Below are 62,670 nucleotides of genomic sequence, written 5' to 3' on the forward strand. Positions count from 1 at the left end.
ATAAATTTCATGATTACCTCTATGGAAATACATTTGAAGTTGTAACAGATAATAACCCTCTGACTTATGTGCTGGGTAAAGCTAAACTGGATGCCACTAGCCATAGGTGGGTAGCCGCTTTGGCTAACTACAACTTTACTTTGACATACCGAGCTGGGAGAAACAATACTGATGCAGACGGCCTCTCTCGTATATCATTCTGTAACTCTGATGTTGTTAAGGCTGTATGCCAGTCCTCAACTGTTCTAGCTCCACTGATTGACAGTGTTGCTGACCATACTAAGCTGTCCTCTCACCTGGCCAGTGAGGGTATTACATGTAAAGATGGTCTTAGCACAATTGATTGGGGGAAACAGCAGGAGGAGGATAAGGATATTGCCAGGGTTATAGACCTTAAGAGAGCCGGTTTTCATCCCAGGGGGAATAACCGGAAGGATGAGTCCCCATATGTTCAGAAAATTATGAGAACTTGGAAAAGGTTTCATCTACACGAGGGCGTGCTATACAGAACCACCTCTCTAGACGGTCAGGAGGTAAAACAGCTAGTGCTGCCAAGACAATACCACTCCCTAGCGCTGAAAGGGGTCCATGATGATGTTGGTCATCAGGGAAGGGAGAAAACTCTTTGGTTAGCTAGACAGAGGTTTTACTGGCCAGGTCTAGAAAAAGATGTAGATGACAGAGTTGAGAACTGTGGACGGTGCATAAGACGCAAAACTCCAGTAGGCCCGCGGGCTGAGCTGGTACCAATCCATACCACGAGACCGATGGAGTTAGTCTGCATGGACTTTCTCACATTGGAGCCCTCGAAGGGTGGTATTGAAAATATTCTGGTGATAACTGATCATTTTACCAGGTACGCTCAGGCTGTGCCCTGTCGGAACCAGACAGCACACACAACTGCGAAGGCACTTTATGAACATTTCATAGCCTTTTACAGTTTTCCTGAACGTCTCCATAGTGATCAGGGTCGCAACTTTGAGAGCAAAGTTATAAGAGAACTCTGTAAGATCGCAGGAGTTCAGAAAACCAGAACTACCCCCTACCATCCCATGGGAAATGGGTCAGCCGAACGGTTTAACCGTACACTTCTTGGTATGCTGGCTACCCTTGAGGAGCACCAGAAAGTGGACTGGAAGTCTTATGTAGCGCCATTAGTCCAAGCCTATAATGCTTCACGGAGCGATGCCACCGGTTTCTCACCACATTTTTTAATGTTCGGTTGGCATCCTCGCCTGTCTGTGGATGTTTTCCTTGGAACAGACCCTTGTGAACAAGGGGCGACAGACCATGCCTCGTACGTCAGTAAGCTTAGAGATAGGATGAAATATGCCTACAAGGTTGCTGGTACTGAGGCCGCCAAGGTGTCTGCACGCAATAAAAGTCGTTATGACAGGTCGATTCGGGAGTCAAAACTCGAAATAGGAGATCGTGTCCTTGTAAGGAAGGTCGGTCTAAAGGGAAAGAACAAATTGGCAGATAGATGGGAACAGGAACCCTACAAGGTTATCAATAGGCCTAGTAGTGATATTCCTGTATACGAGGTACAACTTGAGACCGGGAAGGGACGTAAACGGACCCTACACCGGAATATGTTGATGTACTTCAATGCTATGCCCATAGATGTCCCCATCGAGGAGAGCCGCTGCAAAGCAAGGTCATCCAAGCCAACTCCCCCTAACCCAATCGACATGTCCTCTGGATCGGAGAGTTCTGAAGTATCAGAATCCGATGAGGAACCTGTACAGCGACAAATTTCCAGGAAACGTCCAGAGAGAAAACCCCATACCCTGACCGGTACTGCCCCGAAACCTATATCCATTGAGGTCACAGATCACGATGAGGGTGTCAGTGTAGTGGAACTTGGAGACACCAGTGTAGAACTGGGTGATATTACCAGTGATCCAACAGTCTCAGATATCGGTGATCTTGAGGGAAGTTCCCTCATAGCACCAACACAGAGCCCACCAGTGGTTCGACAGTCCACTAGAACACGTAAACCACCGGATAGGTACGGTCATTGGGTACTCTCTCAACAGGCTGAGCTGATGAGATCTGGTGATCATGAAATATTCGTGTAGAATTCTAAATTGTGATAATTTTATCTTGGTTTTATCCTTAACTTGTTTTATAAAATATGTCTCCTATTCGCCTGTGAGTAGGTAGGGGGCTCCCCAACCACTCAATATCAGGTGTTGTAGGTAAATCTAGTTTGTATTTTATCACTAAGTTGTTTTATAGATGTTACATATATTGTTCTTACCAGAACAACTTTCTACAGGTACATATAGACTCAATGAGATTGGCCTTGTGAATTTGTGGTAACCTTTCCGGGTGAACTTAAACCATCTCACCCAAATATGTAGTAAATCTCCTTGTCTTTTGTAAAAGAGTACAAGTTATCATATGGTTGATATAAGTGCCTTATTGCCTTGGGTACTGAGTCTGTGCGCCTAAACTTCATTGTTACTAGTACAATGTTGTGACACACTGTCTATAGGTATATCTCATTAACTTGGAATATGTATTCCTATAGTCAGTGTGGCTTTAACCCTTGATGTAGATAACCAGTATAGTATGACAACACTGGGTACATCCTGGGAATGTCGGGTGTCATTCAAGGAAAGGGGGGGAATATGTAACAGGGTGTACTCATTGCACTAAGTCACACTTGTTTGTGCTGTTTTGGATGTACCCGTGTCACCACGGGTATATCGTGTCGTGAGCGAGTTGCACGTGATTCCACCTGCACACATCACCACCCTGTCTACCCTGTATGTCCCATTCACTCAGCACTTAGCTGCGAAGCAGGACGGAGCTCCTGCATAGATATATTCTATATTGTCACAGTATTGCCTTCCTCTCCGGTCGCTGGTTCATATATATATATAGAAAATAAACACATTGAAACCATAAACTCGTGTCGAGTTGTATCGCCGAGCTAGAAGGGTTACACATACATACACAATTCAGTGTCGCCCTTGGTAAAGTCTGTATGAAAAAAAACTGCAGTGTGGTTTTGGACACTAAACGAACGATAATTCGAGTGAGTGTAAAATTACACTGGCCTTGTACTGCCTCTTATTACTTGAAGTGCTTATTGGTGTATTTTGTTTAACGTCCAATTAACAGCCAGTGTCATTTAAGGACGTGCCTGGTTTTGGAGGTGGAGGAAAGCTGGAGTGCCCGGAGAAAAAAAACCAACCGAACTACGATCAATATCAGGCAACTGCCCCACGTAGGTTTCTAACCCGCAACCTAAAGCTGGATGGTTAGTGGTTAAGTGTCGGGACACCTTAACCACTCTGCCACCACAATAAGTGTATCTATGCAGACATATATTTTATGTGTATTTTCCTCGTTGTATCGATTTTAAGCTAGAATTACGGTTTAATTTCAATGTCGGCATTCTCGGTTGCTATTCTATCACGTTCGATCTCACAAACCTTAACGATGTATTGTAGTTCGATGTCTTAGATCGTATTGCCCTGTATACATATAACTCAAAGGTTACTGTTTTGTCTAGTTACTTTATTCGATTTTGTCGTGGCCTGGTCTGAAAGACTTCTTTTCCAGCTTCTGTAATCCGAGTGTGACAGGGCGATAAATTTGATATGAGACAGCGACAGAGTAGGGGAGAGAGAAACAGACTGGCATGTATGTATGTCCAATTGATGAGTCTGGACATTGTCCTAGGTACCTCACTGAGTGTCAAGAGAGGTCACATTTTAAATGAATTGTCAGATCGTTAAGTATAATAAAGGGGAACTTATCATTAGACTGTTTAGATTAGGCTATGTTTAAAATGAATTAATGCATGAAATTGTTCTATCGGATGAGGAATGGAAGTTTATAGCTTTACAGATAAGGGGAGCCAGTGGCGTGATAATGGGTGTGCCTGGACAGAGTAATTAGGATAATGGTATGTAGCATGAATGGTCAGTCGAGTGTGAGCAGCGAGGAGTGAGGATGGGACAGAGGAGCGCGGATGGGACAGCGTGTGGAAGTTTGACTCATGTACTGTAAATATATGTGACATGTAAATAGAACTTGTAAATATGTGAATAAACTGTAAATAGAAAACTGTCGTATTATCGTTGTGTGATAAGCAAACAAGTGGCTTCGTCACATTTGGTGTTCAGCGGTGAGATCATCATGGGATCATCATGGGATAACTATGGGATAACTATGGGATCATTATGAGATCATTATTGGATTATTATCAGAACAATGGACTTGGACTAACCAGTGAATTACTAAACAAGATGTCACGGAAAAGTTCCAGTAAACAGCAGGATCACCATGAAGAGGAAATCATCTCCTGTGTGTATAAAGCCTGTAAATAGGGATATCGGTGTCGCCCGGTATGGCCCTATGCTGGATGAGGGTCTTTGTGTCGCCATGGACGCGCTCATGCCAGAAACGCTTGGATCGGATGAGGGTCTCTGTTCCGACAGGGAGGAGCTCATGCTGGAAAACACGGGAATTACTCTTGGACCGGATGAAGATCTCTGTGTCACCAGGGATGAGAGCAAACCGCAGAGAATTGGATCGTGTAAAGCCGCAACACGTAAATTCTGTGTCGCCAGGATATCTGGGATTGTGGGCAATGAGTATTCATTTTGATGGATACAGGGTCAAGCGTATAGATGATTTATGACAGGCTCGTTGAGGATGGATTAATGATGCTGGCTGATGTAAGAATTACGTCAGCTACAGGAAATGGAACTAAAATGAAAGGTATAGCCCAAGTGACCTCGGACATTTAAGGTATGAAAATTGACTGTATAGTTTAGGTGGCCTCAAACCTTCCATACGAATGCATTTTATGGCTAAAAAGTCTTCTTGAGTGTTTAGCATGCATAACTGTACAAATAAGAGTGAAACACTGCAAAGGATGGCCGAATGACAATTCTCAACCACCCACAGATTTATGATGTGAGTTTCGAAGTTTGACACAAAGTGTGGTTATTTTCACCGGAGACTAAAGCCTGTTCCATCAAGGAAACTAACCCAACAGTGGCATTGACCATTCAAAATGATTGGAATTACTTCATCGGTCAACTATAGCAAAACTACTGGCAATGGAAGGGACAATACTAAATAGACTTAAACCTTTTATTGAATCAGAGAACGTTGCTACTGGTAAAAATATAACGAATATTAAACCTCAGATTATTAATGAAAATATTGTCAGTATATTAGATGTCACATGAAAACATTTAAGACGACTGGAAAAACATTATTTTTGTGCAATTTAAGGACGATTCTAACTAACTGGATTAAGTCTTCGGATGTGAAGGATGCAAAACTATGTCGAATTTGTCTAGTCGGAGACTAAAAGCTTAAGATTGAGCCTGTAAACCTAATAGGCGATGACAACTGAACAATGAACTGGGTTCATCTTTGTTACTTAGAATAGATATGCCACATTTATATTCTTACGTTGCTTTAATGATTGGATGAGTTGGTGTGTGTGTGTGTGTGTGTGTGTGTGTATGTGTATGAGTGTGCCGGGGACGTCACACTTAAGGGGGGAGGTATGTGACAGGGCGATACATTTGATATGAGACAGCGACATAGTAGGGGGGGGGGGGGGGGGAACAGACGGGCATGTATGTATGTCCAATTGATGAGTCTGAACATTGTCCTAGGTACCTCACTGAGTGTCAAGAGAGGTCACATTTTAATTGAAGTGTCAGGTCGTTAAATATAATAAAGGGGAACTTATCATTAGACTGTTTAGATTAGGCTATGTTTATACATGAATTAATGCATGAAATTGTTCTATCGGATGAGGAATGGAAGTTTATGGCTTTACAGATAAGGGGAGCCAGTGGCGTGAGAATGGGTGTGCCTGGACAGAGTGATTAGGATAATGGTATGTAGCATGAATGGTCAGTCGAGTGTGAGCAGCGAGGAGTGAGGATGGGACAGAGGAGCGCGGATGGGACAGCGTGTGGAAGTTTGACTGATGTACTGTAAATATATATGACATGTAAATAGAACTTGTAAATATGTGAATAAACTGTAAATAGAAAACTATCGTATTATCGTTGTGTGATAAGCAAACAAGTGGCTCCGTCACACGAGGTTTGGTATGGTTTAGTGTTGTTCAACGTCATTTAAGGACGGCCTCCCCTGTTTACTAGATGTTGTTGTGTAGTTAGTGCGTGTGCTTTGGCAGTCTGCGGTATGATAATTTTTTGTCTAAAAGCCTCAATGAGGCATACTGCCAAAGACACCCAGCAGGATATCCCACCCGGTCACATAATATTGACAACGGTTGAACCAGTCGATCCCACCTCGTGGAGTAGAGTGTTAAGAATTATACCTACTGTCTCTTGCAGGATTGTTACGTTGATGCTTAATTTGAAATCCATTTTTTCCTTGTAAATAACTTTCTTATTTCTACTGTTTTATCATTCTTTGAGGAATGCTGTGGGTTCTATCCCCTGTTCAATACATACTAAAGTCTATTAAATGGATATAAACTGCTTTCTTCTTAGCTTTCCCCTTTAAAATTGGCGATGACTACTGGTTTATTGGCGGTAAGTATAAGGTGTCCGCATAAGGTGTCAAGCTATCATGTCTACTTTAAGTATGTAATGTTAGGCACCATTAACGTCGGTTGTCCATCGGTCGTGGACACCTTCCTAAAATGACAAGACAGTTCCATTGTAGTTTTGATTGATGAAATGCGGTGAATTAGTGGTTTATAGACTGATTCATCTCGACCGCGTGTTATCCATTACGGCATTCCGGCATGCTTAAATATTGAAAAACGTATCAAATTTAAGATTTTACACAATGGTAACTTTATACCAATTAGTTATATTGCTTTGTCATTTTAGTGCCCGCCTAATTCAATTAAGGAATACGTATGGCTTCCGGATGACAAACAATATATCAAATATTCGTGCTTCAAACACCTTAAGGTCACTCTCTTTTCCACTTCCCTTTGTTGCAAAGAACTTACAGGGTAATGTTTAGTGCATGTTTCTTCAAAAGTCAACCGTTCATTCATAATGGTGTTTCAGGTTTGACTCACTGTGTTAATATTCTAGCGGTTTTAACTAGGTGTTGTAATTGCATCAATTTCTTATTGACCTGTTCGGAATTTTTTTCTATTTCGGGCCCTTTGTCATCTTAAAGCTATTATTCATTTAATTTTATTTATTTATTTTCTTAAAAGATGTAATGTGAGCAGCGAAAAGGCCCAAACGTCTATGTGACCCAACCGCGGGTTTCAACAAAATATGAATGTCGTGTCTTCGATAAAGCAGAAGACACTCCCGGAACACGTGGTCGCCAATGGTTCCCATGGAGATCTGTATTTTGTATATATTTTGCCCTCGTTTGACTAATCGGTTTCGTTTTTGTGTCAGGATTCTCTGTTGTTATGTACATATTATTTACATAAGTAGCATTCTGTGAGACATTGTTGTTTATATTTTAAATACTCTTTTTCGAGATATATTTTATCAAGAGTTCAAATCATGTCATGTTTATCTCTTAATCCACAATTTTGTATACGGGTTTTTTCTTCTTTTCAAAACCAAAAATAGTTCAGTAGTGTAAAATATATGCATATTGAGACAACATTTAAGAGATAGGACAGGTAGGTTTATATCGATAAGCATACTCAATCATTCCACTATGGTCCTAAACATGCTACCCGGAGAAAACGGGAGACATACATGATAACCCTTTTTATTGCATTTTTGCCAGTGAAATATAGAAATTTATCAAATTAATAAAACTTATATTTTCACTGCAGTAATGAGCAGTGACAATATAATATTTTGCCGTAAAAATATAAGATTTTGCAGTAAAAATATAAGTTTTGCAGTGAAAATTAAATATTTCCGTTTTTGACCAATGAGAGCGGAACTTTATATTCACTTCGTTGAAACTTGCCGATTTTTCCAATTGAAGCAGAGATAGATAAATTGGTTATTTTGCTGTATTTTAGAAATTTTCAGACAATTTTTTGACAAAATACTCACTAGACGTTAGCTATTCGGGAACATATTCTCCGATAACAACAGAAAACGCTTAAATTGCGATGATCAGTCCTTTCAAAATAGCGCCGTCAAGTTGACTTGGAGTAACGTCACAAAGCGATGACGTCATTACTGATTCCCGCACGTTTTGACACTATTCATTTTTCGATGTTTTTAATTTTGTTTTTAAGTTGATGAATGCAATAAAAAGAAAATTAAATGGTTTCCGGTCAAATATAACACATATTTCACTAGTATGACAGAATGTTTCGATGCTCTGTCACACTCGTAAAATATATGTTATATTAACGGGAAACCATTCAATATTCTCTATCTATATACCTTTTTATCTAAGCGATCAGGCCGTCTCTAAGAGGCTCACAATTATTCATGGTTAGTTATCTGTAGTTAGCAATCATTGTCTTTTTTAACTCCATGTGAAACATACAGCTGGAGCTGTCGTTCTGCGTTAATGACTTGAACGCAACATTTCCAGCACTGTATTGTCATGTACTAATTTTCAGCTGGAACACAACATAGTTAAATATCTTGTTTTATTACTTAATGCGTTTGATTTTTTTTATCCATACGCATTAGTTTCATTTTGAACTATTGCACGGCTAAAATGATTATTGCAAACTATTGAAAACCTGTGACGTTTAAGAATTTAGTCCTACCCTTTAACGCGTCTAAGTTACTCGGATATCAACACTGCCAGACGACAGTCATGATACATTCTAGGCCTACATGAACGTCGAGATTTCAGTGATTTTAAGTATGTTTTAGTGATTATGTAATAAAACAAGTATATCATGGGTGTCTGTGTAAAAGTCCGTAATAGTTCTACCCTCGGTACTGGTTATCGACCGATGTTCTATTGCACGAGGCCGAAGATCTGTGGCCAATTACCAGTACCTCGTGTCAAATACCAGGTATTCTGGACTATTGCACAGACACTCATGCTATATTTGTATACTATGATACAGCCAGTGTACTAGGACTGGCGGTCTTTCTAACACTAGTCAAGCGCGTCCTACAGCTAGACCTCTATAAATTCAGAGGATGATTAATTTATGATTTAATTCCTTGAAACTTCTTAAATGATATAGTTTACAAGAGTCGTGATACAATCAAGGAAAGATAATCCTAATGGTCAATTAACACTGTAAAGGTCGTCAGGGTCAGCAAAATGGCAAGTAAAATTGGACAAAATATGCTAACAGTTAGATTGACATCTTCTAAAAGGGAAGAAGAACGTATACCCAACATTGGAACGCAGTTTGGTTTATTTTGGAAAATACTTATATTTTGGATTAATGCAAGTAAATACGTAGGATGTGATGGATCTAATTTTAATACATTACATATTGCTACGAAAATTTGATTGAGACTCGCGGATAGTGTTTGGTTGAAATTCCATAAAGTAAGTCAATGACCCTGCTTAGGTAGGGTATCTAATATATAGAGGATCTGTCATCAGTTTCCCTTCATATTAGATTTATGATACGAGTTTTGAATTTTTTATTTTTGCGAGCCTCTGGCGAGCAAAAATAAAAAAATTCTAAACGAGTATCATAAATCTAATATGAAGGGAAACGAATGACAGATTCTTTTTATCATATGACGTTTTCTTTCATCGTTCCCCATCAAAAACTGATTTTCTCTTTTGCCTTGAATCGTCACATCTCAACCAAATCACCCGAACCTTCGAAGTAGGTCAATTATACCGACGAGAGAAGAAATAGTTCTAACACAACTGACTCTTGAAAAGGATTAATTTTATTAAATACACGTCTCAAAACAAAATTTCAGCATTTTTTCATTTAATCTATAATAGATAAATTGTCCTTGGTGTTTGAAACAATGAGGAAAATATTTTAGTTTGAAAGTTCATGAGCGACTGATTTTGATGTGACGAAGCCGTGACGTCACTTGGCGCGATAATGGAGGCTTCGTTGTACAAATGTCTATTCGCTGTCACTGTCGTACAGAACCATTGTACGGCGCCTTTTCACTGCTTTGTGTTTATCCTCGTCCTCGCGGGAGTTTATGGAGATGTGAAATGTTCCACCGTGAATATTCCCACTGAACATTGTGTTCAGACTGCCGTGAAAAGCGACTTTGGATGCCGATTTGTTGGCAGTGTTGTTTGTTTTGACATTACACGAGTTTGTCGACGACAGTGTCAGCATGTTATTCTGAGTAACCGTTGAAGGCAAGTTGTAACAAACTACATTGCCGTTTTTCATGAGGATTTTATTAAATAATGTTATTATTTGTTTATTTGAAAAGAATCTAGACTAGATATGTCTCATCGGACAACGCAACCGCAATTTTCTATCGGAGTTGAAATATGTTACTAGGGGTCATAAAATAGATGTTTGCCAGGCCTAATTTAACATCTTATAGTACAGTATAAATATAATTAAAAAACTTAGGATGTTTACATCTTGGATTTTATCTTTGATTGTACAATATGTTGTGTTAATAGACCAATTTGTCGTTCAGTTGATTTTTTTTCAAAGTTTACAAGCACTAGTCGCCATTTTTACGAGTCGTAGTAAAAAGAAGTAGGTCGTTCCCACGCGTATGAATACAGTTCTCACGGAACCAGCCAATCAGCGTAGCGAAAGGTGTTATTACACTAGTGTCATAAAGAAAATTTATGTGATGGGTTTATGACACCGTATATAACGGCAGTCATATGATAAATTCAGATATGATTTTCTGGTGGCGATTCCATAAAAAGTGCAGCCGACATACTATTTTGATTTGATAAAGGCTCTGTAGAATCTTAGCAATACCTTCCTATCAGAACCAGAGTCAGTATACCAAGTGCTTTGGTGGCATTAAGTTTTGAAGTTTATACTTTTGGGAAGGATCGACAATTTTCTGTCAAATATTATGCCCCTCCCAAAAATAGGTTGGCAACTACAGGAAAGAATGTACCGTCGAGACAGAGATTTATATTATCGAATATCTTGCGTAACTCACGAAAATGTAACAAGGAAGATGATATCGATACAAATGATAATAAAGTGAAGATTAAGGTAGAGGAAATGAAAAAGCAATGAAGACGGTTCGGAAAAAAGTGGTCATTTAAAGATGATGCTTATATATTTCTGTTATCTTACGATCTGAGTTAAAGTTTCTTCCAACATAACACCTCGAGCTTTTTAACACTATTAAAATTGAATCACGCCGCCTCCCGCCAAACACTTTTGACGTCACACCACGTGCTTTATTAACTTCATAACACTGATATAAACGGTATTGCGCCGCCTCCATTCATACACTGTTGACGTCACACCGCATGCTAATCCGAAATACATAATAACATCACCACGTTCCGTGCAGACATACAATATGAAATCCAGTCGAGGGTTGAAGACAACATCTTGATATGATGTTATCAGATCGTTTAATAAACGTTTGTCTTGTCCCATAAAAAACAAGACCATATCTGTTACCGGCCTTCTTGTGCTACCATCCTTACAAAACAAATACAAATTCTAGGTTAAATGATATATTGGGAATGTCCTCTTAAATACATATCTAATATACAGATTTTACTTGAGAATATAAAGCTTTATCATCTGAAAGATGAAAACAATGACTTCTACACGAAAAAAATATTTAATGAATAATGGCGTTCACAATACCACACAGATTGACGGAAATACAATAATTTCTCTCATGAAAATCAGAATTAAATTTAAAAGGTTAAAAATAGCAGGACTCGTAACTTGTCCTTATTACTCATTAATCTTGGTTTCGTTTCTTTCCGAACTGGCCATTCCAATCACGATGCAATTGATAATAGCCGCTGAATGGGTTAAAATCTTGAAACCCTCCTGGTTCAGCGCTCGTGCGCCTCTTTGTGTTTGGAAGTCTTCGAGACATGTAGTTCCAATTGAAAAAACGGTTTCTCTCGGGACCGAAGGCCCAACCCTTTCCTGGAAAAGTGGCCATATCTCGTTTTTGTAATTTGTCATACATAAGGTTCCATCTTAGAAAATTGTTTTCAAATGGGTTAGCACCGAAGTCATCATTAGAGAGAATGTCTCCATATACAGTTGTCATGGCGATGAACAAGGAATAAGTGGCAAACGCAAGCATCACTGGAAGTTTATCCATTTTTTTCAGATCTGCAAAAACAATGAAGCAATAGTTTTATTACTTTGGATCGCTTGATTTTGCAACGATATTCAATAACAAGTTTTTTTCTTAATTTAATGTAAATTATGTTAAAAGGAATATTATTGGACAAAAATGAAACGACGATCAATGGTATCACTGATATTGATGAATTTAGTAAGATCTGTGATGGAATTAGCATCGACGTTCCAAGACTCGTATTGCCTAATACAAAAAAAGGAAATGTAAATATACCCGACAAAAAAATTGTACAAAACACAAAAATGATAATATCACATTCAAATACAGACTTATAGTAGAAAACTAGAGCGAATGATAATATCACATTCAAATACAGACTTATAGTAGAAAACTAGAGCGAATGATGACCAAAACATATCAAAGTACTGAAAATGCCGAGGAGCCTCTCTAGCGTTATCTCCCGAGAATACGACTTCAATCATACACTAACGTATAATACAGACCTCAGTGTTGTTTTACAGCCCATCAAGAAGTTGAGTCATTTCCAATCAAACAAAACCAGATTTAAAGCACATCAATAGAAAGAAAACACATGAAACTCTAAATAAAATGTTAAAAGGTAAAAGTAATCTAAAATTAACTTATATCGGCTGATTGCAAAACACATTATATTTTATTGTATATTTCGTTTGTACAAATGTACGTAAATAATGAAATATAAAAGATGAAGAAACTGTATCAAATAAGCATTTCATAGACGTCACGTTAAAAAACGTCTCACGAGTCTGTCTGAACTCGGAGCACTTGATCATGAAATCAAATACAGAAAAAAGGGTTGTTCGCAGGCATGACAAATGTTTAACATACGAGCATTTTATAGGTTGAATATCTCGCAGTAGTTTCACCGGTTGCGTTTTATTTTCTTGTCAGATTTATTCAGGTTAGTTATCAGCGGTTTAAAATCGGAACATGACAATTTAATGTCGTTTTGGTGTAGGTTAATTGAAGCTTAAGCAGCTTTATCAACTTTCTCATTGCCAGTAATTCCTACATGACCTGGAATCCAAGAAAGGATAAGGTGACATATCGTTAATTATTTTATCTGTTTATTGATTTATTTATTTTTGCGCGAAAAAAACCATTCTGTTCCAGAGCGTTTTTAAAAGTAATGACCATTGTTGCTGATATGACGCTAAATAAAGCGTAAAATCAAAACATACTGCGAAAGCATACAATCAATCAAGAAGTATCCTCATTGAGTGTTGCATATTACAGTAACAAAATCTGCCTTACAATCATAGCTTTTGCCACCGTATACAAATGTAGATGCCATGTACATGATAAATCCCCTCGATACACAACTGAAGGGATTATGTGTTCCTGTTATCATATGAATCGCTGTCAATCTTTATCAGATTAAGATGGAGAGTAAGGAACTCTCCTGCGTCGTTGTTGATCTACTTGGTCTTTCTAACTACGTTTGGCGGACATTAACAGACTATTCCGGTAGGAAGAAACGAAAGACTTAATGACATCACTATTAACTACAAGTGTCCTTGACGCCAGGATATGGCGAATACTTGATCCCGCCCAACGATGCATTAATTGAAGTGATGATGATGAGATTCTCTGTAACATCATAAATCTTCAAGAAAATTGGAACTGTACACTTCAAATGATTCATTATCAATATCGGATCCATTGAAACAAGGATGGGACACTTCTCAACTTCGCTCGAACAACGCAATCATGGTAATCTGTGCATCGAGTAGACTTATCATTTGATCTCAGCTTCTTTTATCTTATGCGTTGAGTATTAGTTATATTATATGGAATATCGTGTGACCAATGACGGTAAGAACGCTACCTAAGATAAATCGATCTTGAATACAGTTATAGCGCAACGGACAAATACGGATAAAATAAGAAACTATGACGCAAGAATGTATTAGAAACTTGGATAGCCTCTTAACAATTTACTTTGTATTATGACATTTACAGATCACTTAATTGAAACGTGGATAGCCTCTTTACCAGATTGTTGTTTCTATATATGTATAAGATATTTACAAATGACGTATAAGAAATGTGGAAAGCCTCGTTAGTGTAACTTTATACATATCTGGTGTTGACCGATTTCCTGTCATAGAGTGAAAATCGTCCAGTCTGATACTCGTTTACAGTTTATAGCGATCACTTATGAATGGTGTGTTCACGTATTGGGACCATTGTTTCTAACTACGGTTAACACCTGTTGGACACGTTTAAGTAGAAACGGACGAAAACACATTCTCATCCTAAACAACTCATTCCGATCATATAAATTTTATTCTACATTTAATATTTTGTCTTTACAAAATGTCGCTGTTGTATCAGCGTTAGTAATGTAATTACATGTGCAATGAATGTGCATGTACATTAGCAGTGGTTAATCTATCAACAATGATTTGGGTCTTACCAAATACTGCTGAAGTATATTCTTTTCATTATATTTTGTCAACTACTTTTGTAAAAGCAATGAGTAACACCGACAGGAAAAGTATACCAAAATTCAAATTCTATTATACGAGGGCCAAATGTATACAAAAGTACAGATTTGCAGGGAGACTCATGAAAATGTACAAGGCATGCGACCAGATGATGCGGAGGTGTAAACGTTTTCTGAACCGGGTAGTGTCACATTCTCAAATGAGAGTTATGTTTTGGACAACATAACTGTTCATTTCAAACATCTGCTCATGTCAATACAGCTGTTCTTATTAATACAGCTGTTCATGTCAATACAAGTGGTCATGTCAATACAACTGTACATGTCAAAACAACTGTGCATGTTAATACAACTGTTCATATCGAAACAACTGTTAATGTCGATACAGCTGTTCATGTCTATACAGCTGTTCATGTCAAAACAATATACATGTCAATACAGCTGTTCATGTCAATACAGCTGTTCGTGTCAAATCAACTGTACAAGTAGATCAGCATCAAACACGTCTGACACGTTTATAACTCTTCAATTTGAAAGAAAATTAAGAAATAGCAAAGACTATTAAATTTATTGAAAATTCATTTCGCCTAATGTCATAACTGGATGTTTTCTTTTCGATTTATTCAACACGTTCAACGCACTTATTATACATATCCTAACAAAATATCTTGAACGAAAAAGAAAAAGGTTTTGCTTCAAAAATGGTCTCTCTTTTCTTCGAACAAATAACTATGGCAACCATGATCCTGTAAATTGACCTCATAAATAAAATACGTATGGTCAAATCATGGGATTATCGTATTTTTAATGCAAGGGAAGCACATGTTAACATACCGAATTAAGATTTCGTGTTATGATCAGGTTATCATTTGGTTTTATATTCGGGGTTGTCATGTCAGAATTAAAAATCCCCGGCGATTTCACGTATCGAATTCTGTATAATATACGTGTAGCGGGGGATGTTATCGTATATGTACTGATAGGTTAAGCTGACAGGGTTAAGCTTAACGCTAACTATATGCCATGACTATATGTCGTGTCTGTACTATGTGATCTGTGTCACCTTGACCTTTGCTAGTCCTCTGTTCACGTGTGCTGTCTCTGGTCGATGTTTTTGTCGTGCATTGTTCGTAGTCGCTTGCTTTTTCGTCAGTGTCTTTCGTGCCTGTGTATCCTCTGTCGTGATTGGTCCTTATAGTTTTGTATTGTTAAAAAGTGGGATAAATTCAGGGTGGTGTATCGTATACTGGGCAGTCTGATGGATTAGTTTCCTGTGTGCTGTCACGTCTTTCTCGCTAGTACTAACGTAACGTAGGGTATGTAGGGTCTTGGGTTGGTAGTATCAGTCGGGATGTTGGGTTTAGTTAGGTCGTACAGGTATGGGGGTGGTTTTAGGTTAGGATGTTTATTATATAGCTAGGCCTATGCTGCTGTCCGTTTATATGTAATTTTATGTTGTAAATGTTTATATCGTCATTAATAAATGGTTAATTGTAGTTCAAGACGTTTGTTCTCTCTCTATACGACAGATACAAGTTACCCATCGAACCTGGGTTGTTGGTCCACAGGGGCGAGTCGGGTGCAGTTTGACGTACGCAAACTGGCCCCGACACGCTCCTGTTACATACGTAAGAGAGCGCATAGCGACTTCGTCGGTAACATACTATATATTAATTGATTAATTATGTTGCTTTCTTTATATAATTTGCAACAACTGCGATATTATATAATTGTTGTAAGAAAAATAAGTTTACAAACCAGTCCTTTGCGAATTTGGCTACATTTAAAATGCTTCTTTTAGAAGTGTAGACCTCTATGCCAGGTGATATTCTATATGAAAGCAAACATATTTATCGACGTTTGTTAAAAGTGTTTCCTGCTCAAATGTCGGAATGCAGCTGGGAGAAACATCAACCCTTTGAAGATAAAGTTTACCAAAAACTCCTTTACAAATGTGTTTACATATTCCTCTCCCCTTTTGATGCTTCTTTTAAAGTGCGGATCTCTAGCCAGGCCAGGTAATAAACCACCGCACTACTATATAACAAAGTACTTGTTTTTTACGTCATTTCTTTAAAATGATCCCTCGACGGAATGCAGCTTTAAGAGACATCAACATTTTTAAGGTAAAGATGTTCCCTTCAACATATTAACAATGCTTTATTAAACCATTTACATACCTAATAGATTTATTAATGAAAAACGTATCATTACTTCGATGTTTTGCATGACAAAATGGGATGATAATCATGCCAATCCAGCATTGAAGACTCTGGCTGATTGATTACGAAAATAACAGCCAAGGAACATCTAGGGTCATCTAGGGCCTAACTTTACATTTATACATATTACCTTCGTTATATTAGATGTTGTTCTATGTGCTATGTTGCTACCCTGTTAAGCTCTGTATTACATAATTGCTGGGTCGGATACGGTCAGCGTCCTTTTGTAAAAGCTGAAATACCTTTTACAAATACCTGGCCCGTTCTACTATATGTAATAACACTGTTGTGAACTTACACATATATTGATGTCGTAATTATAATACATTACGATGCAACTTTTCTTAGAAAAGAAATACACATCCTCCGAGTCCAAATTCTACTGTCTATGTCGAAATTGATACATACCCTCTGAGTCCAAATTCCCGTCTTATCTCGAAATGAACACATACCCTCTGAGTCCAAATTCTCCTGTCTAGTGTCAAATTTCAAATTGATTTTAGTTTCAATTTACAAATCTCATTGGTTAATGTATTGTGTTTAGGAGATATGTAATAACGTTTGCATGACATTGAACTCTTTTATTTAAAAGTCGACTGAAAAGACTCGAAGAATGCATACGCTATATATGATATCTTAGTGTATATTTGTTTTGATTGTTTGCACATGAAAATTAAATGTTTTGCTAACAAATTCTTTGTTATCGTTTGCTTGTTTGCATAAAAGAATAACAAACAACTGATTGATTGATTAGTAGTCATAAACAGTATTTAAATTCGTATCAAATTAATTAACACATTTAAGAATTGCCGTATGATATGGCAGTCATGTAAGATCTTCTATTTATTAAATAAGTTTTTGAGGATATATCCGATTGACACGATTGAACATACACATCTTCGTTGTATCAAAAAAAAAATGAAAATCTTCGAACTCAAAACCAGACGCGCTCGACAGAAATCTGATGGGGAAATCTCACAACCATACTGAACGTAGATAGATGAACCTGGATGAGCAAATTAAAACTGACTGACACTTCAGCAAATTCAAAACAGAATAAAATTGTTAATTGCTTTCAAATGAAATGTCTAGGACGTATGACTTATCTTCATCGTTTCTACATGTTTACTTCCTTTTTCTGAACACCTTGTTGTTAGCCTAGTGTTAATGTTAATACAGCCCAGTGACATACATCATGGAACATAACCCAATGACACAAAGTGATAATTCAGATGGATTTAATTCCACTCCACTGACTTTGTATGGATAATCCGCAATGTCCATTTCCGGTTAACGAAGGTAAATTACAAACTAACTGATGATGCTTGGCGAAAACTTATTACAATGTCGTTATACCAGATTAAAATAATTATATAAAACATCTTTTGAATACTACTGGACATATCAATCTAGTAAATATTTGGTGTTTCATCTTTGCTATTAAAATTATGATTAAAGCTAATGAAGCGGCTATAATACACACTCAGTAGGGTTGTTTTCGTTCTTTTATCCACTGCCCATGATTCGGCTTCATTAACCAGAATATCAAAATTGGTACATCAAAGGTAATATACGTCAGTATAATATTAACGGAGGTTGCCCTATACTTCTGTTTCTTTGTTTCATTTACTGTTCGTTTTAATGTATTTGGTGTCTTTACCTTGCTCTACGTTAAATATTCTTTTTCAAGTGTTTAATCTCCTTTTTTCTACCCATTTTTAGGTATGCTTAGAACAGGATACATGTCAAATTGCCGTTAAAGAGTCAAATCTATTTCCTTGTGTCAACAGTGCGGCTGTGTGATATGAATACTTCATTGTCAACAGTGTTATTATTGGACGATGATGTATGCAAGAGTCTCCAAACGAATAAAATAACGGAAAACAATGCATCTGCCCAGATTACTGGCTGTAATGGTATCCTGTCTTGTAACAGAACGGTATATGGTTGGTACTACACCTCTTGCAAACTTATATTTTTTTAATCAGGCTATTCAATGAAAGCGTTTGTTAAAAACATTAGGCCTAGTACGCTTACGAAGATATTTGTCGTCCACATTAACATCTAGAGGATGACGGAGGAAGTCAAAATGATAATTGCGCACTATAATTGTCTGTGAGAGATGCTTATGTAAATCCGTCTGTTTCTCATTGAAATACGTACACCTGTCAAAAGCATCACTAACCATTGAACAACTGTTAAATTGTATTTATTGTAATATGAATCCGGTTGGCCTGTCATTTTATTGCTAATATTTATATACATAAGTATTATTTTCCTGTTTCCTGTACGGTATATAATGAAAAGTCTACGTGAAACGATTGACGCAACACTGGAAGGAGAATGAATGCACGGGAGAACGAGCTACACTTTATCTTAACGACAGGTTAATGTGTCAAAAAACGACTCGGACTGACTGGTCTAAACAGGGATCAATAAACAGTTGGATAATGGCGAGGTTAACATGATGCACTTACTCAACGCCATACGTAATAAACGAGATGTCTGTCTAATTGTCAGTGATGCTCATGTGGAATAAATACCTATCACTGCATCGACGGAATTGATCCCCAAACCATGTCCTTATCTCAGTAGATGTGAACATTTAACTACTACCTGCCGGGAGACGAGTGATTAGGCTGGTCTCCATCCCCTTTGACTTAAAGGGATTTAAGAACACCCAATAATACAGGAATAGGTGCCATATTCACTCTAAATAATGAAGTACATATTTTGAAAAAAGATAACTTGACAGAAATCAAGCCAAATTTACATTCGTGGCTTTATTTAATACGAATTTATATCAGATCCAACAGTAGGTCAGATATTTTCATAATGTACAAGTATGAGTATCTTGTCATTGGTTTAATTTAGGGTTGCTATATATTCAAGCAATTATGATAGAAAACAAGAATAAGTTGTTGTATACTTTTTATACCATAGCAAAGGTACTTAACACTATTACCACCCTCCAAAGCTTTAGGATTCTCTTTTTATATTTGAAAAGATAGATGAAAACAAATTGTTTGCATCTTCAATAAATTATATCGCACTCTGTCTCTATTTTTTATGTAAGTGGTCTTTTTCATGAAGGTGCTAATGACTGTTGAATTACATTGCATAGATTAGATATATTTCTATACTGAAGATGTTGACTAAAGATTTTTTTCTTTCTTGTTTTTGTGAGAAGTAGTGCATATACTATGGGCGGTGAAGCAACCTATCTGTTAACATTACCTTATGGTCAACATCCTGTTGGTATTGTTTTTGTTAAAATAGTCACATACCAGGGGTCTCTATACATCATTATATCTGGGCTGTTTTATGAATACTTTGACGGCTATATCAATGCTACCATTTACTGATAACTATATAAGAATATGGCGGATATGAAGACATGACGCATGCGCTATATCGACCAGAAGAAAAACCTTTTTAAGAAAATGAAACGCCCCGGTATTTGTGATGAAGTGTGTTTTGATATCCGTCAAAGTACCTACAAAAGTAGTAGTTTCTTGGTTTTCGGAAAGCTGTTCTGTTGGTTTATTACTGCGTGATATTTGCAGCTGTGTTTAATTATCCTAAATCGTCTACGAAATGTAAACAATGGAATGAAGACCCCGGTTTCATAAAGGTTCCTTAATTGAAGGGAAACCCTTAACTTATTTTTTTCTTAATTATTTAATTTAAGGAAAAGCTTTTTAACCAAGATTTTTTTCTGAAATTGAATAATGCTTCCGTTTGGAACAATTTGTGAAGGAATTCCTTAAAGTAAGGAACATTGATGAAAGCGGATCCAAATTGGTGATATTCCCAGATTCTTTCATGACTGCGATAATACGAAATTTACCATTGGTAAGTCGCTATATACTAGCTCATGATAACTGAATACTTGTACAGCCATCACACGTTGTAAAAAAAGCCTTTCTCCCTCTACGTTTACATGAGTATGTTACAGAGTCGGTCGTTCCTCAGACTATACAAATCAATGAGAGCGCCCGTCCAGGGAAAATTTCTATTATTGATTTGATGTCGTTGATAATACAAAGTAATGTAAATTAACGTTATCAATTGATTTTATCGTTAAGGTTTTAGATAAAATCATTGCAGATCTGATAATGAAAATTTTGTTCATGGCGTTTTCCCCCCGCAAATACCGGTAAGATAATACTTTATAATGTGATATTAAAACACAAGATTGGTAAAAGGATTCAATTCAAAATGAATTAATCTCTTCCTCATTGATTGTTATTACTCCGACTCAATTTGTCTTCTAGATGATATCAGTGATAATACAAATAGCCACCATCGATGACATCGGCAAATCCAAAGGTCCCGAGGGTGTGGAATATGTATTGGCGTTGTTATGGCTTTATGTGGTACAGTGATGTCACCAACGTGTCTCCATAGATACCATTTTAACTACATATTCGCAATGTGCGATTTTAGTAATGCAGATCGATGACATTGTCTGGTCTATTCGATAGTCTATAATGTAAACCATGAGACAATGACAAGCTTCATATACCGTGATACCATTATGGAAATAATGATAATGTCATGCGTTATTTAACATTCCAATGATATTTTTTTTATTAATACGAATTTCTTTTTCTGTTCGACTCCTAAGTAAGTTACATAATATGTGTCAGAGTTAAACAATTTCTTATAATCCGCTGTGAACGGATTATAATTTCCATCTTCTAATATCAAAACCTCATGAAATGATATCAACCCCGAGGAATAAAGTTGATGTGTTATATTTTTTCATTAGAGAGGTTAGCGTGTTAATCCCGTCAATCAAAACATATTCCTGCACAATGGTTATCTATATTATGTTTTCCAAATTGAATTGCCTTAAGATATAGTATTTGTTTACTAAGATCTGAATCGTCAGTTCTTGGTCATTTTTTGAACTTGCGCTCTATATCACCAAATATATTAATGGGCCATTAAACCTTTTATCAATCATTCCATCAATTTTATTGAACTATCACGTCAGTCAAATAGTTTTCTCAGATGACGTATTATCTCGCAGAAAGATCCAAAACAATCGAGAAGGTTTGGTGCCTTTTTTTGGAATCTATATGCGTGATGCCATGCTGAATCTCAACTTTGATGGAGTGAACGAGCCTTTACCCTATTAGTTCACACATGAAGTCCATTTTTCATCTTTGTCTTATTTAAAAGAAAATACTCCAACCATTCTATTAATAAAATTTTATGGTAACATATCTCAAGCCTAAAGTTAAAGTAATGCTCGGGAAATGCTACATTTGTGGTCAGAACCGAACTAAAAACTCAATCTTGAGTTCTGAAAGACGATGTTTATGCCCTTGTCAATAATATGTGATTTAGCGGTCGGACCCTGGGGCTAATTTTTTTTATTTTGACTAATAGGAATATGTGAAGTCCATGGGTTTTGGCTTTACCTTATAACATCAAATTTACTACATGGTTCCATTTGAGTCGGAAGGCTTCGCTAATTCAATCAGGGTTATTCTTGTAGGTACTACTTTGAACCACAGCGATCAGTAAAATATCTCATAATTCTGTATACTTCACTACTTTTGACCACAGCGATCAGTAAAAATATTTAATGATTATGTATACTTCATTTCTTTGGACCACAGTGATCAGTAAACTATCTAAGAGTTGTGTATACTTCATTTCTTTGGACCACAGTGATCAGTAAACTATCTAAGAGTTGTGTATACTTCACTTCTTTGGACCACAGTGATCAGTAAACTATCTAAGAGTTGTGTATACTTCACTTCTTTGGACCTGTCGATCAGTAAAATATCTAGAATTAAAATATCTAAGAATTGTGTATACTTCACAACATTAAATTACAGCGATCGGTAAAATCATTCAAAATTTCTGTATGCTTCACAACTTTACACATCTTAATGTTTGATAGGCTAAGTCCAGCCCATGAATAAATCTCATTTAATTATTTTGGCCCGACGCTAAATAAGGTCGGCATTAATCAGTTGATGCTAACGAGAGACTACACATCGACTCCCCTGTTCGTATCACAAACATGAGAGGAAGCTATCCCCGCTAAACAAGCATTGTAGAAAACAAATAGGGCATTATTTACTAAGGTTATTGCTACACGCCCTTTGAAGTGAACGACGTGCCAAGCTTATAGATAACGCATTGTTGCTTTTCCTTAATCCACCTAATCAACAAGGACAAATTGTTTATCACCAGGAAAAAACCTAAATACCGCGTATGTTTTGATAAACTATCATTTTCCCGAGGATTGTGGTGTTAATTACGGGGTTTGAAGCACCCTGTAAGCCATAAATTGGCGCCCTGGTATTTCAATTGGTTATGTTTCCGACCGCTATTGATCAGTTTTCTGTTTTGTCACTAATCTCCCGTGGATCGTTGTGTGGGTGTTGTTTTAAGGACCCTACAAACATCTTATCGATGATACTAACGGAAACCAGTAATGTTATGAGAGGCGTTTGATTGGGCTATGTCTTGTTTAATGTCCCAAGGAACAGCAAGGGAATATAAGCAAGGGTCCTAATCGCTGAATCGCTTTGAAGTTTAGTTCAAAAACAAACCTGTGATGCTATATTACCCTTTTTAATAGAGTTTGGAAATAACACAAATTCAACAAAAACCACATTGTTTAAGGTTTTGTCTTGCGTAGCATTGTGATATATTAAGGTTATCATTTTCTGACATTCAGGAAGGGTTCCTTATCGATACTGCCCCGCAGATAGGACGTTAGAACTGTACCTGTGGTCCTCATTCCACGAAAGCCGGTTGGGACCATTTTCGTAGAAGAAAATAATATTTTATTCGTAATATCGCGAAACTTCCGCGTTATTTCGCGAAACTAACGCGTAATTACGCGAAACTTTCGCGACGCGAAAATTTCGCGATATAACGCGTAAGTTTCGCGTAATAACGCGTAAGTTTCGCAAAATAACGCGTAATTTTCGCGTAATAACGCGAAACAAATATTATTTTCTTCTACGAAAATGGTCCCAACCGGCTTTCGTATCATTCTATGATCGTCAGAGGAGATTACATTTAGGATAATGTATATTCTCTTCTTTGCAAACCTTCTTCATTTTGTCTCCCTTGCACAGCCTCAATTTTTGACATTTTGTTGAACGTTTACAACCATGAGGAAGACCTTAGGTTCGGTCCGCTTGCTTACACTTACAAAAGTTGATAAAAATTGTAGTTAAAACTACACTCAGCATTTAAGGACTGGTTCACCACTTGTCGGTATAATGTGACCGGGTGACGTGTCCTGCTGGATGTCGTGGGCAGTATCATTAAGTTGGTACATTTGTATTACTTTCGGGCTATCACAATGGGACTAACAGGACCATACCAAAGCCACGCATTTACTATACACATGTATCTCACATACAGGGGAGACCATTCATGAATGACCATAGCTGTTGATAGGACGTTAAATAATAGAAACCCAAAACCAACCCTACTCGATCCATGTATCAGCGATAGGACCATCATGTAAGCAAAATGGGTTTATTCTAATGTTCGCCTTACAATAAAAATACATCGCGTGAAAAGATATGATGAAGGTAACGTTTGGTGAATCAAGGTTATCAGTGTAAAAATTCGAAATATACTATGTGTATCACTGGGCTCTGTGTCTAAATTTCACTTATATCTTCTTTTCTCTTTGGGGTTAAAGTGACCCTTTCTTCAAAAATCGCGCATTCCTAAGATGTAGACGAGCGAGTGCAAGACATTACCCTGATAACGTTCAAGCGTTGAGTTTATGAAGGACGAAATCCAAGAACTCCAGTCTTAGCACAGATAAAACATATGTATACATTTTCCTTGAGCAAGTATATTGTAGAAGAATCATCTTTAAGAGGACAGCTTAAAACAAAATGTATTGAGGCTACTTCAATATCTTAATAGATATGGCATCTAATTAAAACCACATGGTATGCCTAGTGTTTCCATTAGACGATTCAAGATAAGCATAACATCTGCGCATGTAGACCATGTGCTTACTTGTAACCGAAGTGGATTTCCGGACTGTGAACTGGGAAACCTCCATCTATATACATTCTTATTGCTTCTTCTATCTATCTTTATTGTTGTCTCGCTAACAATAGTATGGTTTCCAAGATATATTCTGTACATGAATGCAATCAAATTGTCTTGTCAAGAACAAAGATGTTATTTTAACCAAAAACTATATGTTCACCTTAATTTCCTCATAGTGCAACTTCTTTAATCAGGCCATAGGCAGTGATAGGCTTAGCGCCATTGTGTTTTGGACCGACAAAATATAAGTGCTCCGAACATTTGATCAATAAATACCAGAAATAAGAGGAAATCCCAAAAAGAAGGAAACATTTTATCGGAACGAAAACAATTCTGACTGCAAAATTGATAAATAAGTAAATAACTGATCAGCAACAAAATCATTTCGTTAAATAAAACAATTCCAAAGTAACAGACAGTAACATTTCAAGCCATCCGGATACATCGCAGTGTGTCGGTTCTAACCAGGACAAGTGACCAGAGTTTCTCGCAATTTATATTTGTATATTCGAATCGATCTGTAAACTATTTACCTCCTCACAAGATTATGGCGAAACCGACAATACCAGTCGATTTGATAACCTCATTCACTTCAACTGTCACTTGAATCTGTGACGCTATTCATAAAATACAATACTACAAAGACGTTCTCGTATATTACCAACCTTCCCCATAAAATCACAAAATCAGTGTTTGGTATAAACTGGTATTTATATTTTTCTTGTGTTAGTTTTCTCGAAATCTGATTGTTCCAGGCGATACTAATTGTATTTTCAAGAATGTTCCGCCTGCATTTAAAGTGCTATTCTGTTGATTAGACGATAACAATACCAGACTGCATGTATTAAGTGTGCTGAAAACAGCAGATACATATTTTTGTTTGATTTATTTGAAGATCTTTTCCAAAACTGCAGGAAACATAAAATGATTGGGTTTTTTTTCTTAGAATTAGATTCTTCAGAATTTTCTAAATGTCAACATCAATGAGAAACCTCATTTGAACAAGCTGAATCCATTCCGATCCAATATCATGATTAATTACATTGATACTTTAATGTTTTGGAATAACGATCGGCCGATATTGAAACTAATTTAAATGAAGTCAATGGTTAAATCATATCATAAAAATGAAAGGTCAGTCATATCTTATTTCCAAGAAATGCATCAATAGACAAAACAAACTACCAACATCATCAAAGTACGGAATCCACTTTCCGATCGATGGTACTGTAATAAAAAAAAAGGAGAGACCACCCACATAATTGCAATTACAAAATCGTAATTCTAAATCGAAAAAAATAGATATTCATGGATACCTTTGGAAACGTACAGGGAGATGTAGACCAGGTACCACGGACAAATAAGAATCGGATGTTTAATCGACGACACCTGCCATGTAAATCCAGATCAAATCCCGGTTAAGTCATATATCAAAATAAAAACTAGGATTGTGACCGCATTTATCTTTGATAAACACAAACACCTTCTCACTTTTTACACCAAGAATCGTAACAGCATTTAATACAGGACTGGTTATGATACGATTCTACTGCATAACTAGTCCTATCAATGATCTCACAAACAGGCCAGAATCATGGTATGACGTTTAATACGGAGTATGGAGTGTGTTTCATAGTTCGATTACATTGAAATGAATGTCATACCTGAACTCAATCACATAACTAGTGGACAGACAGCGGGCTCCCCAGTCTTTTACCTTACTTTCAGTGCCTGTATATGTGTATAAGTATAAATTACCTATTCATCGTTAGTCGATCTATTTTCAAACCAATGCGAAAGAAGGTTATGAGTTGAAAATAATTCTCAAGAAAATGTTTGAGTTTAAAAAAAAAAGACGGAAAACAGCCGGTTCGGTCATTGTAGTCTCCCATGTCGGTCACCTGAATACTGGTAAGTTAGAAGTCACACTTATACGATTACAGCTATCATTGTCACTTCATATAAAACAATATTGAAACAACCTATGCCCCTGTGTTGACTTACTTTCTTACTTTTTTCACACGAAAGCTGTTTTTATCAGAGGAGGAAGCAGAGACCCTGTAAAGTCCTTCATTTACTATAGGTAAATTGACAATGAATTATCTTAAAATAACAAAAAACTTTACCATGTTGATCGGAAATACCTTGAAGAACTTGAAATCAAGGACACCAAAGAAGCCTTCTTCAATCTTAAAGCGTAACTTTCTAGCAGGAACATCTTATAACTTATTTGTTTGATTTCATTTCCCAAATTATAAAATTTCTTTTTCTAGATAACACAATTCCAGCTTCCTCTTACTACGGTAGTTACATGTCCCAGCTGACTCGATATTCATTGCCTTAAACACTATTTCTGTGACAGATATCGACTACTGCTGAAGAAATTTACAACACAGGGCCTCGAGAGATGCATGTAGATGACGACGATAGGAAAGTTTTAAAGTGGGCATCGTGATCTCGTTTGGTGATATTCTGTTACCTTATATCATACTAAGTCAGATTTGATTACGTTCGGTGATATTCTGTTACCTTATATCATACTAAGTCAGATTTGATTACGTTTGGTGATATTCTGTTACCTTATATCATACTAATTCAGATTTGATTACGTTTGGTGACATTCTGTTACCTTATATCATACTAAGTCAGATTTGATTACGTTTGGTGACTTTCTGTTACCTTATATCATACGAAGTCAGATTTCATTACGTTTGGTGATATTCTGTTACCTTATATCATACTAAGTCAGATTTGATTACGTTTGGTGATATTCTGTTACCTTATATCATACTAAGTCAGATTTGATTACGTTTGGTGATATTCTGTTACCTTATATCATACTAAGTCAGATTTGATTACGTTTGGTGATATTCTGTTACCTTATATCATACTAAGTCAGATTTGATTACGTTTGGTGATATTCTGTTACCTTATATCATACTACATTTGTAAGTCAGATGTGATTACGTTTGGTGATATTCTGTTACCTTATACCATACTAAGTCAGATTTGATTACGTTTGGTGATATTCTGTTACCTTATATCATACTAAGTCAGATTTGATTACGTTTGGTGATATTCTGTTACCTTATATCATACTAAGTCAGATTTGATTACGTTTGGTGATATCCTGTTACCTTATATCATACTTAGTCAGACTTGATTACGTTTGGTGATATTCTGTTACCTTATATCATACTAAGTCAGATTTGATTACGTTTGGTGATATTCTGTTACCTTATATCATACTAAGTCAGATTTGATTACGTTTCGTGATATTCTGTTACCTTATATCATACTAAGTCAGATTTGATTACGTTTGGTGATATTCTGTTACCTTATATCATACTAAGTCAGATTTGATTACGTTTGGTGATATTCTGTTACCTTATATCATACTACATTTGTAAGTCAGATTTGATTACGTTTGGTGATATTCTGTTACCTTATATCATACTAAGTCAGATTTGATTACGTTTGGTGATATTCTGTTACCTTATATCATACTAAGTCAGACTTGATTACGTTTGGTGATATTCTGTTACCTTATATCATACTAAGTCAGATTTGATTACGTTTGGTGATATTCTGTTACCTTATATCATACTACATTTGTAAGTCAGATTTCATTACGTTTGGTGATATTCTGTTACCTTATATCATACTAAGTCAGATTTGATTACGTTCGGTGATATTCTGTTACCTTATATCATACTAAGTCAGATTTGATTACGTTTGGTGATATTCTGTTACCTTATATCATACTAAGTCAGATTTGACTACGTTTGGTGATATCTTGTTACCTTATATCATACTAAGTCAGATTTGATTACGTTTGGTGATATCCTGTTACCTTATATCATACTAAGTCAGATTTGATTACGTTTGGTGATATTCTGTTACCTTATATCATACTAAGTCAGATTTGATTACTTTTGGTGATATATCATACTTAGTCAGATTTGATTACGTTTGGTGATATTCTGTTACCTTATATCTTACTAAGTCAGATTTGATTAATGCTTTTTTATATACCCAGTGTCTCAGTTGTCAATACCCTAACTCCATTGGAGAATATGACTTAACTCGAATTTGATATAGATTTTTTATGTTTGATATCGCCGATGGAGTAGAAGTACATGATCCTACCATCCTAGTGTTTTCTTCATGAGACGCCATGGAAATCTATGGTTTTTGTTTATATTTGCCCTTTTTTAATAGATTTCGAGTTTGAATTATGGTTTCGTTATTATGTCGGTATTCGATGGCCGAGACATTCCAGAGTCTATAAAAATGGTTGTTACTACTCCTGCTAATCGTTTAGCACAGTAGGATTGAGACGAATAGTTCGTCCGTTTTCAGTATAATGTAACCACAGGGGAAGGGGACATCCTTCAATTATCGTTGATAGGGAGTTTAAAACGGCAAGAACTAAACATCTTTGTATTGACAAAATCTACAATGACGTGTGTATGCATCAAGATTACGGAAATAGCAGAAAAATAAAACAATGAAAAATGTATTCAATAAACAGATAGATATCATTAAAAATAAACGGATGCATAATATATATCTATGGCTGTCTAAAATCAAAGAATATGATCAGCGCGAGTTTTAACGAATATTGTCAAAATTAGGTGAAATGCCGTGCTGTTTTTTTCGGGAAAGTAGACTGTCTTGTTCCTAATCGACTGCAGTGATCGCGATTTAACGCGTGTATAATGACCACAAATGTAATCCGCTCAGTCAAATTGCCATGACAGAGTGTAAATCGATAATGTTACGACAAGAACCTTTTATTTTCTTATCCGCGGGAAACGTAAGATACAACTAAATGTTCCGGAAAAGGAAAGTCTTATATCAACTTTGACGTTAGGTTCCAAATACAAGTGACAAGTCACGTTAAATGTTTCGTGTTGTATTCAACTCTGGGAAATCTTTATTCGGTGGTGTTTTGAAAGTAGATCTGATGAAAACATTATCTTAGTGTTGTTCGTATTATGTTAACCATAAACACTTATTCGGGCAGAAAAATGATAGGCAAATAAGGCCTTACCGAAGACCATTTCATTACAGTAAGAGTGCTATAATTGATGTTATTTGGATACGATATCATTTTAAAACCTTTATTCGAAGTATTTTAATCGTATGTAACAATACAATTGATGTGCAGCCGTGACTTATTCGTGCTATCTACTTGCTTAATCATTACAGTAAGTCATTTATGTTCCATGTTTGATTTATTTTTGTGTTAATACACAATCTCAATTATTCGCGAATTGTTGTTCGTGAATGACACCTTTGCATGACGACCAAGCTAGTGGTTACTGATATTAGTCTTGTGGAGTCCATGAGTCATCATTCGCGAATTTAAAGTCATTCACAGATCAACATTCGCGAGACATGTATTCGTGAATATGTCCGAAGAGGTAAGTTAAATTAAAGTGATTAACAGTATATTACTCTTAACGACCTATCAACATCGAAGGAAGTCAATAGGATAAATGATTTGTTAATAACAAGGTTGCCAAGAAAGCAGACATCAAATAAAAAAAAATGGAGATAGCAGAGTTAACGTACATCTATAAAAGCATACAAATGACAGGTACTTAACGATATTGTGGTGATGTAATTAACGAGCTGGCTTCTCTAAGCAGAAGTGTTTATGTTACCTCGTCCCGAAGGCGATGTTCTGCCGTGCGTTAAGCATATAGAGGGTGAGGTTGAGGGTCAAACACGATTGGAGAATGGTGAGGTGGAGAAAGGTTCTGTCCTTGATGTAAAGGTCTAGATAGGGACAATATGGAGAAGAGTTTATGTTCTAAAGAGGCCCCGGAAGGGGTCATCTGTCATAATGAAGCCCAAAAGGGGATCACTGTTTTAAAAAGGCCCGAAACCCTGACTTCTGTTGTAAAGTGGCACCGGAGAGGGTCTTCGCATGTGATGATGTCTCGGAGAATTCATGTTGGAAGACCAATATTGGGTTTTATGAGGGAATGAAACCCTGGATGCGGATGGTGGTGCTACAGAAATCGTGGGTTTGGGCACCAGTTGTGACGAGGCCCTGAATGAGGGCTCCTGTTGTGAGGAAGTCCTAGGTGGGGGGCGGGGGTCTCTGTTCTAAGGAAGCCCTAGATTTGTTTCCTGATGCATGAAGGTATTGAAGAGGTATTCCTGTGTTGAGAGGATCCTGGATTTGAATTTATTTCCTGAGGAGACAATGGGGGCATGTTCCTTCTGTGCGGAGGTCCATCCGACAGCTGTCAATATGCTGCTTTATGCCGATCTTATGCCTGTGAGAACCCATCTAATCGCTGTGCTCTCAATCCTTGGGCCGAATAAGCGATTGAGGGAAGACGGATTGTTAGAGCGGCCACTGGGAGGCATTGTAGACAATTTTGTGCCAAACATTTGAGAATCATATGGCCAAGCAACATTGCTGTTGCCAGATTGTGGATCAGGCACGGATGATTGGTTTGGTTTGGTTGTATTTGTTTAACGTCCTATTAACAGCAAATGTCATTTAAGTGCCTCCCGTGTTTGTGGCATGCATGCGTGTGGTGAGTGGGTATGTGTGTTTTTGGAGGCTGCGGTATGTAAGTGTTAAGTCTCCTTGTGATAGGCGGAACTTTCGTCGATTTATAGTGCTACCTCACTGCAGCATACTGCCGAAGACACCCAGCAGAACACCCCACCCAGTCACTATTTATTTCATGTTTGATGTTGCTGATTTGATAGACTAGTATTTGTTTTTGTTTCTGACGATTCTTTTATAGATGTGATGCTCTAAAAGACATTTCTTTGGTGAACCTTAATCCAGTTTCGTACTGTTGTACATGCTGTGGACATCATCAAGTTGTGTAACGACGGTATCTATTATGGGGCCCTGACGGATTTACATCCCCTGCAGATACATGGATTTTTTCTTCAGTGTCTTCTACAACACTTTGGAATGTTATCCTCTCTTTTCTGTCTGGTGTCTGCTATCTGTGATTTTTTTTTTTCCAGTTTTGTCTACTAGGCGCTCTTTATTTATTACCTTACTTTTTGGATATTTAGTCCAATGAAAAGTCACCACACTGAAATGCCAGGCCCAGACATACCAGAGTCAATAAAAATGATTTTTTTTCTCCTGCTTAATGTTCGGCAGTTTTGGAATGGGGGCAGTTGTCAGTATAATATAACAAGGGAGACAAAACATGATCATACTACAGCCTTCCGAAACATACAGGCATTCATAACACGTATATATCTTGCACAGAGAAGATCGTCCTTAAATTAACAAACAGACAACTTTTAATATGCACATCCAGCAGAGGGGAGCAGATATCAACTTTATAGACTTTGTCTTAGTCAGCAGGTCGAATCATCACCTTCCTCACGAACCCACAATTAAAGGCCGAATGGTTTACATTATATCATCAGCTATTGCCGTTTAAGGACGTAAGGTGCTTATTTCCTACAACAATTTTGATAGCATAGTTGGACTTACTTAACCACAAAATCTATTTGCAATCTGTTACTACTATTTTTGTTATTGATTGCATAAAACGTTCTAATTTGGTAGCACGCACCAGTATGAATGATAGAAATGAGGAAATATTCAGAAGCAAACTACGGTTCTTAACTGGTCAATTCTTTAAAATTAAACCTTAGACTGTGCAGTTTAATGAAAGATATATACAATAAAAATACATGCCTACCAGATTATATATCAAAGAGAGGTCATAGTCTGGAAAAGATCTATTTTAAACATTGTATTGAGGAACATTGGGGGTGAACAAAGGTTTGTGATTACTGCAAAATTAGTTGTGAGGTTAGTGAAATACAATTACCGTTATAGACTAATACAACAATCGCTATTTAGAGCTTCTGTCTAGCAAAGGTGTATAACCAGATCGCCACCTACGAGAACTTTGTGGGTCTGATTAATTTTCGCATGCTATTGATTTACAGGATGCTCATAAATGTTTCATGTTCCAAATTTAGTTCTGCGATCTTACTATCTTTTTGGACATAATTTGCTAACTCATAGAGGCGAAATCGAATGAGCATGGGATATTGTATGACTTGGAATATAGGTAATAGTCATGAAATACATGTTATAAAGTTAATGGTAAAGCATTCAAACTTGTATTTCATTTTTAAAGGCAAAAACGGCTTTAACCTGTAAGGTTCGCTTGCATAGTATATCTTTCGTCATTTTATTACAATAAAACTGCAATGTATTATGAAGAAGTGCAGCAAAATATTCACTTATTTTATTTTGGCTTCTAACAAACCTGATATCAGCTCACTAATAGTACCAATGCTATAAGCTGTGTTGGTATGTTTTTAGGTCATCTGACCCAAAGGGTCAGGATGACCTATAGCCATCGTGTTTCCGTCCGTCGTCGTCCGCCGTCCGCCGTGCGTAAGACTTTTTATTTCAAAACTCTACACCTCCTTAGCCCTTGGGTTGATTACTTTCATATTTGATTCGAATCACCATTGGGGGAAGGCAATCATATTTTATATAAATGAGGCTGGTATGACAGCTTGGACCTGAGAGGCGGGCCCCAAAAGGAGAATTTTGGTGAATTCTTGCTTAAAAACCCTACTTCATCTAAACCCATAGATGGATTACATCCAAACTTGGTGTGAAACATCCTTGGGGAAGGGCAATCATTTCTTATATAAATGAGGCTGGTGTTACCCCAGGGGCCGGCAGGGCGGTGCCCCAAAAGAGGAACGTTGGTAATGTTTGCTTAATAACCCTACTCCATCTTAACCCTCGGGTGTATAACAACCAAATTTGGTGTGAAACATCATTGGGGAAGGGCGATCATATGTTGTATAAATGAGGCTGGTATGAACCCTAGGTTCCGAGGTGCGGAGCACAAAAAGGGGACCTACTTTGATGAATTTTTTGCTATAAAATCCTACTCCTCATTAACATTTAGGTGGATTACAACCAAATTTGGCTTGAAACATCTTTGGGGAAGGGCAATCATAGCTCATAAAAATGAGGCTGGTGTGACCCCTGCCTGGGAACGGAGGGAGGGGCTCAAATAGGGGTACTTCGTTGATTTTTTGCTTAAAAACCCTACTCCATCTAAGATTAAGGAGGATTACAACCAAATTTGGCTTGAAATATCTTTTGGGAAGGGCAATCATAGCTCATAAAAATGAGGCTGGTGTGACCTCTTGGCCGGAGGGGCGGGGCCCAAAAAGGGGAACCTCGATGATTTTTTGCTTAAAAACCGTAGTCCATCTTAACTCTTTGGTGGATTACAACCAAATTTTGTGTGAAATATCATTTGGGGAGGGCGATCATTTTTTTATATATATATAAAGGAGGCTGGAGGCGGGGCCCAAAAAGGGGAACTACTTTGGTGAATTTTTGCTATAAAATCCTACTCCTCTTTAACCCTTGGTTGGATTACATCCAAATTTTAAGGGAAATATAATTTGGGGAGGGCGATCATATTTTTATAAATGAGGCTGGTATGACTCCTAGGGCCCGAGGGTCGGGGCCCAAAAAGGGGAACCACTTTGGTGAATTTTTGCTATAAAATCTTACTCATACCTTTGGGTGGATTACAACCAAATTTTGTGTGAAATATCACTTGGGGAGGGCGATCATATTTTATATAAAAGAGGCTGGTCTGACCCCTAGAGCAAGAGGGGCGGGCCCAAAAAGGTGAACTACTTTGGTGAATGTTTGCTATAAAATCCTACTCCTCTTTAACCCTTTCGTGGATTTTATCCAAATTTGGTTTGAGACATCATTGGGGGAGACCGTTAATATCTTATATACTGTAAATCACTTATATTTCGCGTGGGATTTATTTTCGCGTTAATTCGCGAGGAGAGTCAAACGCGAATTCAAATCCCTCGCGAATATTTGTATAAGAATGACAAGAATACTAAGTGGCGTCCATTTTGAATCTATCGTAATCTTTAGTTGGTGAGCAAACATCGCCGTTGAAATAATGAGAGAATGATAGATAATATACTTATATCAGAGTGTGTTTTTATATTACAAAACACCAAAATTTCACACACACACAAAAAAAAACACTGAACACTGATAATGTTGCAAGTTATGTAAGGTTACATGTATACATAGCACTTCACATCGCTTGATTCTTGAAAAGATATTTACCATAACAAAGTTGAAATCAAACAAATTATTTATTTAATTCAAACATTCCGAGCAAATAATCGCCTGGAGTATAAATCATTCGCAATAGACTGTCCTGAGAACTGTTCATCAGTATCACTGTATACACACGTACGTTAATTACAATGTACGTTAACTCACAACCTATTGTAGTCCCGTCATCATCCAGGCATTTTTAATGAGCCGTGGGTTTTGTTCAATGTCTGACACCACCTTTGTAAGCCATTTAGCATGTATACAGGTATGGTAAATACAATTCAGTATGGCCAGACACCGAAATCACATGATTGAATCACATGACTTTTCTTGTACTGTCACATGACTCTCATCAACAAAATGGCTACCAACATGGGAAAATCGCCGATGTGTTAGACAATCTAACGTCATTCGCGAATTTAAAGTCATTATGAGATCGGAATTCGCGAAATTATGTATTCGCGAATAGTCAAATTAGACGAGTTCGCGAAATTAAGTACTCACGAAATATGTGATTTACAGTAAATGAAGCTGGTCCTACCCCTAGTGCCAGAGGGGAGGGGCCTAAAAAGAGGAACTTTGCTGAAATTTTGCTTTAGAACCCTACTCCTCCTTCACCCTTGGTTGGAATGCATCCAACTTTTGATGAAATATCATTTTGGGAGGGCGATCTATAAATGAGGATGGTCTGACCCCTAGGGCCAGAGGGGCGGAGCCCTAAAATGGCAACCATGCTGAATTTTTTCTTTAAAATCCTATTCCTCTTTAACCCTTGGGTGGATGTTATTCAAATTTGGTGTGAAACATCATTGGGGAAGGCCGATCATATTTCATATAAATGAGGCTGGTCCGACCCCCTAGGGACAAAGGGGTGGGGCCCAAAAAGGGTTACTTAGCTGACATTTTGCATTGAAACCCTACTCCTTTTTAATCTTTGGGTGGATTACATTACCGAATTTGGTTTGAAACATCATGAGGGGAAGGCAATCATGTTTTTATATGAATGAGGCTAGTGTGACCCCTGGGGACACAGAGGCAAGGGCCCAAAATGTTGCTTTAAATGCTACTCCTTTTTGTAGTAAATTGAAATATTTGAATAACAAATATTCAATTCAAAAACAGATGTCATCGTAATATCACAGTATTATAAAAAAAAATCATCAATTCAAATAAAAATAAACAAATAACTATATACCTTCTCACAGATAATCAATCTGCCAATGTGTAACTGATACCATTAAAGTAATAAGAACAGATTTAACCAGTTACTAGCAACATTTTCATTATGCTCGCCAAATTGATCACTAGTGCTTGCCACGCTTTCAATTTCGTAGTATGATAACTGCAGCAGTTAGTCGGTTTGTAGAACGTTACAGCGCGCTGACATCACACGTTAAATTAAATTGCTCTATTGGTAAAGTTATTTTTCGTAAAAAAATTAGTCAATGTGCAGATGCACAATGGGTTGCGTTCTATTTTGTTAATAGGAAATAGCAGAACAATGAGTTACACCCAACATACTTCAGCTGCTAATATGAATGTCAAACGTATTGCATGACAACGTAATGATTTAATGATAAACTTAAATATAGGTATTATGTCCTTTTTGGATAACGTGTTTCACCAAAATTCAAAGTAGTAAAAAACACAATACAATATTCTTATATGATAATAGGTTTCTTGAAGCGACCTATTTTCATTATTACCGTTCTTTGATATGTTTTGCAACCAGTTCGTTTGATTTAAGAGATTTTTATATTTTACTTTTAAACATTCTAGTGTGAGTTTGATGTGTTTTTCTGTGAAAATCCTTCTAGTGTGGTGTTCATTAGCCCTAAAACAATACAATACATTCCCTCGATACAATTATTTTTTTATCAAGTAAAACATATTTAACGCCAATGCCTAAAAGTGTATAACTACATACCTGGCAAGCCCGTGCTGCAGTCTGGCTGTGAGCTCTCTGATTACACGGCCACCGTGATCGACATATATACCACACAGGAATATATCGATCAGTTCAGAGTCATATCATCTGGAAGATTAAGTAATGACGTCAAAAATGTTCCAAGAAATTGAAAGATGGTTAATAGATCTCGTTTAACACGTTTGTCGATCCGAACGAGGAAGTGAATGGCAGCTTAATGAGAGGGTTGTAACCCCAGCCATAAATTAATGGAAGCTGTCCTTCATTTTCTGTCCCTTACGAGTAGCTGATGACACTATAGCATTATCGTAAAAAAGAGTCCTTTATAATACGCTTTCAGTCTTCAAATATTGAACCCTCAATATATGCATTTTCTAATGTAACTTACTATATTTCAAGAAAATTATTTTTAGCCCACCATCATCAGATGGTGGGCTATTCAAATCGCCTTGCGTCCGTAGTCCGTCGATCGTCCGTTCATCCGTCCGTAGGTCCGTCCGTCCGTTCGTCGTCGTCCGTCCGTCCGTAAACAATTCTTATTATCGCTATTTCCAAGAAACTACTGAAGGGACTTTCTCACATTTAATATAAAGGTTCCCCCTTGGTCCCTAGTCATGCATATTGGAAAGCAACATGGCCGACAGGCAGCCATCTTGGATTTTGACGATTGAAGTTTGTTTTCGCTATTTCTCAGAAAGTACTGAATGGATCTTTCTCAAATTTCATATGTAGGTTGACCTTGGTCCCTGTTTATGCATATGGAATTTTGGGACCAGTCGAAAAACAACATGGCCGACAGGCAGCCATCTTGTATTTTGACAATTGAAGTTTGTTATCGCTATTTCTCAGAAAGTACTGAAGGGATCTTTCTCAAATTTCATATGTGTATGTTCCCCTTGATCCGTAGCTATGCATATTTCATTTTGGAACCAATCTGAAAACAACATAGCCGACAGGCAGCCATCTTGGATTTTGACAATTGAAGTTTGTTATCGCTATTTAACAGAAGGTACTAAAAAGAGCTCTCAAATTGCATATGTACATGTAGGTTCCCCTTGTGTGAAAATAACTTGAGGGGATGTTTCTCAATTTACACAGATTAGTAAGAGGAAAGTGAGATATAGAGAGAAGATCAATCTGACATGGAAGCTATAAAGATCATTCAATGGTGGACGCCAATATCCCTCTGGGATCTCTTGTTGAATACTGATTCATTGCTCTAATACTTTCACCAAATCCATCCAAAGATTTTGATGTCTTAGTACGTTTGTTCTCATAATATAAAATGATAGTTTCTATTGGGTTAATGCATATTGGGAGGAGGCGTAGATAATTTGTATTAAGTTATTCCCAATCCCTTGTTCGTTGTTAATTGAAAATAAATATGTTTTAATGAACTTTAATTAATCGAGAGCTCAACCATGTTGCTTCTGTTACCATGCAGCTTCGGTTAATTAGTCCAGGTAAAATCAAATTATCTATCATATACGTTTAACATTGTGGAAACATAAATGTACCTCTTGTCTGAAAGATGAGGTCAACGCCTATGAAGATTTAGCATTAGCGCCAGCCTCAACTTAAATTTCTTTGATTTTTCTACCATTGTTAGGTACATGAAAATAAACCATAATCGTATAAATGATTAATCGTTATTTCAATCGATAGTCGTAGTGAACCTTCTTGCATAACACCAAGTTTAGTGAAGGGGTACCCTAACAAAATGGTTGATAATTTCCACAGGCTAATATAAAATTCAAAAAAAAACGAAAAGAATTATAACAGTTTACAGTGTATCTGCCCTGCAGGTAGGGCGTAAGAATTGTACCTGCTGTCCCCATTGCATGAACGTAAGATGCGATTAAATTTGTGATATTATCCTTTCTCTTCATAATGTCTCCCTTGACAATGCCTCACATTTGGCCTTTAGTTGAGCGTTCGCCCCTGTAAGGAAGGCTTTGGGTTCTGTCCCTCGCCGAGACATACCAGAATCTTTAAAAACGGTAGTTGTTGCTCCGGCTGAGCGCTCAGCATAGTAGGAATGGGACAACTGGTTCACCTGTTGTCAGTATAATGTGACCGGGTGGGGTGTCCTGGTGTCCACGGCAGTATGCTTCGGTGAGGTAGCACTATAAATCGGCAAAAGTTCCGACCTATCACAAGGAGACTTAACAAAAGCATACCGCAGCCTCCCAAAACACATACGCACTCACCACACCCATGCATATCGCACGTACGGGAGGCCATCCTGAAATGACCTTAGCTGTTGAAAGGACGTTCAATAAATAAAACCTAACCAAAGTACAGTGTATAAAGATTTACTGTTTTTTTATACCATATACATTGTATGTCATATTGTCATAATGACACATAAGATGTAAGCATTGTGATACATTTGATTATAATAGCATGCACATTTTTCACATCATTTAAAACGTATCCAACATTGTCAAATCAAGCTAGTATAGTTTTAATCACAATAAAAGGAAATTTTAAAACCGGTAAATTATTTTCTTTATTTCAATTAACATTTGATCAAAAACAAACGTAACATATAAAAATGTCACATCCTGCGGATCTGATTTCAATATGATGTAAGGATCAAGTATCAATCATCACGTTTCCTTCTTGGTCGTAGTTCAGGTTTTATTAAGCTAACAGCTATTATCATTTAACAACAGCATTTTCGGTGTTCGAGATGTAAGTATGTGGTGTGTAGTTGGAAGCTGCAGTATATTTGTGACTGTCTCCTTGTGATAGTGCGGTACTGATGTTTACAAAGGATGAACTAGTCAACTCACTCCCTAAATGCTGAGCGCAAAGCGGGAGTAGACACTTTTTAGAGACTCTGGTCAGGAATGTTCACCACGTTCGCCATATCCTCACCACACTCGTTCATCTCGATCACAATGTTGCACTAGCTGTTGTTTTGAAGTAAACAATAAATACAAACCAAAAAACAGCAAATGAAATCTCCACGTTGACTATAATAGAGGAACCATGACCTTGGATATTAGATAATGAACAAGTTTTCAAATCCTGGATCTCATGCAAAATTTTGCTCTTGTCATGGATTTTAACAATACTGACACAAATAAAAAAGAAACTTTCTGTATAATTAGTAGGATAAACTGCTGATATTGACTTTGTATACACGCATGCATTGTATGATATGTTAATAAAATCTATATTCATATTTTAACAAATTTATATAATCATTTGGTTGATGTCCCTCCTCTTCTCTTTTTAACATTAATAAAGGCCTTTCGTTCTGTCTTCCTCCAAACATAAATGGTGCAGATTCATATTCATTGCACGGCATAAACTGTAACTATTACCTATAGGTGATTCCCCTTGTGTGTTTGTAGTCGTTTGCCTTACTATTGAAACCCAAGTAAACACCAATAAAATATTGCTTTAGGGAGAAATTGTATCTCCGTTTTAAGTTGCAAGTTGATGTACTGAATGAAGTGTTAAGAAATTATACTTTATAGAAGCAAATTGTCAATTTGTTTAAATATAATTGTGTAATTGTTTTTCTCCGAGGGAAACAGCTGATCTGATCATAAAAGCATAGACTCAGTATAAAGGTGGACGGTTATTCGTTATTCTATTTTTATCTGAGTACATAAGGGAGATATTTGGGTATTTGTGGTGACGTTCAAATGCCAATAGACTGCAAGTTGTATTTTTAGTAAGTTAAAGAGTCAGTAATGTTTATAGTTCTTAACATCAGAAGGTTTCTCAGACATGTACACATTACCAAAAAAATAATCTCATTAAAGACACTGTGGCAGACCCGTTGATAGACGGATCGATGGACAAAATATACACCATGACGAAGAGTGGAATTTGAGTCGTCCTTGGGCCTGTGGTATGAGTGTGATTTTAGCATGCATGTTTTCTCACAAACAAACAGAGATTGTGTGGAAAGTGACATTAGTATAATGTTGTTTGTAATGACACTCTGCAAATTAACATGCCTTTAGCGTAAGTCTATTTATCAGAAGACATCCTCAAGACTAATTGTACGTTTAAAGCCTGCCGATGTAACAAACAGCAGAATATTGATTACAGTTAATAAACCTGCGTGACGCTATCTAAAATGAAACATATTTCTTATACAAAATCAATATCATTTCGTATTTCGTGTTTATTAACGAAAATTCAATTATATCATGACAAACTAGATGCCTTTAGCTGTCTTTTAATGCATTTCGTAGATGTCTCACGTGCGTTATTGTAAAATCTTTTCACTTTGGATTAAGGTATTTTTTCTTCTATCAAAAATAGTTTTCTTACATGCATACCAGTTTTTATCGTGTTTTCGTTCAAACATTTAATTTAACTAGGTTGTAAAGCCTCAAATCTAAACGCCTTTAAATCCTGATTGTATGTGTTACTGCAAATCTCTCTTGGGAGAAAAGATAATACATTCGTTTCGAGATATGTCAATGATTGTTTTATCTAAATCAAAAGACTTCCAGATACGTATTTTGCCAATAATTACCTTCGTAAATTCGCCCAAATGGGTAATTAATTTGCCCATATTTTACCCGAATTTAGTCGATTTTATATTTTCCCTTGGTGTTTATTATATCGTCATTTGTTTTCGACAGGTGTAGTCTAAAATACGTAAATAACAAAATGCCAAAGGTTAGTATATCGCGTTGTACTGACACGATGAGATTATATATGACGCTTTTGAGAATTCGGAGATTTGTGAACAGGTGATATGAGGCGATTGACTGATCTTGTACTTTATTTTCTCGTATGTAACATACACGTGGAGACGAACTGCGACTATCTTGGCCAAATTATATTAATGACGCTCGAGGCTGAATATGAGGTAACTTTCATGAAATATCCTCTAAATGATTTAGTCTTTTATATTATAGAAAGATGTTATCTCGGGGGAAAGCTAAAGGAAACGCGATAATGAAGGAAATAATTTTGTTTAACCAATTATTTACGACAATTTTTTTTTTTTTTTTATTTACATTCGAAATATGACTCTAAGGACCGCAAGTACGAAAAAAATAAAATAAGATTGATGTGCTAACTCAAATCTTTTGATGTAAACTAACAGCCTTTCAAAATTATGTGTGTATGATTAAGGTGCGACTAAAAATATGTTTCAAACCGGAAACAACACCAAATAGAAAAGTGTAAAGGGCTGTTTAAACACAATAATTGTATGGTTTAAGATAAAAGAAGGTGACATGGAAATCTATAGAACAAAGATTATTAAGTTCAACGAACTAATGAACATAACTCATGTTAAAGAACTAATGAAAAGGTGTACTTTTAGCAGACTAATTAATAACATGATCTGTCCTTGATAAAAATGAAAATGTTTTGTTGTGAATCAGTGCTGTGTATCAACTACGAAATAAATGTACTATTATTACTTGCTGCTTAATTACCAATGGGACGTTAATCAAATGCCAAAAATCCAACCCGTTCTTGGCCGATATAAGACGAACTACAGCAACAGACTCCGAATGTCGGTTGTCGAAGGCCTACGGAACATGTACTACGACTATGCTCACCAAAAAGCTGTAGACAAATCCGGACTACGGAAGGACCTGTATGGCGAAATCGTGGATGTTGTTTCTGGATCAGAAGATGAAGAGTAACTGAGACTTAGTCTTGAATCCTAACAACGGCTCTTTTCAGTCATTACATTAGTTATTAACTAATTTCGGTTAAATGTATGTCGGTAATCTACTGAAGTTTGATACAATTGATTCCGATTGCACAGGGACCGGGCACAATATTTGTATGTTAATATAAGTCCGCTGTTCAGCTGTTAAGACAACAAGTGTTACGTCCCTTTGATTGTACGATCAGTATCCGAGACTATACAATGTGATCAATTAATGTGGTTCGACATTAGTGCCGTATATTTAAAACGGGCATGTTACACGTGTATAACAATACATGTATGTGAAGGATACGTCCAATAAAAGTATCACCGTGGATTTAATTGATCGATTATTGATTTTACACATATTTCAAACGCCCGATTCGTACACGTCTAGCAAGTCTGTCAAGTATACTGCATTACGACAATCTGGATTGTCTTACTGTTCTATGACGTCATAATTGCATTACCAAAACTGCGTCAGCTACAGGATGTAGCAATTGTCCACGCATTCTGGTAACATAAATAGTGTATACTTAAGCATTGAACTGCTACCAAATGGTAGTATACAGTCGATATGAATACATTTTGGGTGACAGATAAACAGGGCGACATGAAATATTCATCTGTCACCCAAATTGTATTCATATTGACTGTAAACTACCATTTGGAAGCAGTTCAATGCTTATATTTACATTCATAATTATTTTATTTACTGTAGCTTAAGACGCGTTAAAATTTGCCGCTTCCCCTATCACTGACGTCATCAGGTTCAAATACCGGAACAGAAAATTCCAGAAGGATTAATATAGCCCCTCATATCGTTATTAATAACAAACACATACAATGGTTTTGGACAAATTTGGCTTTATTTTCATTTTCATATACGTTTGTAGATATCGTCAAGTTATTCAAAATTGCATAATGTCTGATTGTTTAAAATCCAAGCCGTTTTTCGGAGCAATGCTATACGGTTAACATTAAGAAGTGACGGGTATTGCACAGGACAGACTCGATTCCTCGCGAATATAAGTAGTTTCTATCGACTAGATTTACGTTATTTTCAGAAGAATATCAGTTCATAAATTCTAAATGAAAGTCGTCTTGACAGTGGGTGAACACGATTCCAAAGATATTTCGTTCTAAACAGATTCAAGTCTAACCAGTCGCATCTTAGCAGACGATTTTCAACTTCACACGGGCTCGATTTTGTAAGGTATGCCTTTAACATCAGTGAATAACCATCAAACTATAATCCCTATATACATACACAACCGGAAACCATGTCGATGCTCCCGATTTTTCACAGAGTTTTTATTTATTTATTTTTTATTTATTTTTTTATTTTTTATAAATACTGAACTTTTAATGTTGTCGTGTCTTATATTTCTGAAAATTCGGAAACGAGCCCCTTTCAGTGTGACGACATTGACAATTTGATAATTCCTAGATCAAGAACGGCGCTTATAGAAATTTTGTGTTGACTACATTTTGTTTTAATTATGAAATATTACTCTCATAAATTGTGAAGTTTCTTTATTTTGTAACACTTCAGATGTTTACATGTACTTATATAAAAGAAAAGTTCGACCGCAGGTTCTTTAAACTAACTTCTTTAATTAGATGACTCATGGTGTTTTAACATCTTTTTCCCCAGGCTGGTCAAATGGCAATAACTTCTAATATGAGGCTTTAGTTACGTGGCCGAAAATGAGTGCTAAGTACAACATCGAGATGTTGTACTGTCTAAAACATCGAGATGTTGTACTGTCTAAAACATCGAGATGTTGTACTGTCTGCGTCCCGGGTCCGCACTGCACTCCCCGTAGTCGTGGACAGTGTTCCTTTTATAGTAGGTTGTTATGAAACCACTTTTGACCATCACGTTTTCAACACGTGAATTAACTTTTACATAAGTTAAGGAATGCTGACATTGGTCCAAAATAGATGGTCACCCTGACTTAATGACTTTAAAATAGATGGTCATCCTGACTTAATGACGTTAAAATAGATGATCATCCTGACTTAATGACGTTTGCCTAACGTGGCAGGACGTGCCTTATATCTGAGAACACTATTTCAACATATGTAAACATTCTGACCGCCTTTGACAAACCTGTATTACATGTATATACGTATCATAAAATATCTATGGTAATTACCTTTGACCAAACTGTAGTATATACATATCGTAAAATATCTATGGCAATTATAATTAATAATTATAATTAACAACCTTTATCAATTACGTAATAATATTACGTCATCAAGTCCATTGTGTTACAATTTGTTTGTGTTGTAGATAATAAATGCTAGCATTCGAAATCTTTTCCGGCCGAAAGTAGCTGGCGGCCGTTGTTTTGACCAGCAACACCTGGGGCTGTGTATATTCCTACTCTGACCGAATCACTGTAAATTGTAGTATACATTCTTCTGGATACAATTTGGTTTACTAACGACTTATAGGCAAATGCAACAGATAATGTAAATACAGTGTGATATGCACGGACCGTGTCCAAGTAACGGTAATCGGATGTTTATACAAGAGCCAGGTAGGTCGCCTTTCACTCAATAAACAAAATGCGCCGACACGCGTCATAATGTATCCCGTGTACACGAGTTTCTCGTTAAGTGCTATGCAACTCGACTGCAGGTATATGTGACCGACGGATACTTTGCTGCCAGTAGTTCACTCAATAAAATAATGAAGACAATATCAAGGAACTCCCGACTCGACCAACGTGTAGTTTTTATGCAGATTTTGATAGAAAACCTTTCCAGATTCAACCAAGTAACAACAAGAACGCGCGTCTTCGCTTCTGTTTTTATTTCCGTTCTCCTAAAATCCGCCAGGGGGCAACCAAGAGCGGATGACACCCGAGACAGACGGAGAACGACCAGTACCGTCAAGGAGCGCAATGTATACATTACATCCCCCCTGACCTTTAATGAAGGTCAAGGTCATTCATGTGAACAAACTTGGTAGCCCTTTATCCCAGCATGCTACAGACCCAATATCAAGTCCCTGGGTCTTTTGGCTATTTAGAAGAAGTCGTTTAATTTGTTTTATCATATTTGACCCCTGTGACCTTGAATGAAAGTCAAGGTCATGCATTTGAACATACTTGGTACCAATTTACCGCAGCATGCTACAGACCCAATATCAACTCCCTGGCACTCTCGGTTATTGAGAAGAAGTCGTTTAAACATTTTAGCCTTTTTGGCCCCTGTGACATTGAATGAAGGTCAAGGTCATTCATTTGAACAAACTAGGTAGCCCTTCACCCCAACATGCTACAGACCCAATATTAACTCCCTGGGAATCTTGTTTATTGAGAAATCGTTTAAAGATTTTAACCTTTTTGACTCCTGTGACCTTGAATGAAAGTCAAGGTCATTCATTTGAACAAACTTGGTAGCCCTTCATCCCAGCATGCTACAGACCCAAATATCAACTCCCTGGAACTCTTGGTTATTGAGAAGACTTCGTTTCAAACATTTTAGCCTTTCTGACTCCTTTGACCTTGAATGAAGGTCAGGGTCATTCATTTGAACAAACTTGGTAGCCCTTCACCCCAGCATGCTACAGACCCAATATCAAGTCCCTGGGTCTTTTGGCTATTTAGAAGAAGTCGTTTAATTTGTTTTATCATATTTGACCCCTGTGACCTTGAATGAAAGTCAAGGTCATTCATTTGAACAAACTTGGTAGCCCTTTACCCCAGCATTTTACAGACCCAATATCAACTCCCTGGGACTCTTGGTTATTGAGAAGACTTCGTTTAAACATTTTAGCCTTTTTGGCCCCTGTGACATTGAATGAAGGTCAGGGTCATTCATTTGAACAAACTTGGTAGCCCTTTACCCCAGCATGCTACAGACCCAATATCGACTCCCTGGGAACTGTTGGTTATTGAGAAGAGGTCGTTTAAAGATGTTAGCCTTTTTGGCCCCTGTGACATTGAATGAAGGTCAGGGTCATTCATTTGAACAAACTTTGTACCCCTTCACCCCAGCATGCTACCGACCCAATATCAACTCCCTGGGACTCTTGGTTATTGAGAAGAAGTCGTTTAAAGATTTAAGCCATTTTGGCCCCTGTGACATTGAATGAAGGTCAAGGTCATTCATTTGAACAAACTTGGTACCCCTTCACCCCAGCATGCTACAGACCCAATATCAAGTCCCTGGGTCTTTTGGCTATTTAGAAGAAATCGTTTAATTTGTTTAATCATATTTGACCCCTGTGACCTTGAATGAAAGTCAAGGTCATTCATTTGAACAGACTTGGTAGCCCTTTACCCCAGCATTTTACAGACCCAATATCAACTCCCTGGTACTCTTGGTTATTGAGAAGACTTCGTTTAAACATTTTAGCCTTTTTGGCCCCTGTGACATTGAATGAAGGTCAGGGTCATTCATTTGAACAAACTAGGTAGCCGTTCCCCCCAGCATGCTACAGTCCCAATATCAACTCCCTGGGACTCTCGGTTATTGAGAAGAGGTCTTTTAAAGATGTTAGCCTTTTTGGCCCCTGTGACATTGAATGAAGGTCAGGGTCATTCATTTAAACAAACTTTGTACCCCTTCACCCCAGCATGCTACCGACCCAATATCAACTCCTTGGGACTCTTGGTTATTGAGAAGAAGTCGTTTAAAGATTTAAGCCATTTTGGCCCCTGTGACATTGAATGAAGGTCAAGGTCATTCATTTGAACAAACTTGGTAGCCCTTTACCCCAGCATTTTACAGACCCAATATCAACTCCCTGGGACTCTTGGTTATTGAGAAGAAGTCGTTTAAAGATTTAGCCTTTTTGGCCCCTGTGACATTGAATGAAGGTCAAGGTCATTCATTTGAACAAACTTGGTACCCCTTCACCCCAGCATGCTACAGACCCAATATCGACGTCCCTGGGATCTTTGGCTTATTGAGAAGAAGTCGTTTAAGATTTTAAGTCATATTTGACCCCTGTGACCTTGAATGAAGGTCAGGGTCATTCATTTGAACAAACTTGGTAGCCCTTTACCCCAGCATTTTACAGACCCAATATCGACTCCCTTGGCTGTTGGTTATTGAAAAAAAGTTTTTTTAAAGATTTTAGCCTTTTTGACTCCTGTGACCTTGAATGAAGGTCAGGGTCATTCATTTGAACAAACTTGGTAGCCCTTCACACCAGCATGCTACAGACCCTATATCAACTCCCTGGGACTCTTGGTTATTGAGAAGAAGTCGTTTAAAGATTTTAGCCTTTTTGACCCCTGTGACCTTAAATGAAAGTCAAGGTCATTCATTTGAACAAACTTGGTAGCCCTTCATCCCATCATGCCACAGACACAATATCGACTCCCTGGGACTCTTGGTTATTGAGAAGAAGTCGTTTAATTTGTTTAATCATATTTGACCCCTGTGACCTTGAATGAAAGTCAAGGTGATTCATTTGAACAAACTTGGTAGCCCTTTACCCCAGCATTTTACAGACCCAATATCAACTCCCTGGGACTCTTGGTTATTGAGAAGACTTCGTTTAAACATGTTAGCCTTTTTGGCCCCTGTGACATTGAATGAAGGTCAGGGTCATTCATTTGAACAAACTAGGTAGCCGTTCACCCCAGCATGCTACAGTCCCAATATCAACTCCCTGGGACTCTCGGTTATTGAGAAGAGGTCGTTTAAAGATGTTAGCCTTTTTGGCCCCTGTGACATTGAATGAAGGTCAGGGTCATTCATTTGAACAAACTTTGTACCCCTTCACCCCAGCATGCTACAGACCCAATATCGACTCCTTGTGACTCTTGGTTATTGAGAAGAAGTCGTTTAAAGATTTAAGCCATTTTGGCCCCTGTGACATTGAATGAAGGTCAAGGTCATTCATTTGAACAAACTTGGTACCCCTTCACCCCAGCATGCTACAGACCCAATATCAACTCCCTGGGACTCTTGGTTATTGAGAAGAAGTCGTTTAAAGATTTTAGCCTTTTTGGCCCCTGTGACATTGAATGAAGGTCAGGGTCATTCATTTGAACAAACTTGGTAGCCCTTTACCCCAGCATGCTACAGACCCAATATCGACTCACTGGGACTCTTGGTTATGGAGAAGAAGTCGTTTAAAGATTTTAACCTTTTGGACTCCTGTTAACTTTGAATGAAGATCGACGTTATTCATTTGAACAAAGTTGGTGGCGCTTCATAGCAGCATGCTACAGACCCAATATCAACTCCCTGGGACTCTCGGTTAATGAGAAGTCGTTTAAAGATTTTAGCCTTTTTGGCCCCTGTGACATTGAATGAAGTTCAAGGTCATTCATTTGAACAAACTAGGTAGCACTTCACCCCAACATGCTACAGACCCAATATTAACTCCCTGGGAATCTTGGTTATTGAGAAGAAGTCGTTTAAAGATTTTAGCCTTTTTGACTCCTGTGACCTTAAATGAAGGTCAAGGTCATTCATTTGAACAAACTAGGTAGCCCTTCACCCCAGCATGGTACAGACCCAACATCAACTCCCTGGGACTCTTGGTTATTGAGAAGTCGTTTAAAGATTTTAGCCTTTTTGACTCCTGTGACCTTGATTGGAGGTCAAGGTCATTCATTTGAACAACTTGGTAGCCCTTCACCCCAGCATGCTACAGACCCAACATCAAGTCCCTGGGTCTTTTGGCTATTTAGAAGTCGTTTAATTTCTTTTAGCATATTTGACCCCTGTGACCTTGAAGGAAAGTCAAGGTCATTCATTTGAACAAACTTGGTAGCCCTTCACACCAGCATGCTACAGACCCAATATCGACTCCCTGAGTCTCTTGGTTATTGAGAAGAAGTCGTTTAAAGATTTTAACCTTTTTGACTCCTGTGACCTTGAATGAAGGTCAACGTTATTCATTTGAACAAACTAGGTAGCACTTCACCCCAACATGCTACAGACCCAATATTAACTCCCTGGGACTCTCGGTTATTGAGAAGAGGTCGTTTAAAGATTTTAGCCATTTTGGCCCCTGTGACATTGAATGAAGGTCAAGGTCATTCATTTGAACAAACTTGGTAGCCTTTACCCCAGCATACTACAGACCCAATATTAAGTCCCTGGGACTCTCGGTTATTGAGAAGAGGTCGTTTAAAGATTTTAGCCTTTTTGGCCCCTGTGACATTGAATGAAGGTCAGGGTCATTCATTTGAACAAACTTGGTAGCCTTTACCCAGCATACTACAGACCCAATATTAAGTCCCTGGGACTCTCGGTTATTGAGAAGAGGTCGTTTAAAGATTTTAGCCTTTTTGGCCCCTGTGACATTGAATGAAGGTCAGGGTCATTCATTTGAACAAACTTGGTAGCCCTTCATCCCAGCATGCTACAGACCCAATATCGACTCCCTGGGACTCTTGGTTATTGAGAAATCGTTTAAAGATTTTAACCTTTTTGACTCCTGTGACCTTGAATGAAAGTCAAGGTCATTCATTTGAACAAACTTGGTAGCCCTTCATCCCAGCATGCTACAGACCCAATATCAACTCCCTGGAACTCTTGGTTATTGAGAAGACTTCGTTCAAACATTTTAGCCTTTTTGACCCCTTTGACCTTAAATGAAAGTCAAGGTCATTCATTTGAACAAACTTGGTAGCCCTTCACCCCAGCATGCTACAGACCCAATATCAAGTCCCTGGGTCTTTTGGCTATTTAGAAGAAGTCGTTTAATTTGTTTTATCATATTTGACCCCTGTGACCTTGAATGAAAGTCAAGGTCATTCATTTGAACAAACTTGGTAGCCCTTTATCCCAGCATGCCACAGACCTAATATCGACTCCCTGGGACTGTTGGTTATTGAAAAGAAGTTTTTTTTAAAGATTTTAGCCTTTTTGACTCCTGTGACCTTGAATGAAGGTCAGGGTCATTCATTTGAACAAACTTGGTAGCCCTTCACACCAGCATGCTACAGACCCAATATCGACTCCCTGGAACTCTTGGTTATTGAGAAGAAGTCGTTTAAAGATTTTAGCCTTTTTGACCCCTGTGACCTTAAATGAAAGTCAAGGTCATTCATTTGAACAAACTTGGTAGCCCTTCATCCCATCATGCCACAGACACAATATCGACTACCTGGGACTCTTGGTTATTGAGAAGTTTTTTTAAAGATTTTAACCTTTTTGACTCCTGTGACCTTGAATGAAGGTCAAGGTCATTCATTTGAACAAAGTTGGTAGCCCTTCACACCAGCATGCTACAGACCCAATATCAAGTCCCTGGGTCTTTTGGCTATTTAGAAGAAAGTCGTTTAATTTGTTTAATCATATTTGACCCCTGTGACCTTGAATGAAAGTCAAGGTCATTCATTTGAACAGACTTGGTAGCCCTTTACCCCAGCATTTTACAGACCCAATATCAACTCCCTGGTACTCTTGGTTATTGAGAAGACTTCGTTTAAACATTTTAGCCTTTTTGGCCCCTGTGACATTGAATGAAGGTCAGGGTCATTCATTTGAACAAACTAGGTAGCCGTTCCCTCCAGCATGCTACAGTCCCAATATCAACTCCCTGGGACTCTCGGTTATTGAGAAGAGGTCGTTTAAAGATGTTAGCCTTTTTGGCCCCTGTGACATTGAATGAAGGTCAGGGTCATTCATTTGAACAAACTTTGTACCCCTTCACCCCAGCATGCTACCGACCCAATATCAACTCCTTGGGACTCTTGGTTATTGAGAAGAAGTCGTTTAAAGATTTAAGCCATTTTGGCCCCTGTGACATTGAATGAAGGTCAAGGTCATTCATTTGAACAAACTTGGTACCCCTTCACCCCAGCATGCTACAGACCCAATATCAACTCCCTGGGACTCTTGGTTATTGAGAAGAAGTCGTTTAAAGATTTTAGCCTTTTTGGCCCCTGTGACATTGAATGAAGGTCAGGGTCATTCATTTGAACAAACTTGGTAGCCCTTCACCCCAGCATGCTACAGACCCAATATCGACTCCCTGGGAATCTTGGTTATTGAGAAGAAGTCGTTTAAAGATTTTAGTCTTTTTGACTCCAGTGACCTTGAATGAAGGTCAGGGTCATTCATTTGAACAAACTTGGTAGCCCTTCATCCCAGCATGCCAGAGACCTAATATCGACTCCCTGGGACTGTTGGTTATTGAAAAGAAGTTTTTTTTAAAGATTTTAGCCTTTTTGACTCCTGTGACCTTGAATGAAGGTCAGGGTCATTCATTTGAACAAAATTGGTAGCCCTTCACACCAGCATGCTACAGACCCAATATCGACTCCCTGGAACTCTTGGTTATTGAGAAGAAGTCGTTTAAAGATTTTAGCCTTTTTGACCCCTGTGACCTTAAATGAAAGTCAAGGTCATTCATTTGAACAAACTTGGTAGCCCTTCATCCCATCATGCCACAGACACAATATCGACTCCCTGGGACTCTTGGTTATTGAGAAGAAGTCGTTTAATTTGTTTAATCATATTTGACCCCTGTGACCTTGAATGAAAGTCAAGGTGATTCATTTGAACAAACTTGGTAGCCCTTTACCCCAGCATTTTACAGACCCAATATCAACTCCCTAGGACTCTTGGTTATTGAGAAGACTTCGTTTAAACATGTTAGCCTTTTTGGCCCCTGTGACATTGAATGAAGGTCAGGGTCATTCATTTGAACAAACTAGGTAGCCGTTCACCCCAGCATGCTACAGTCCAAATATCAACTCCCTGGGACTCTCGGTTATTGAGAAGAGGTCGTTTAAAGATGTTAGCCTTTTTGGCCCCTGTGACATTGAATGAAGGTCAGGGTCATTCATTTGAACAAACTTTGTACCCCTTCACCCCAGCATGCTACAGACCCAATATCGACTCCTTGTGACTCTTGGTTATTGAGAAGAAGTCGTTTAAAGATTGAAGCCATTTTGGCCCCTGTGACATTGAATGAAGGTCAAGGTCATTCATTTGAACAAACTTGGTACCCCTTCACCCCAGCATGCTACAGACCCAATATCAACTCCCTGGGACTCTTGGTTATTGAGAAGAAGTCGTTTAAAGATTTTAGCCTTTTTGGCCCCTGTGACATTGAATGAAGGTCAGGGTCATTCATTTGAACAAACTTGGTAGCCCTTTACCCCAGCATGCTACAGACCCAATATCGACTCACTGGGACTCTTGGTTATGGAGAAGAAGTCGTTTAAAGATTTTAACCTTTTGGACTCCTGTTAACTTTGAATGAAGATCGACGTTATTCATTTGAACAAAGTTGGTGGCGCTTCATAGCAGCATGCTACAGACCCAATATCAACTCCCTGGGACTCTCGGTTAATGAGAAGTCGTTTAAAGATTTTAGCCTTTTTGGCCCCTGTGACATTGAATGAAGTTCAAGGTCATTCATTTGAACAAACTAGGTAGCACTTCACCCCAACATGCTACAGACCCAATATTAACTCCCTGGGAATCTTGGTTATTGAGAAGAAGTCGTTTAAAGATTTTAGCCTTTTTGACTCCTGTGACCTTAAATGAAGGTCAAGGTCATTCATTTGAACAAACTAGGTAGCCCTTCACCCCAGCATGGTACAGACCCAACATCAACTCCCTGGGACTCTTGGTTATTGAGAAGTCGTTTAAAGATTTTAGCCTTTTTGACTCCTGTGACCTTGATTGGAGGTCAAGGTCATTCATTTGAACAACTTGGTAGCCCTTCACCCCAGCATGCTACAGACCCAACATCAAGTCCCTGGGTCTTTTGGCTATTTAGAAGTCGTTTAATTTCTTTTAGCATATTTGACCCCTGTGACCTTGAAGGAAAGTCAAGGTCATTCATTTGAACAAACTTGGTAGCCCTTCACACCAGCATGCTACAGACCCAATATCGACTCCCTGAGTCTCTTGGTTATTGAGAAGAAGTCGTTTAAAGATTTTAACCTTTTTGACTCCTGTGACCTTGAATGAAGGTCAACGTTATTCATTTGAACAAACTAGGTAGCACTTCACCCCAACATGCTACAGACCCAATATTAACTCCCTGGGACTCTCGGTTATTGAGAAGAGGTCGTTTAAAGATTTTAGCCATTTTGGCCCCTGTGACATTGAATGAAGGTCAAGGTCATTCATTTGAACAAACTTGGTAGCCTTTACCCCAGCATACTACAGACCCAATATTAAGTCCCTGGGACTCTCGGTTATTGAGAAGAGGTCGTTTAAAGATTTTAGCCTTTTTGGCCCCTGTGACATTGAATGAAGGTCAGGGTCATTCATTTGAACAAACTTGGTAGCCTTTACCCAGCATACTACAGACCCAATATTAAGTCCCTGGGACTCTCGGTTATTGAGAAGAGGTCGTTTAAAGATTTTAGCCTTTTTGGCCCCTGTGACATTGAATGAAGGTCAGGGTCATTCATTTGAACAAACTTGGTAGCCCTTTACCCCAGCATGCTACAGACCCAATATCGACTCCCTGGGACTCTTGGTTATTGAGAAGAAGTCGTTTAAAGATTTTAGCCTTTTTGGCCCCTGTGACATTGAATGAAGGTCAAGGTCATTCATTTGAAAAAACTTGGTAGCCTTTACCCCAGCATACTACAGACCCAATATTAAGTCCCTGGGACTCTCGGTTATTGAGAAGAGGTCGTTTAAAGATTTTAGCCTTTTTGGCCCCTGTGACATTGAATGAAGGTCAGGGTCATTCATTTGAACAAACTTGGTAGCCCTTTACCCCAGCATGCTACAGACCCAATATCGACTCCCTGGGACTCTTGGTTATTGAGAAGAAGTCGTTTAAAGATTTTAGCCTTTTTGGCCCCTGTGACATTGAATGAAGGTCAAGGTCATTCATTTGAAAAAACTTGGTAGCCCTTTACCCCAGCATGCTACAGACCCAATATCGACTCACTGGGACTCTTGGTTATTGAGAAGAAGTCGTTTAAAGATTTTAACCTTTTGGACTCCTGTGACCTTGAATGAAGGTCGACGTTATTCATTTGAACAAAGTTGGTAGCGCTTCATAGCAGCATGCTACAGACCCAATATCAACTCCCTGGGACTCTCGGTTAATGAGAAGAAGTCGTTTAAAGATTTTAGCCTTTTTGGCCCCTGTGACATTGAATGAAGTTCAAGGTCATTCATTTGAACAAACTAGGTAGCACTTCACCCCAACATGCTACAGACCCAATATTAACTCCCTGGGAATCTTGGTTATTGAGAAGAAGTCGTTTAAAGATTTTAGCCTTTTTGACTCCTGTGACCTTAAATGAAGGTCAAGGTCATTCATTTGAACAAAATTGGTAGCCCTTCATCCCAGCATGCTACAGATCCAATATCAAGTCCCTGGGTCTTTTGGCTATTTAGAAGAAGTCGTTTAATTTGTTTAATTATATTTGACCCCTGTGACCTTGAATGAAAGTCAATGTCATTCATTTGAACAAACTTGGTAGCCCTTTACCCCAGCATTTTACAGTCCCAATATCAACTCCCTGGGACTCTTGGTTATTGAGAAGACTTCGTTCAAACATTTTAGCCTTTTTGACCCCTGTGACATTAAATGATAGTCAAGGTCATTCATTTGAACAAACTTGGTAGCGGTTCACCCCAGCATGCTACAGACCCAATATCGACTCCTTGGGACTCTTGGTTATTGAGAAGAAGTCGTTTAAAGATTTTAGCCATTTTGGCCCCTGTGACATTGAATGAAGGTCAAGGTTATTCATTTGAACAAACTTGGTACCCCTTCACCCCAGCATGCTACAGACCCAATATCAACTCCCTGGGTCTGTTGGTTATTGAGAAGAAGTCGTTTAAAGATTTTAGCCTTTTTGACTCCTGTCATCTTGAATGAAGGTCAGGGTCATTCATTTGAACAAACTTGGTAGCCCTTTACTCCAGCATGCTACAGACCCAATATCAACTCCCCGGGATTCTCGGTTATTGAGAAGAAGTCGTTTAAAGATTTTAGCCTTTTTGGCCCCTGTGACATTGAATGAAGGTCAATGTCATTCATTTGAACAAAGTAGTGAGCCCTTCACCCCAGCATGGTACAGACCCAACATCAACTCCCTGGGACTCTTGGTTATTGAGAAGAAGTCGTTTAAAGATTTTAGCCTTTTTGACTCCTGTGACCTTGATTGGAGGTCAAGGTCATTCATTTGAACAAATTTGGTAGCCCTTTACCCAAGCATGCTACAGACCTAATATCAACTCCCTGGGACTCTCGGTTATTGCGAAGACGTCGTTTAAATATTTTAGCCTTTTTGACTCCTGTGACCTTGAATGAAGATCAAGGTCATTCATTTGAACAAACTTGGGAGCCCTTCACCCCAGCATGCTACAGGCCAAATATTAGGTATCTTGGACTATTGGTTATTGAAAAGAAGTTTTTTAAAGATATTAGCCTTTTTTACTCCTGTGACCTTGCATGAAGGTCAAGGTCATTCGTTTGAACAAACTTGGTAGCCCTTTACCCCAGCATGCTACAGACCTAACATCACCTCCCTGAGACTCTTGGTTATTGAGAAGTCGTTTAAAGATTTTAGCCTTTTTGACCCCTGTGACCTTGAATGAAGGTCAAGGTCATTCATTTGAACAAACTTGGTAGCCCTTCACCCCAGCATGCTACAGACCCAACATCAAGTCCCTGGGTCTTTTGTCTATTTAGAAGTCGTTTAATTTCTTTTAGCATATTTGACCTCTGTGACCTTGAATGAAAGTCAAGGTCATTCATTTGAACAAACTTGGTAGCCCTTCATCGCAGCATGCTACAGACCCAATATCGGAATCCCTAAGTTCTCTTGGTTATTGAGAAAGAAGTCGTTTTAAAGATTTTAACCTATTTGACTCCTTTGACCTTGAATGTAGGTCAAAGTTATTCATTTGAAAAAACTTGATACCGCTTCCTCGCAGCATGCTACAGACCCATATTCGACTCACTGGGCTCTTGGTATTGAGAAGAAGTCGTTTAAAGATTTTAGCCTTTTTGGCCCCTGTGACATTGAATGAAGTTCAAGGTCATTCATTTGAACAAACTAGGTAGCACTTCACCCCAACATGCTACAGACCCAATATTAACTCCCTGGGAATCTTGGTTATTGAGAAGAAGTTTTTTAAAGATATTAGCCTTTTTTACTCCTGTGACCTTGCATGAAGGTCAAGGTCATTCGTTTGAACAAACTTGGTAGCCCTTTACCCCAGCATGCTACAGACCTAACATCACCTCCCTTGAGGACTCTTGGTTATGAGAAGTCGTTTAAAGATTTTAGCCTTTTTGACCCCTGTGACCTTGAATGAAGGTCAAGGTCATTCATTTGAACAAACTTGGTAGCCCTTCACCCCAGCATGCTACAGACCCAACATCAAGTCCCTGGGTCTTTTGTCTATTTAGAAGTCGTTTAATTTCTTTTAGCATATTTGACCTCTGTGACCTTGAATGAAAGTCAAGGTCATTCATTTGAACAAACTTGGTAGCCCTTCACACCAGCATGCTACAGACCCAATATCGACTCCCTAAGTTTCTTGGTTATTGAGAAGAAGTCGTTTAAAGATTTTAACCTTTTTGACTCCTGTGACCTTGAATGAAGGTCAACGTTATTCATTTGAAAAAAACTTGGTAGCGCTTCATCGCAGCATGCTACAGACCCAATTTCGACTCACTGGGGCTCTTGGTAATTGAGAAGAAGTCGTTTAAAGATTTTAGCCTTTTTGGCCCCTGTGACATTGAATGAAGTTCAAGGTCATTCATTTGAACAAACTAGGTAGCACTTCACCCCAACATGCTACAGACCCAATATTAACTCCCTGGGAATCTTGGTTATTGAGAAGAAGTCGTTTAAAGATTTTAGCCTTTTTGACCCCTGTGACCTTAAATGAAGGTCAAGGTCATTCATATGAACAAACTTGGTAGCCCCTTACCCCAGCATGCTACAGACCCTATATCAACTCCCTGGGACTCTTGGTTATTGAGAAGAAGTCGTTTAAAGATTTTAGTCTTTTGACTCCAGTGACCTTGAATGAAGGTCAGGGTCATTCATTTGAACAAACTTGGTAGCCCTTCATCCCAGCATGCTACAGACCCAATATCGACTCCCTGGGACTCTTGGTTATTGAGAAATCGTTTAAAGATTTTAACCTTTTTGACTCCTGTGACCTTGAATGAAAGTCAAGGTCATTCATTTGAACAAAATTGGTAGCCCTTCATCCCAGCATGCTACAGACCAAATATTAGGTATCTTGGACTCTTGGTTATTGAAAAGAAGTTTTTTAAAGATTTTAGCCTTTTTGACTGCTGTGACCTTGAATGGAGGTCAAGGTCATTCATTTGAACAAACTTGGTAGCCCTTTACCCCAGCATACTACAGACCAAATATCAAGTCCCTGGATCTTTTGGCTATTTAGAAGAAGTCGTTTAATTTTTTTTTAGCATATTTCACCCCTGTGACCTTGAATGAAAGTCAAGGTCATTTATTTGAACAAACTTGGTAGCGCTTCATCCCAGCATGCTACAGACCCACTATCAACTCCCTGGGACTCTTGGTTTTTGAGAAGTCGTTTAAAGAGTTAAGCCTTTTTGACCCCTGTGACCTTGAATGAAGGTCAACGTTATTCATTTGAACAAACTTGGTAGCGCTTCATCGCAGCATGCTACAGGCCCAATATTATGTCTCTGGGCCATTTGGTTATTGAGAAGAAGTTGCTTGAATGGCAGGTGAGCTAATAAACAACGAAAATGACGCAATTTCTGCTGACTGTTGTACAAAATGGGTATGATCCGAGATACGGGAACCGGCAACAATGTGGTAAACAACATTAACACATGGGACAGTTATATCAGCATGAACAAAACGGGAATCAGCTAAAAATAGAACGTTCATGTTACGAAGAAATCACCCATCGCTTCCACGTGACTCGCTTTAATTATCAAAATTGATCAGTTTCATGCAATATTATCTCAATCATCGCTTACAAACCAGTCGAAAATATCTTCTGTGACATTTGGATTCTCCACCATGTAGTTTTTATGCAGATTTTGATAGAAAACCTTTCTAGATTCAACCAAGTAACAACAAGAACGCGCGTCTTCGCTTCTGTATTTATTTCCGTTCTCCTAAAATCCGCCAGGGGCCAACTAAAGCTGATGACACCCAAGACAGACGGGGAACGACCAGTACCGTCAAGGAGCGCAATGTATACATTACAAACGCTTCACCCTGCTGGACAGTGACGATGATACCTTCCGTTATATAGTCCACCTGACGATGATATCTTCCATTATATAGTCCATCTGACGATGACATTCTCCATTAACTAGTCCACCTGAAGATGATATCCGCCATTATATATTCCACCTGACGATGATACCTTCCTTTATATATTCTACGGGACGATGACACCCTCCATTATACAGTCCACCTGACGATGATACCTTCCTTTATATATTCCACCTGACGATGATACCCTCCATTATATAGTCCACCTGAAGATGTCCCCTTTCATTATATAGTCCACCTGACGATGATACCCTCCATTATATAGTCCACCTGACGACGATACTCTCCATTATATAGTCCATCTGACGATGATACCCTCCATTATATAGTCCACCTGACGATGACACCCTCCATTATATAGTCCATCTGACGATGATACTCTCCATTAAATAGTCCACCTGACGATGATACTCTCCATTATATAGTCCACCTGACGATGACACCCTAACTTATATAGTCCACCTGACGATGATACTCTCCATTATATAGTCCATCTGAAGATGACATCCGCCATTATATATTCCACCTGACGATGATACCTTCCTTTATATATTCTACAGGACGATGACACCCTCCATTATATAGTCCACCTGACGATGACATCGTCCATTATATAGTCCATCTGACGATGATAACCTCCATTATATAGTCCACCTGACGATGACATCGTCCATTATATAGTCCACCTGACGATGATGTCCTCCATTATATAGTCCATCTGACGATGACACCCTCAATTATATAGTCCACCTGACTATGATACCCTCCATTATATAGTCCTGACGATGATATCCTCCATTATATAGTCCACCTGACGATGATACTCTCCATTAACTAGTCCACCTGACGATGACACCCTTACTTATATAGTCCACCTGACGATGATATCCTCCATTATATAGTCCTGACGATGATATCCTCCATTATATAGTCCACGTAACGATGACACCCTCCATTATATAGTCCACCTGACGATGATATCATCCATTATATAGTCCACCTGACGTTGATATCCTCCATTATATAGTCCACCTGACGATGATACCCTCCTTTATATAGTCCACCTGACGATGATACTATGACACCCTAACTTATATAGTCCACCTGACGATGATATCCTCCATTATATAGTCCACCTGGCGATGATACCCTCTATTATATAGTCCACCTGACGATGATACCCTCCATTTAATAGTCCACCTGAAGATGATAACCTTCATCATATTGTCCACCTGACGATGATACCCTCCATATTTGGGACTGGGGGTAACTGAAAAAGTCTCCACATAGAACTATATTTGGATACCTCCGAAAACCCTTCTGTCATCTTTTGATAAACATATTTCAGCAACTTGTTCAAACTGTTTCTTGCTCAACATGGAAATTTCATCTATTATCAGTACATCAGTTCCTTTAATTCTCTCCAATGTGTCTGTATACTTAGTGTTTGATTTGATAACTGAAATAATCTCTGATGTGGAATAACGCCCATCATCTATACCACTCCACCTGTGGATTGTACATGGTTTTAGTTCACTAGGAAAAATTGTGCACGCAATCCCTGTTGTGCATGTCAAACTAACCTTTTTCCGATGCTTCGTATGACAATAATACCCCCATTATATAGTCCATCTGACAATAATACCCTCCATTATATAGTCCACCTGACGATGATACCCTCCATTATATAGTCCACCTGACGATGATACCCTCTATTATATAGTCCACCTGACGATGATACCCTCTATTATATAGTCCATCTGACGATGATACCCTCCATTATATAGTCCACCTGACGATGATACCTTCCTTTATATATTCCACCTGACGATGATACCCTCCATTATATAGTCCACCTGAAGATGTCCCCCTTCATTATATAGTCCACCTGACGATGATACACTCCATTATATAGTCCACCTGACGATGATACTCTCCATTATATAGTCCATCTGACGATGATACCCTCCATTATATAGTCAACCTGACGATGACACCCTCCATTATATAGTCCATCTGACGATGATACTCTCCATTAAATAGTCCACCTGACGATGATACTCTCCATTATATAGTCCATCTGAAGATGATATCCGCCATTATATATTCCACCTGACGATGATACCTTCCTTTATATATTCTACGGGACGATTACACCATCCATTATATAGTCCACCTGACGATGACATCGTCCATTATATAGTCCACCTGACGATGACATCGTCCATTATATAGTCCACCTGACGATGATGTCCTCCATTATATAGTCCATCTGACGATGACACCCTCAATTATATAGTCCACCTGACTATGATACCCTCCATTATATAGTCCTGACGATGATATCCTCCATTATATAGTCCACCTGACGATGATACTCTCCATTAACTAGTCCACCTGACGATGACACCCTTACTTATATAGTCCACCTGACGATGATATCCTCCATTATATAGTCCTGACGATGATATCCTCCATTATATAGTCCACGTAACGATGACACCCTCCATTATATAGTCCACCTGACGATGATATCATCCATTATATAGTCCACCTGACGTTGATATCCTCCATTATATAGTCCACCTGACGATGATACCCTCCTTTATATAGTCCACCTGACGATGATACTATGACACCCTAACTTATATAGTCCACCTGACGATGATATCCTCCATTATATAGTCCACCTGGTGATGATACCCTCTATTATATAGTCCATCTGACGATGATACCCTCCATTATATAGTCCACCTGACGATGATACCTTCCTTTATATATTCCACCTGACGATGATACCCTCCATTATATAGTCCACCTGAAGATGTCCCCCTTCATTATATAGTCCACCTGACGATGATACACTCCATTATATAGTCCACCTGACGATGATACTCTCCATTATATAGTCCATCTGACGATGATACCCTCCATTATATAGTCCACCTGACGATGACACCCTCCATTATATAGTCCATCTGACGATGATACTCTCCATTAAATAGTCCACCTGACGATGATACTCTCCATTATATAGTCCATCTGAAGATGATATCCGCCATTATATATTCCACCTGACGATGATACCTTCCTTTATATATTCTACGGGACGATGACACCATCCATTATATAGTCCACCTGACGATGACATCGTCCATTATATAGTCCACCTGACGATGACATCGTCCATTATATAGTCCACCTGACGATGATGTCCTCCATTATATAGTCCATCTGACGATGACACCCTCAATTATATAGTCCACCTGACTATGATACCCTCCATTATATAGTCCTGACGATGATATCCTCCATTATATAGTCCACCTGACGATGATACTCTCCATTAACTAGTCCACCTGACGATGACACCCTTACTTATATAGTCCACCTGACGATGATATCCTCCATTATATAGTCCTGACGATGATATCCTCCATTATATAGTCCACGTAACGATGACACCCTCCATTATATAGTCCACCTGACGATGATATCCTCCATTATATAGTCCACCTGACGATGATACTCTCCATTAACTAGTCCACCTGACGATGACACCCTTACTTATATAGTCCACCTGACGATGATATCCTCCATTATATAGTCCTGACGATGATATCCTCCATTATATAGTCCACGTAACGATGACACCCTCCATTATATAGTCCACCTGACGATGATATCATCCATTATATAGTCCACCTGACGTTGATATCCTCCATTATATAGTCCACCTGACGATGATACCCTCCTTTATATAGTCCACCTGACGATGATACTATGACACCCTAACTTATATAGTCCACCTGACGATGATATCCTCCATTATATAGTCCACCTGGCGA

The 62,670-nt window shown here is 38.1% G+C and overlaps 1 long non-coding RNA gene across 1 annotated transcript; it reads right to left on the reverse strand.

Moving 5' to 3' along the window:
• Nucleotides 1-11,626: 11,626 nt before the first annotated feature.
• LOC117343191 lies at nt 11,627-37,178 on the reverse strand. The gene is made up of 2 exons (XR_004536005.1): nt 36,959-37,178; nt 11,627-12,154 (listed from the first exon to the last, which is right to left on the reverse strand). It is a non-coding gene; the product is annotated as an uncharacterized LOC117343191 (long non-coding RNA).
• Nucleotides 37,179-62,670: the final 25,492 nt, after the last annotated feature.

Source organism: Pecten maximus, chromosome 15 (assembly GCF_902652985.1).
Source record: "Pecten maximus chromosome 15, xPecMax1.1, whole genome shotgun sequence".
Taxonomy (NCBI): Eukaryota; Metazoa; Mollusca; class Bivalvia; order Pectinida; family Pectinidae; genus Pecten; species Pecten maximus.